Below are 72,089 nucleotides of genomic sequence, written 5' to 3'. Positions count from 1 at the left end.
GCACATGGGGAACACACACGACACAGATCTGTAAGTCCACGGTATTGGTGATAAGTTGAGAAAAACGTCCCGAAACACATGTGATTCAAAACGCCACTGTTACCTGCGCATGTACCCCGACATCAATATATGATATGATAACCATGCACATATACACAGGCCGCACAACGGGTTGGCATACTCTGGATCAGTGGTCGAGCAGTTGCTGGGGTATAGCCTCCCATTCTTGCACCAGTGCCTGTCGGAGCTCCTGTAGTGTCATAGTGGTTTGAAGACGTGCACTGATACATCGACCGAGAGCCTCCGAGACGTGCTTGAGGGGGTTTAGGTCTGCAAAACGGGCAGGCCAATCCATTCGCCTGGTATCTTCTGTTTCAAGGTGCTCCTCCACGACGGCAGCTCGGTGGGGTCGTGTGTTATCATCCATCAGGAAGAAGGTGGGACCCACTGCTCTCCTGAAAAGGCGGACATGCTGATGCGAAATCACGTCCCGATACACCTGACCTGTTACAGTTCCTGTGTCAAAGATATGCAGGGGTGTATGTGCACCAATCATAATCCCACCCCGCACTATCAAACCACGACCTCCATACAGGTCCCTTTCAAGGACATTAAGGGGTTGGTATCTGGTTCCTGGTTCACGCCATATGAAAACCCGGCGAGAATCACTGTTCAGGCTATACCTGGACTCGTCTGTGAGCATAACCTAGGACCACTGTTCCAATGACCATGTACTGTGTTCTTGACACCAGGCTTTACGGTCTCTCCCGTGATCAGGGGTCAGTGGAATGCACCTTCCAGGTCTCCAGGCGAATAAACCATATATGTTCGTGTGTAGACTGTGTGTCTGGAGACAACTGTTCCAGTGGCTGCGGTAAGGTCGCTAGCAAGGCTACCTGCAGCACTCCGTGGCCGTCTGCGATCACTGATGGTGAGATATCGGTATTCTTGTGGTGTTGTACACTGTAGACGTCCCGTACTGTAGCGCCTGGACACGTTTTCTGCCTGCTGGAATCGTTGCCATAATCTTGAGATCACACTTTGTAGCACACAGAGGGCCCATGCTACGACCTGCTGTGTTTGACCAGCCTCCAGTCGCCCTAGTATTCTACCCCTCATAACGTCATCAATATGTGTTATTTGAGCCATTTTCAACACACAGTCACCATTATCACGTCTGGAAACGTCTGTACACTTACTCGCTGCACCGTACTCTGACATGCACCATCTGCGTATGTTGACTGCTGCCAGCGCCACCGTGCGACAACTGCAGGTTAAGTGCACCCCATGGTCAAACTCCGAGGTGATTTAAACCTGCAACCCGCCCACCATAGTGTTGTTCACCATTTATGAGCATGAGTGTAGGCGCCAAACGCAGACAGTCTTCGATCTAACCCTCAAAATGGAATTTGAGTCTTTGAATCGGTTGGCTTCGTTTTTCAATTGGGCCGGCAACAGTGGAAGGCACCTCCTTTGAGAGTGACAGTCCAGCGTTCGAATTCACAGCAGGACGATTCTAAATAGACACTTGATGATAACCAGCCACGACAGCAGTGGTTTGCTCGCGCAACTGCCAGTACCGATGCGTTAGGACGATGAGAACATAAGGATTCTCCATCACCTGCGGTTTAGCCTCCCCATGTTCGACAGTACTGTTACAATTGCAGAAATAGCATCATTTTCTTTTAGTGGTCACAACATCACTGTTGTTAGTGGGTGGGTAGCTTGCAGTAAAAACATTAAGAAACGGAAATGCTCTTTAGCAGATTCCAATTCCCTATTAATTAATTTAGCCAACTCTTCCTTTACTGGGCCTGCGACTTGAAAATATATCAAAAAATGTTTTGCATCATCTCGGTTCCGAGAGCTCCGGAACCTGTACAGAAAATTGGAATAAACATAAACATCATTTCCTCCCATTTTATTGCTCATGAAAACCACACATTGCATGTTGTACCACCACACAGCGAGACATTCATAGGTGGTGGTCCAGATTGCTGTACATACTGGTACGTCTAATACCCAGTAGCACGTCCTCTTGCAGTGATGCATGCCTGTATTCGTCGTGGCATACTATTCAAAAGTTCATCAAGACACTGTTGGTCCAGATTGTCCCACTCATCAACGGCGATTCGGCGTAGATCCCTCAGAGCGTTTGGTGGGTCACGTCGTCCATAAACAGCGCTTTTCAATCTATCCGAGGCATGTTCAATAGGATTCATCTCTGGAGAAGATGCTGGCCACTCTAGTCGAGCGATGTAGTTACCCGGAAGGAGGTCATTCACAAGATGTGCACGATGGGGGTGCGAATTGTCGTCGATGAAAACGAATGCCTCGCCAATATGCTGCCAATATGGTTGCACTATCGGTCGGAGGATGGCATCCACTTATCGTACAGCCGTTACGGCGCCTTCCACGACCACCAACGGCGTATGTCGGCCCCGCAAAATGCCACCCCGAAACAGAAGGGAACCTTCTCCTTGCTGCACTCACTGGACAGTGTGTCTAAGGCGTTCAACCTGACTGGGTTGCCTTCAAACACGTCTCTGACGATTGTCTGGTTGAAGGAATATGCGACACTCATCGGTGAAGAGAAGCGGTCCATTCGACATGTTGTTGGGTCCATCTGTACAGCGCTAAATGCCGGCCGGAGTGGCCGTGAGGTTATAGGCGCTACAGTCTTGAGCCAAGCGACCGCTACGGTCGCAGGTTCGAATCCTGCCTCGGGCATGGATGTGTGTGATGTCCTTAGGTTAATAGGTTTAATTAGTTCTAAGATCTAGGTGACTGATGCCCTCAGAAGTTAATTCGCATAGTGCTCAGACCATTTGAACCATTTTTGTACCGCGATGCATGATGTCGTGATTGAATAAATGGACCTCGCTATGGGCGTCGCAATTGAAGTTGCGCATCATGCAGCCTTGCGCACGACGTCCTGTTGCTGCACGAAAAGCATTATTCAACATGGTGGCGGAGCTGTCAGGGTTCCTCTGAGACATAATCGGCAGGCAGCTGTCATCCACTGCGATAGTAGCCCTTGGGCGGGCTGAGCGAGGCATGTAATCGACAATTCCTGTCTCTCTGTATCTCCTCCATGTCCGAACAACATCACTTTGGTTCACTTCGTTACGCTTCGACACTTCCCTTGTTGAGAGCCCTTCCTGGCACAAATACGGACGCAATCGAACCGCGGTATTGACCGTCTAGGCGTGGTTGAACTACAGACAACACGAGCCGTGTACCTGGTAGAATGACTGGAACTGATCGGCTGTCAGACCTCCTCCGCCTAATAAGCGCTGCTCATGCATGGTTGTTTACTTCTTTGGGCGGGTTTAGCGACATCTCTGAACAGTCAAAGGGACTGTGATACAATACCCGTAGTCAAAATGTGTTTTCAGGAGTTCTGGGAACCGGGCTGAAGCAAAACTTTTCTTGATTTGCGTAAAATGTCTGCTTTGTAGTCTGGTCCCTTTAATCCCACAAACCCACCTACCATCTGCTCTGTACCCAAATGATATTGATGGGATATACGAGTATGACACATGGACGACGACATATCAAAGTTTCTGTCTGTTCGTGGGTCTTGGTCGGATAGAGGGAGGGGTTAAGGCGACCGCCGCCTAGAGCGGGAAATCAGGGTTCGAGTCCACATGCTTCATGCCTTCCCATTGACGTCATTCCATGAAACAGTTGGAAGTGGCTACTGGAGGAGGAGGACATTAGTGTTCAATGTCCGTTGACAACGAGGTTAATAGAGGCGGAGCACAAGCTTGGATTAGGGAAGGGTGGAGAAGGAAAGCGGCCGTGCTCTTTCGTAGAGACCATTCTGGCATTTGCCTTGAGCAGTTGAGGGTAGTCACGAAACCTGAAACTTTGACAAGGTGGAACGAAATGCTCCTGCGGCGGCTATAGAAGATGCAACAGGATACGGTGTCTATGACCATGTAACAGGTCTGCAAGCGACTTCCCGTGGTTTGGCGAGGAGCAGTTGGAAGACAGATAAATTTTTAGGGCTTTCCCTAGTGTGTGTAGAGGAACAGAATTTCTCCACGTGACTTTTAAAGGTTTCGGCGAACTGTTCAGTGCCGCCGTTAGATTGAGGGTGAGAAGTTGCAGTAGTCACATGGTGGATGACGATGAGGAGACGTATGTCTTGAGTGTCGATGTGATCCCAAGGTTTGTGGAGGTATCGATTTCCGCCTCGTTAATATCGTATCTTATTTCTTGAAACAGGAATGCGAGTTACTTGGCGTGATCTTGCTGATGTTTCCGCGGCTTTCTTAGGTGTAAATTCCCCCTCCAAATATAGGAGGCTCTTGCTTGGACATTCAGTCCATTGTGATACTGAATAATAATTCGTACCTCGTCATTATTATTAAACATTCCTGAGGCAAACGCTTTGTGGGTAAAATATTTCCGGCTAATGATACGCTGGTGATACTGAGCAGGAGTTGTTACGAGTTTCGTAATTGCGAGGTTTCAGTCCAGTGGATTTAAGAACCTCATTCTCGCGTGTTCTCGCGTTCTACATCCGCTGCAGTGTGGCTCCTGACGGGAGAGTACGCAATGTATCCCGTATAAACGCTCCGCGAAATTGAAGGATTTTTTTCTGACGAGTTGAAGTAAATGTATCATTGTTTGTGGTCTGTCCGGTAGTATCGCTGTGGGTTTCTTCTTGTTTATCTACAGGCTAAGCCCTCTCCTGTTGTTGTTGTTGTTGTTGTTGAGGTCCTCAGTCCTGAGACTGGTTTGATGCAGCTCTCCATGCTACTCTATCCTGTGCTAGCTTCTTCATCTCCCAGTACCTACTGCAACCTACATCCTTCTGAATCTCCTTGGTGTAATCATCTCTTGGTCTCCCTCTACGATTTTTACCCTCCACGCTGCCCTCCAATGCTAAATTGGTGATCCCTTGATGCCTCAGAACATGTCCTACCATTCGATCCCTTCTTCTAGTCAAGTTGTGCCACAAACTTCTCTTCTCCCCAATCCTATTCAATACCCCCTCATTAGTTATGTGATCTACCCATCTAATCTTCAGATTTCTTCTGTTGCACCACATTTCGAAAGCTTCTATTCTCTTCTTGTCCAAACTATTTATCGTCCATGTTTCACTTCCATACATGGCTACACTCCACACAAATACTTTCAGAAATGACTTCCTGACACTTAAATCTATACTCGATGTTAACAAATTTCTCTTCTTCAGAAACGCTTTCCTTGCCATTGCCAGTCTACATTTTATATCCTCTCTACTTCTACCATCATCAGTTATTTTGCTACCCAAATAGCAAAACTCCTTTACTACTTTAAGTGTCTCATTTCCTAATCTAATACCCTCAGCATCTCCCGACTTAATTTGAGCCGGCCGGAGTGACCGTGCGGTTCTGGGCGCTACAGTCTGGAACCGAGCGACCGCTACGGTCGCAGGTACGAATCCTGCCTCGGGCATGGATGTGTGTGATGTCCTTAGGTTAGTTAGGTTTAATTAGTTCTAACTTCTAGGCGACTGATGACCTCAGACGTTAAGTCGCATAGTGCTCAGAGCCATTTGAACCATTTGAACTTAATTCGACTACATTCCCTTATCCTCGTTTTGCTTTTGTTGATGTTCATCTTATATCCTCCTTTCAAGACGCTATCCATTCCGTTCAACTGCTCTTCCAACTCCTTTGCTGTCTCTGACAGAATTACAATGTCATCGGCGAACCTCAAAGTTTTTATTTCTTCTCCATGGATTTTAATACCTACTCCTAATTTTTCTTTTGTTTCCTTCACTGCTTGCTCAATATACAAATTGAATAACATTGAGGAGAGGCTACAACCCTGTCTCACTCCCTTCCCAACCACTGCTTCCCTTTCATGCCCCTCAACTCTTGTAACTGCCATTTGGTTTCTGTACAAATTGTAAATAGCCTTCCGTCCCCTGTATTTTACCCCTGCCACCTTCAGAATCTGAAAGAGAGTATTCCAGTCAACATTGTCAAAAGCTTTCTCTAAGTCTACAAATGCTAGAAACGTAGGTTTGCCTTTCCTTAATCTAGCTTCCAAGATAAGTCGTAGGGTCAGTATTGCCTCACGTGTTCCAACATTTCTACGAAATCCAAACTGATCTTCCCCGAGGTCGGCTTCTACTAGTTTTTCCATTCGTCTGTAAAGAATTCGCGTTAGTATTTTGCAGCCGTGACTTATTAAACTGATAGTTCGGTAATTTTCACATCTGTCAACACCTGCTTTCTTTGTGATTGGAATTATTATATTCTTCTTGAAGGCTGAGGGTATTTCGCCTGTCTCATACATCTTGCTCACCAGATGGTAGAGATTTATCAGGACTGGCTCTCCCAAGGCTGTCAGTAGTTCTAATGGAATGTTGTCTACTCCGGGGGCCTTGTTTCGACTCAGGTCTTTCAGTGCTATGTCAAACTCTTCACGCAGTATCATATCTCCCATTTCATCTTCATCTACATCCTCTTCCATTTCCATAATATTGTCCTCAAATACATCGCCCTTGTACAGACCCTCTATATACTCCTTCAAACCTTTCTGCTTTCCCTTCTTTACTTAGAACTGGGTTTCCATCTGAGCTCTTGATATTCATACAAGTCGTTCTCTTTTCTCCAAAGGTCTCTTTAATTTTAGTGTAAGCAGTATCTATCTTACCCCTAGTGAGATAAGCCTCTACATCCTTACATTTGTCCTCTAGCCATCCCTGCTTAGCCATTTTGCACTTCCTGTCGATCTCATTTTTGAGACGTTTGTACTCCTTTTTGCCTGCTTCATTTACTGCATTTTTATATTTTCTCCTTTCATCAATTAAATTCAATATTTATTCTTTTACCCAAGGATTTCTACTAGCCCTCGTCTTTTTACCTACTTGGTCCTCTGCTGCCTTCACTACTTCATCCCTCAAAGCTACCCATTCTTCTTCTACTGTATTTCTTTCCCCCATTCCTGTCAATTGTTCCCTTATGCTCTCCCTGAAACTCTGTACAACCTCTGGTTCTTTCAGTTTATCCAGGTCCCATGTCCTTAAATTCCCACCTTTTTGCAGTTTCTTCAGTTTTAATCTACAGTTCATAACCAATAGATTGTGGTCTGATTCCACATCTGCCCCTGGAAATGTCTTACACTTTAAAACCTGGTTCCTAAATCTCTGTCTTACCATTATATAATCTATCTGAAACCTGTCAGTATCTCCCGGCTTCTTCCATGTATACAACCTTCTTTTATGATTCTTGAACCAAGTGTTAGCTATTATTAAGTTGTGCTCTGTGCAAAATTCTACCAGGCGGCTTCCTCTTTCATTTGTTAGCCCCAATCCATATTCACCTGCTATGTTTCCTTCTCTCCCTTTTCATACTACCGAATTCCAGTCACCCATGACTATTAAATTTTCGTCTCCCTTCACTATCTGAATAATTTCTTTTATTTCATCATATATTTCTTCGATTTCTTCGTCATCTATAGAGATAGTTGGCATATAAACTTGTACTACTGTAGTAGGCGTGGGCTTCATGTCTATCTTGGCCACAATAATGCGTTCACTATGCTGTTTGTAGTAGCTTACCCGCATTCCTATTTTTTTATTCATTGTTAAATCTACTCCTGCATTACCCCTATTTGACTTTGTGTTTATAACCTGTATTCGCCTGACCAGAAGTCTTGTTCCTCCTGCCACCGAACTTCACTAATTCCCACTATATCTAACTTTAACCTATCCATTTCCCTTTTTAAATTTTCTAACCTACCTGCCCGATTGAAGGATCTGACATTCCACGCTCCGATCCGTAGAACGCCAGTTTCCTTTCTCCTGATAACGACGTCCTCTTGAGTAGTCCCCGCCCGGAGACCCGAATGGGAGACTATTTTACCTCCGGAATATTTTACCCAAGAGGACGCCATCATCATTAACCATACAGTAGAGCTGCATGCCCTCGGGAGAAATTACGGCTGTAGTTTCCCCTTGCTTTCAGCCGTTCGCAGTACCAGCACAGCAAGGCCGTTTTGGTTAGTGTTACAAGGCCAGATCAGTCAATCATCCAGACTGTTGCCCCTGCAACTACTGAAAAGGCTGCTGCCCCTCTTCAGGAACCATACGTTTGTCTGGTCTCTGAACAGATACCCCTCCATTGTGGTTGCACCTACGGTACGGCTATCTGTATCACTGAGGCACGCAAGCCTCCCCACCAATGGCAAGGTCCATGGTTCATGGGGGGGGGGGGGTTCCTGTATGGTATTAAATATAGCCCTTTACTGATATCTATGGTCTCCATGACCATATTATGCCTTTTAACTTTTTCCAGCTACTTCTTAGCGTTTTGTGCATCCTACACAGCTTGAGTTATGGCAGCACTTGCCTCAACCAACGAACCATTGACTGACAGCCCAGAAAATGCAGAAATTACATCCGCATTATACTCCACAAGCCACCTAATGGTGTGTGGCGGAGGATACTTTCGTTGCCACTACCTGATCTCTCCAACCCCGTTCCACTTGCGAGTAGTGCGTGGGAAGAGTGATTGTCTGTAAGTCTCTGTATTGGCTCTAATTTCTCTAATTTTCTCCTCGTGGTTAATAATCAAGATGTATGTGGGGGGAAGTAGCATGTCCCCTGACTCCTCCAGAAATGCGCTGTCCCAAAATTTCAATAGTAAATCTTTCCGTAATGGACAGCGCCTTCCTTGTAACATCTACCAGTGGAGTTTGTTTAGCATCTCCGTAACGCTCTCTCGCCAGCTAAACGATCCCGTGACGAAACGCGCCGCTCTCCGTTGGATCTTCTCTATCTAATCTATCAGTCCTACTTAATAGGGATCCCAGATGGATGAACAGTACTCAAGAATGGGGCGAACAAGCGCCTTATAAGCCATTTCTATCGTGGATGAATTACATTTCCTTAAGATTCTTCCGATGAATCTGAGCCTGGTGTCTGTTTTATATGGCCACTCCACTTAAGGTGTCTCTGGATAGTTACGCCTAGATATTTTACTGCAGACGCTGTCTCCAGCTGTTTGTCGTCAGTAGTGTAGCTGTAGAGTAGTGGATTTCTTTTCTTTAGAGTAGTGGATTTCTGCGCAATATGTTACATTTATTTGCGTTCAGGGCCAACTGCCAGAGTCTGCACCATTCATCAATTCTCTGCAGGTCGTTCTGCAAGTCGTTCTATCTTCTGGCGTTGCTACTTTGGTACAGACAACTGCATCATCTGCGAATAGTATTCAAATGGTTCAAATGGCTCTGAGCACTATGGGACTCAACTGCTGAGGTCATTAGTCCCCTAGAACTTAGAACTAGTTAAACCTAACTAACCTAAGGACATCACAAACATCCATGCCCGAGGCAGGATTCGAACCTGCGACCGTAGCGGTCTTGCGGTTCCAGACTGCAGCGCCTTTAACCGCACGGCCACTTCGGCCGGCGCGAATAGTATTAAAGAGCATCCGACGCTTACTGTTAGATCATTCATATATATTGTAAACAGCAGCGGTCCTATCACACGTCCCTGTGGTACTCCGGATATTACCTTTACATCTGTCGATTTAGTTCCGTTAAGAGCGACGTGTTGAGTTCTATCTGCAAGAAAGTCTTGAATCCAATCGCAGGTCTGCTCCGATCGTAAGCTCGTATTTTTTTTCATTAAACGGCAATGTTGGACGGTGTCAAATGCCCTACTGAAATCAAGCAACACGGCATCTGCCTGAACGCCGTTGTCCACTGCGCTGCGGATCTCGTGGAGGAACAGAGCGGGCTGAGTTTCGCAGGACCTCTGTTTGTGGAATCCATGTTGAATTTTACAGAGGAAATGTTCATTTTCCAAGAACGTCATAATTCTTGAGGGCAGCTGCCTTGCCGCAGTGGATCCACCGGTTCCCGTCAGATCACCGAAGTTAAGCGCTGTCGAGTGTGGCCAGCACTTGGATGGGTGACCATCCCGGTAGCCATGCGCTGTTGCCGTTTTCCGGGGTGCACTCAGCCTCGTGATGCCAATTGAGGAGCTACTCGACCGAATAGTAGCGGCTCCGGACACTGAAAACCGTCGTAACGACCGGGAGAGCGGTGTGCTGACCATATGCCCCTCCTATCCACATCCTCAGCTGAGGATGACACGGCGGTCGGATGCTCCCGATGGGCAACTTATGGCCTGAAGACGGAGTGCTCGTAATTCTTGAGCATAAAAGATGTTCCATAATTCCACAATAAGAGTGGACGCTCAAGAACGAAGTGCTCGTATCAAGAAGGGTGTAAGACAAGGCTGTAGCCTTTCGCCCCTACTCTTCAATCTGTACATCGAGGAAGCAATGATGGAAATAAAAGAAAGGTTCAGGAGTGGAATTAAAATACAAGGTGAAAGGATATCAATGATACGATTCGCTGATGACATTGCTATCCTAGGTGAAAGTGAAAAGGAATTAAATGATCTGCTGAACGGAATGAACAGTCTAATGAGTGCACAGAATGGTTTGAGAGTAAATCGGAGAGACGAAGGTAATGAGAAGTAGTAGGAATGAGAACAGCGAGAAACTTAACATCAGGATTGATGGTCACGAAGTCAATGAAGTTAAGGAATTCTGCTACCTAGGCAGTAAAATAACCAATGACGGACGGAGCAAGGAGGACATCAAAAGCAGACTCGCTATGGCAAAAAAGGCATTTCTGGCCAAGAGAAGTCTACTAATATCAAATACCGGCCTTAATTTGAGGAGGAAATTTCTGGGAATGTGCGTCTGGAGTATAGCATTGTATGGTAGTGAAACATGGACTGTGGGAAAACCGGAACAGAAGAGAATCGAAGCATTTGAGATGTGGTGCTATAGACGAATGTTGAAAATTAGGTGGACTGATAAGGTAAGGAATGAGGAGGTTCTACGCAGAATCGGAGAGGAAAGGAATATGTGGAAAACACTGATAAGGAGAAGGGACAGGATGATAGGACATCTGCTAAGACATGAGGGAATGACTTCCATAGTACTAGAGGGAGCTGTAGAGGGCAAAAACTGTAGAGGAAGACAGAGATTGGAATACGTCAAGCAAATAATTGAGGACGTAGGTTGCAAGTGCTACTCTGAGATGAAGAGGTTAGCACAGGAAAGGAATTCGTGGCGGACCGCATCAAACCAGTCAGTAGACTGATGACAAAAAAAAATAATTCCACAACACATTGACGTCAACGATATAGGTCTATAATTGTGTGGATCTGTCTTACGGCCTTTGTTAAATGCGGGAATGACCTGCGCTTTTTTCCAGTCGTTAGGTACCTTTCGTTGCTCAAATGATCTACTATAAATTACTACTAGAAAGGGAACAAGTTCTTTCGCATAATCTTTATAGAATCTTAGATATCTCGTCTGGTCCTGAAGCCTTTCCACTACTAAGCGAATCTAGCTGCTTTTCAGTTACATGATTGGTTACCTCAGTATCTGCCATTTCGACGTTCGCATGGCAATTGAAAGGAGGGACACTGTTGCGATCTTCCGCGGTGAAACAACTTCGGAAGACCGAATTCAGTATTTCTGGCTTCTCTCTGTTACCTTCCGTTTTGGTGACGGTGTGGTCTCTGAGAGAATGAATAGATGATTTCGATCCACTTACTGATTTTACGCACGACTAAAATCTCTTAGGGTTTTTACTCCGATCAGGTAACAACGTCTTACTTTCAAAATTATTGAACGCTTCTCTCATTGCTCTCCTTACGCTCATTTTTGCTTCGTTCAGCTTTTGTTTGTCAGCAAGGTTTTTGCTTCTCTTGAATCTGAGATGAAGTACTCTTTATTTACATAGCGCTTTTCTAACACGGCTATTAAACCATGGTGGATCTTTCCCATCCCTTAAAACCTTACTCGGAACATACTTGTCTAGGGCATATTGAGCGATGCCTTTGAATTTTTTCCATTTCTTCTCCGCATCTTCGTCTTCATCAACGAAAGTTTGATGCTGACTGCTGAGATACTCTGAAATTTCTATCCTGTCACCCTTGCTCAGCAAATATACCGTCCTACCCTTCTTAACAGAGGCGGTGTGCTGACCCCACGCCCCTCCTATCTGCATCCTCCTGTGAGGATGACACGGCGGTCGGATGGTCCCGGTAGGCCACTCGTGGCCTGAAGATGGAGTGCTTCTTAACATTTCTTGTAGGACCAGTCGTCATAGATGCTGTCACTGATACCTTCCACTATGTTAACTGATTCGATAAGTTCAGGTCTGTTTGTTGCCAGGAGGTGTAAGACGTAACCCTCGCGAGTTGGTTCTTTAACTATGCCCTCAAGGTAATTTTCGGACAAGACATCCAGAACAATGCCATATGATTCCTTGTCGCTGACAACAGTTTTGATGGCATAACGGTCCCAATCTACACCTGGCAAGTTGAAGTCACCCTCTATTACAACGGCATGATCAGGAAAATTACTGATGGTATTCTGCAAGTTCTGTCTGAAGCGCTCTACAACTAAGATCCTGACCCAATTGGTCTATAAAAGCATCACCATTTTTGACCGTTCTTTGATAATTTCATCCAGAGTAATCCACATTCGGAATCCGTGATAATTTCGATAGATTTTATCGAATTTTTTTACTGCAATAAAGACGCCGCCACCATTGACGACTAACCTTACGATAAACATTCCATTCTGAACTCAGGATTTCGTTATCACTGACGTCTGGCTTCAACCAGCTTTATGTTCCCAATACTATAAGTGCATTATAACCTTCAGTAAGCGATACTAATTCGGGGACCTTTCCTTGGATGCTCCTGCAGTTTACTGAAATCATATTAATCTTTATTGATTGGCGACTCCATGTTGTCTTGTGCACTACGACCAGATAACAGGTATACTTGAAAAAAGAGACAGCATTGGTCGTATATTTTTTACTATTGCAAAATCGATTTTCTGTCGCTGAGTGACCATCTTCAGTGCTATATTGTATAACTTAAATTGGGATGCACTGTTGTCACTAAGCTTACGGCAATCACATAGACTATGTGATTGCCGTAAGCTTAGTGACAACAGTGCATCCCAATTTAAGTTATACAATATAGCACTGAAGATGGTCACTCAGTGACAGAAAATCGATTTTGCAATAGTAAAAAATATACGACCAATGCTGTCTCTTTTTTGAAGTATATTAATCTTTTCTATCTCTGATCTGCGAGGACCAAGATTCTCTGAGGTCGCTGTGGCCGATTTAACAGGCAAAACATCTTTGCTCCCAGGTAGGGGTCCTGTAATCTAAAATAGCCCCCTGTGCACGCCAAACGTACTCCGCTACCCTAGTAGCCGCTTCCTGCGTGTAGTGCACGCCTGACCGATTAAGGGAAACCCTACAGTTCTGCACCTGATAGCGGAGGTCGAGAAATTCGCATCCGATACCGTCGCAGAACCGTCTGACCGCGATCAACCCCGGGTACGACAGCTTAGCCTGCACCACGCGTGCGTTGCTAGTTACCTTCACCAAATCAGCCAGCCGCCGAAAGGAGCCGTGAGTGGCTTCAGAACCCAAGCGGCATGCGTCATTCGTGCCCGCATGTGGCACTACCTGCACCCATTGCGCTCGATTGACGCCGGCAGGGCCTCCTCCACATCACGGATGAGACCCCCAGCAAACGTATCGAACGCACACAAGAATTCTTTCCCGCCTGTCTGCTATCTCCCCGAGGGGCTCCATCGCCCGCCTAACATTGGAGCTCCCAATGACTAGCATACCCACCCTCTGTATTGGTCCGGACTGGGCACTAAAATCGACAGCTGGCCCAACAGGAGAGGCATCCCGTGCTGGCTCAAAGTTATCATCAACAATGGGAAGCACCTCGTGCCTGTTGCCAAGACGTAGGGAGCCAGCCGTACGACCTGCTCCCTCTTTCGCCTTGTAACAGTTCTGCTACTAAATGTAACTGGGTTTTCTCTTTTGATGCTAGTCAATTGTCAGGATGAGCATTACTGCAGAGGGCATTTAATTCTAAAGCATTATGTCAGGATGACAATATAAAATAAATTAATTTTTCTCTCTTAACAACATGTGGGCAGGGTGGGTTCTTCCTTGGCTCGGGTATGAGGTAGAATGAAACAGCATTTTTACATAAGATTTATTGCAAGTTTCGTACAACTCTTTCCTTACTCGAAGTTCTGGCTCGGAGAACGGCAGCTGTGTCGTTTGCGAAGCCTTCTCTTGCGGCAGCGGCGGCGTCTGATTACGCGTGGCAGTGTGTATCTCGTGTCGCCGTCTCGCCCAGCTGACTGGAGACGCGCAGCGCGAGGTGGCCCGTTTAATTATTGAGAATGAACTCGTGAATCGGATGGTGATACCTTGGATGTGGCGTCCCAGTGTTTCTCTTCTCTAAGCGGCCGCGTGTGTTGTGCGTCGACCAGCGGAGCGGCGCGGCGGGGGAAGGCCAGTGTCCCGGACTCGAACAACGGACTCCCGCTTGCCAGTCTTCGGCTGTCAGATCTTCATCCCAGCTCGCAGATGACTGCTCATGTGAGGCCGTCTCCTTCCCGTCCTCACGAGTCACCCGGGTACGTAAAAATCAGACTTCAAATACCTTTTCACTTCTGTCTTCTGGCGCCGAGGCTGCTGCTTGCTACTCCATTACAGCGGCGGACTTGGTGCGTCTGTGCATGCTGTAGTCTCTTCTTACATGACGGTCTTCAGCACCGAAACTGACTGAAAACTACTGTTCTTCACTTCCTTCGTCTCGTCTGTCGGGCCCACTGCGTCTCGCGTATTTATTCACTTCAGTTTACTGGAGGTGAACGACTTCATGGACATTGCCTCTTCTGTCACGTTGAAAAGCTTCTCAAGGAATCTTCTTAACGTTGGTCATTGGCTCTTGGAATGTAGGGGAGGGCCTTTGCTCACATGTGACAACTGAGAAACACGTGAGCCGGTCGGGCGATGCCCTGACGGCTGAATCGACAGCGTCCGCTTATGTGGAACTTGCTGACTTCACGGTCATTGTCTCTTCTGCTCTGCTGTTCTGCCCGCTGTTTGCCAGTATGTAACTCCCTAAACTAAACCAAGTTTTTCATTTATATTCTAATTTCTACTTCACTTGATTTCACTAATTTATTTACTTAAGTACCGATCAACAGCCTTCCGCCCAGTGACACACGAACCCACCATTGTCTGCCATACACTCTGGAGTGAGGACAGATCGGTCAGATATCTCGTATCGGAAGCCCGGACCACCAGGGGATTCCAGTGGTACCAAAGGTGTCGCAGGTCTCGTCACTGGCGCCTCGACGTCACCGCAAGCTTCGAACATTAGCTAGAAGCTTGTCGACGGTAGCCAACGCAGCAGTTTAGGAACAGCAGCCAACTCTCCTTGTGTCTGCTCACAACAAGCGCAGTCTCTAGCCACATCGTACTGTGTATAAAAGACATACAAGGTCTCAAATGGTAAAATAGATATAAGATCTCAAACGGCGCTACTGAGATTGAAAATATACCAAAGGAGAATAAAGTAACAGTAAGAGTTGGTGTGCAGATTTCTCATTGTATTCTGAGACCGCAAGCTACTAAACAAAAATAAATTTCTCTACAAGGAAAACTACGTAGCCGCCCTACACGAGGATATTCACAAGACATACGCAAAAACAAAAACTTCGATTTTTTTTTCTAACCACTGGCCCACACAGTAAAATAAACACGTACGGTTCGCTTCTTTGCAAAAGCACGTGAACAAAAAACAAAGCCGAAATTAATTTATAGTTTATCATACAAGCGCTGCTGCTGCGCGTCCTCTCGGCTCGGCGGCTGCCGCTACACACTTATTTATGCTACAATTATTTGTTATTGCATAATTCTCATCAGCATCAATAGATGTCAAGCCACAAGTTCAGGGAGGCAGTACTGTACATGGATACTTTTCGAAATTCTGCAACCTGCTGCTGCTGTAATAGAAAACAAAAGAAAAAAACTGAGAATAACTTTATACACTACTGGCCATTCAAATTGCTACACCAAGAAGAAATGCAGATGATAAACGGGTACTCATTGGACCAATGTATTATACTAGAACTGACATGTGATTACATTTTCACGCAATTTGGGTGCATAGATCCTGAGAGATCAGTACCCAGGACAACAACCTCTAGCTATAATACCGGCCTTGATACGCCTGGGCATTGAGTCAAACAGAGCTAGGATGGCGTGTACAGTTACAGCTGCCCATGCAGCTTCAACACGATACCACAGTTCATCAAGAGTAGTGACTGGCGTATTGTGACGAGCCAGTTGCTCGGCTACTATTGACCACACGTTTTCAATTGGTGAGAGATCTGGAGAATGTGCTGGCCAAGGTAACACTCGAACATTTTCGGTACCCAGAAAGGCCCGTGCAAGACCTGCAACATGCGGTCGTGCATTATCCTGCTGAAATGTAGGGTTTCGCAGGGATCGAATGAAGGCTAGAGCTACAGATCGTAACACATCTGAAATGTAACGTCCACTGTTCAAAGTGCCGTCAATGCGAACAAGAGGTGACCGAGACGTGTAACCAATGGCACCCCACACAATCACGCCGGGTGATACGCCAGTATGGCGATGACGAATACACGCTTCCAATGTGCGTTCACCACAATGTCGCCAAACACGGATGCGACCATCATGATGCTGTAAACAGAACCTGGATTCATCCGAAAAAATGTCGTTTTGCCATTCGTGCACCCAGATCCGTCGTTGAGTACACCATCGCAGGCGCTCCTGTCTGTGATGCAGCGTCAAGGGTAACCGCTGCCACGGTCTCCGAGCTGATAGTCCATGCTGCTGCAAACGTCGTCGAACTGTTCGTGCAGATGGTTGTTGTCTTGCAAACGTCCCCATCTGTTGACTCAGGGATCGAGACGTGGCTGCACGATCCATTACAGCCATGCGGATAAGATGCCTGTCTTCTCGACTGCTAGTGATATGAGGCCGTTGGGATCCAGCACGGCGTTCCGTATTACCCTCCTGAACGCACCGATTCCATATTCTGCTAACAGTCATTGGATCTCGACCAACGCGAGCAACAATGTCGCGATACGATAAACCGCAATCGCGATAGGCTACAATGCGACCTTTATCAAAGTCGGAAACGTGATGGTACGCATTTCTCCTCCTTACACGAGGCATCACAAACACGTTTCACCAGGCAACGCCAGTCAAGTGCTGTTTGTGTATGAGAAATCGGTTGGAAACTTACCTCATGTGAGCACGTTGTAGGTGTCGCCACCGCCGCCAACCTTGTGTGAATGCTCTGAAAAGCTAATCATTTGTATATCACAGCATCTTCTTCCTGTCGGTTAAATTTCGCGTCTGTAGCACGTCATCTTCGTGGCGTAGCAATTTTAATGGCCAGTAGTGTACAAAACGTTAAATCAATTATAGGTAGACGAATACTTGATGTAATTGCTTATACTGCTTGTATGGGTAGCTATTTTAAATAATTACAACATATGCATAGTTATAGTACTCTGATGTCTTGTCGTGGAGGGAGGGGTACTTCATGCAGATTGCTGGAATATGAGGCATGGAACAGTGAGAGGGGGCGAGGAGGATGGAGTGAGATGTATTTCAACTTCTAGGCAACTGTACTCCCATGAAAGTGCGAAAGCAGCACTGTACTTCGTGCCTCATTGGCTGCTGAGCAGGGGTGAGGGAGGGGGGGGGGCAAGGGGTGCTTCATGCAAATGGCAGGGTGCTCGGGAGTAGGGTGTGCTGAGGCCCTCTTCTACACTACTTGGCTTTGGCATGTGGTTCGTGGAGATGGGGAAGTGCTGATGCTGACGCCAGCGAAATATGAAATGCCCAACTGTTTCAGCGGTAATATGACACTGCAGGCAATAAAAGTGCTTCCGCGTGGGATTAGCCGAGCGGTCTGCGGCGCTGCAGTCATAGATAGACTGTGCGGCTGGTCCTGGCGGAGGTTCGAGTCCTCCCTCGGGCATAGGTGTGCATGTTTGTCCTTAGGATAATTTAGGTTAAGTAGTGTGTAAGCTTAGGGACTGATGACCTTAGCAGTTAAGTCCCATAAGATTTCACACAAGTTTGAAATTTTTTTTTTTTTTTTTTTTTTGAGTAAAGCTGTTGACAGCTGGTGAATGAGCCTTCCTTGCCAGAAAAGCCAGTGTTCTACAACTCGCTTTTAAACATAACTAAAATTGAATACTGAAGAACATATTACTGTTACATGAATATGAGAGTCCCAGAATGTGTTACAAACCCTAAGATGAGAAAAGATATCTGCATACGGTGGGAAGCGAACCAACATTCCTACTCCCCATAATCCACGACTGTGAACGCTACCGGTACGCTACGCGGACTACTTGAAACTTGGATCTCAGGTAGTGTTTACCTTCTCTTGAGGCTTTTCCCGCCGATTGTTGACGTCTCATTACAAGAAATCGAGCTGATGGTGACATTGTTGTGATAAATCTTCAGTATGCCATTTCTTTGAAATGCCCTACTACAAGTTATAACATAAAAACTGGGAAATACAAAAAAATCAAAAATAGGTAGTGCCGTCAAATAGTTGATGGAAAGTTAGTATAATGGTCTTCATGTTATAGATATTTAGAAATCGTCATGAACGAGCTATTCACAATTGTTTTTTTTTTTTATGAATGTTTCTTATACTTCAGTTGCATTGCTTTTTGAGGTAATTTTTCTACGTGTTTTGTGTAGTTTTTCTGAGGATCGTGTCTAGTGTGAAGGGCATGTACTTTTATTTTTATTTTTTATTCTACACGCCTAGTTCCGTAGGACCAAAGAGAGGAGCAAATCTCCATGTTCATGGAATGTGTCAGTACATGAAATTACAATAGAAAAGTAATAACAGATAAAATAAAATGTTTATGGATCCTAAAAAGACGTCAAACTACAAGTTTACGTAAATGCGACCAGCAATACAACACAGGAAGCAGCTTAATTTTTAAAGGAACTCCTCGGCGGAATAGGGGCTCTGATCCATGAGGATACTCTACAGTATAGACTTGAAAGCGCGTGAATTACTGATAAGATTTTTGAATTATTGTGGCAGCTTATTGAAAACGCATGCTTAGAATACTGCACGCCTTTATTCACAAGAGTCAAGGAAGTGAGCTCCAAATGCTGACTGGATTTATGTCTAGTGTTAACTGAGTGGGTGCTGCTAATTCTGGGGAATAAGCTGATATTGTTAACAAGAAACGACAGTAAAAAGGCCAATGTCAGAATACTCAGGCTAGTGAATAGGGGTCGACTAGAGGTTCGTGAACTTAAAGCACTCACTGTCTGGCCCGCCCGTTTCTGAGCCAAAAATATCCTTTGAGAATGGGAAGAGTTACCCCAAAATGTAATATCATATGTCATAAACGAATAAACGTCCACCCCCAGTAACTGAGTGGTCAGCGCGACTGAATGTCAATCATAAGGACCCCGGTTCGATTCCCGGCTGGGTCTTGGATTTTCTCCGCTCAGGGAATGGGTGTTGTGTTATCATCATTATTTCATCCCCATCGACACGAAAGTCGCCGAAGTGGCTTCAAATCGAAACACTTGCACCCGGCGAACGGTCTACCCGACCGGAGGCCCTAGTCACACGACATTTTTTTAGCGAATTAACATAAGCAAAGTATACTACTTTTCGTGTCGAACTATCGCTTAGTTCAGATACCGTTCTAATAGTAGTAATGGCAGCATTAGGTCTTTGAACAAGATCCTGAACATGGGATTTCCACGACACTTTAGTATCTATATGAACACCCATAAATGTGAACTCTTCAGTTTCACTAATCATATGCACATTCTGGGAAATTAAAACGACCGGTTCTATTAAATTTTGTGTTACAGACCGTAAAATCTTAATCTCACTGTGATTTAACGTTAGTTTAATTTCTACAAGCCATGAACGTATGTCCTGAACTGCACTATTTGAAGCAGTGCCAACGCTGCACTCAACATTCTATATATTTTAGAATTACCTGTAACGCTAGGAGGAATATAATTTATATAAATAAGGAACTGGTGGGTCTCCCCCGCCCACCCCAATTGAACTGTGTCCCACACAGACCCCACGTCATAGACATTCTAAGTACTGTGGAGAATGAACATTTACTGTCTGTTCTCAGAGAAAGAGGTGAACCAGTTGTGAGCTACTCCCCATATTCCATATGGAGCAACTTCTGGAGCAAAATTTTGTGATCAACACAATCAAAGTCCTTAGTTAAATAAAAGAAAAGATGCCTAGCGCTTGACACCTTTTCTTTAATCCATCCAGTACCCCATAGAGAAAAGGGAATATGACGCTTTCATTTGTTGAATTACTTCAAAAACCAAACTGTACATTTTAAAACAAATTATGGGAAATAAAATGATCAATTCTTCTCAAATGCACAGCCTTTTCAATAACTTTAGCAAACACTGATGGCACAGAAATACGTATAAGACTGTCTACATTATCTCTCCCTCCAATTTTATGAAGTGGCTACACTACTGAATACTTTAATCGTTCAGGAAACTATCGATTCCTAAAGGAAAAATTACAAATATGACTAGGAACAGGACTAACATGTGCGGCACATGTTGTACTAGGTACTCCAACATATCCATGAGAGTCCTTAGTCTTCAGTGATTCTCGAAAAGGCGTTTTCCAAGAGAGTTATATAATTCCCTGTAGGCACTAAGCTTTCATTTAATTCACCAGCACTGTTCAGAATGTGACCGTTAAATGCTGCACATATATTTGAGTCATCAGTAACAGAAACACTTTTACTACATACTGACTTTATATCCTCGACTTTGTGCTGCTGACCAGCCACTTTCTTCGTGGTTTTAATTCTATCCTATGACTTAGCTACTTCATTGCGTACTACATACTCTTTGCCATCCTAGTAACATTTTAAAACACCTTAGAGTACTCTTTGTAATGGGCTACTTTTTCTTGATATTTCATTTTTTATGATGATGGAATTTTGTGAAAATAAATGACATGTAATTCTTCATGGACTAAAAAGATGATTTGGACTCTTGATTGTAACAAGTACCAACAGCTATTGCAAGCTATCACATGCATCTGGGTATCTATGCGTTTTCTCTTGTCATATGTCCCCATAAATTTTAATCTTGAATTGTACGAGCAATTTCTGTCACTACTCAACCTTTCTACCATTTGTGTTATTATGGCAAGCACTGATCTTCACATTCATCTCTATGTGTGCCTATGTGCTGGTGGTCCGAGGGAGTGGGATCAGCTTAGAGTCAAAATTTTGCAATGATTGCTTTTATTGTTTATGAATTTTATTTTACTCTGTACAGCTGCCTTGTCCTTTCCCACAGCATCCCGGGGCTCGTTCAGACAAAATTTAGAGGCGCAGTTTTCTGTGCTGCTGAGGTGGCGAGATCACAACCGCCTGTTGTGCTGATGCCGCTGGGCTGTGGCATCTGTCCTACTCTACAGACCACACGTGCCTCGGGATCGCACGTTGTGTGAAGAGTCGTGGGCCAAAGATGTAGTGGCAATCTTGATTTGTCCATTCGTAATAGATGGGATATCCATTTTTGTCGGTATTCGTCAACCTTACTGTTTATATCGAAAATATTTAATTTCTCCCTGATGTCTGTATTTCTTTTGTAGTCTAGCTTGGTGCATCCTGCTGTGTACCTGAGAAATTTCATTTCATTGCCTTGTAATCTTATTTTATCTTTCTTTTTCATTACCCAAGATTCACTTCCATATAGTAATGTTGATAGTGACAAAACATTGTAAAATTTTAGATATGTTTCCGTTCTTATTTTACGTTGAAGGGCTCTTCTGATAGAGCCGTTTAAGTAGTTAAATTTCTCAGTTTTGTCTGTTTGATCTAAGTCTTCCCTGTACGAAATCATCGTTGCTAGAAGTTTGAATCTAAAAAATGATTCAAATGGCTCTGAGCACTATGGGACTCAACTGCTATGGTCATAAGTCCCCTAGAACTTAGAACTACTTAAACCTAACTAACCTAAGGACATCACACACATCCATGCCCGAGGCAGGATTCGAACCTGCCACCGTAGTGGTCGTGCGGTTCCAGACTGTAGCGCCTTTAACCGCTCGGCCACTCCGGCCGGCTGAAGTTTGAATCTATCTGCTTGCTCTATAGTCGTGATGTCTGTAATTATTTTTCGTTCTTACTGGATTTTTTCCACCGAAAGCCACAGCTTTTGTTTTTTGTATTGATATTGACGTATTATGTACCTGGCATGTTTGGTACAGTTCGTAGGCAGCTCTCTGCAGTCCATCTTCATTGTTGCATATTAACACTTGGTCATCTGCAAATAACGGAGTCGTAACGCAATCATTTTGGTTGAATTTATATGTATAGTTCTTCAGTTTCATTTTCCATTGCCGTATAGTGTCGTCAATGTATATTTTAAAAAGCAGTGGAGAAAGGCTGCAACCTTGTTGAACTCCTAAATTAATAACCTTTGTTGTTTCTTCATTCATCGCCAGTTATTTGGATTCTTGTATTAGGAAATATCTTTTGAACTACCTGTACAATGTATTGGTATACCTCTTATTATTAAAATTTCCCACAGTAGCTGTCTATTTACTTTATCTAAAGCCTTTACATAATCGCCGAATAAAGAACTTATTATTAAAAACTACATCTGTTGCACGAGCATCTAAGTGCTGCTCTGAGCAAAATTCATTAACATCAATACTCTTCAAATAAAAACACTTTCTGACAAATGTGGCAATTCCTCCTTTCCATCTCTATAGAAGTTAAAAGCTAACATCAATCCTGCAACATTTAACGTATCTATACCAATGCTCACATAAAGTTCAGAGAGGCAGATTATATCAAGTGGTTTTATCAACTTCAGTTCTTCAACACGAAATAGCACCTCATTAAGTCTACCCCTCACCCTTCGGGCGATTTTGTGCACTGGCTGAATTACAACTGGATGAACATAATTTGTTTGTCAATTTTTGAATAGGGCCTATCTATAGCTTCAATCAGTGGTGTTTGCATGAGTTGTGTAGATTGAAATTTGCTTTCTGGCTGTTTGTTTTATCAGTGAACGTCATTTTCAACTTGTGTCTGAACATTTTTTGCTTCTGCACTCCCTACCCTAAAAAAAGGTGCTGTTCTGTCACTCGTAACCGTTGGTACTTTACTACAAGTGATACTGCCCCCCCCCCCTCTCAACCCCCTTAAGTTGTTTACCCGTAGCCCAGACAGTTTTCGCCCTTCACAGTTCATTTCTCACCCTCTTACTGAGCCATTAAGGCTATTCTGTGTTTCTGCTTCTGCCAAGGAAGAGTAGCTCATGTTACATCCTGGGAGTTTCGGTTCACTATCCCGTCTTTTCCAGCGATGAATTACTGAGCCGCCGGTCGGAGTGGCCGTGCGGTTCTAGGCGCTACAGTCTGGAACCGATCGACCGCTACGGTCGCAGGTTCGAATCCTGCCTCGGGCATGGATGTGTTTGATGTCCTTAGGTTAGTTAGGTTTAATTAGTTCTAAGTTCTAGGCAACTGATGACCTCAGAAGTTAAGTCGCATAGTGCTCAGAGCCAGCCAATTACTGGGCCCTCACGCTTCCCTTCTTGCTGCATTCGACTATACTCCGTTCATCATAAGAATAAACCTGGTGTAAACAAACACAAACACGATGATTGGTTAGAAGCAGTAGCACTCGAACCCTGGTGTTGCTACGCTCTTGGAAGTAGGTCTTAGTTATGCATTAGATATATTATTACTAAGTTACGTATTAACACCCATGACCGTTATTCTAATTACGCTTTGGTTACGTAGTTTTTATTTCAAAAATCGTGTACAGTTACAGCCTCTGCAATGTTGTTCTCTAATTGTCGCGCTTTTTATACGCTATATGAAAATGGCTGAATCCTGTTCCGTAGTGAAACAAGCGTGTGGCGCATGCTTAAAAAGTCCTGAGAAATAGGTTGTTCTTAATGTTTGTCAAAAATTTAGGGAAATAATCGGCTTCGAAGTTTTCCGAGTGACTGTATTAGATACTGTTGGAACAGAAATGCAAGTTAGTGTACAGCAGAATCAGTTGCGTAATAGCTTGGTGACGTACTGCAGCGCATGGTTCGCTGGGTCAAGTCTCGCTTCAGTTAATTTTTTTCCTCGTTCAATTTGAATTACCTACATCTCGTAATTGTAAAATTCATCATCGTTTTCTATGAATAATGCTCGTCTTCTTGTTTTTGGTTACATATTGCCCGGAACATTCCTTTTTTCATTTCAAATATAAATTCTCAAAAAATGGTTCAAATAGCTCTGAGCATTATGGGCCTTAACATCTGCGGTCATCAGTCCCCTAGAAGTTAGAACTACTTAATCCTAACTAACCTAAGGACATCACACACATCCATGCCCGAGGCAGGATTCGAACCCGCGACCGTAGCGGTCGCGCGGTTCCAGACTGAAGCGCCTAGAACGGTTCGGCCACATCGGCCGGCTATAAATTCTCATTTATCGATATTTTGTGAAAGCCTGTTAACAAAGGTTCCTTAAATTAAGAAGACATAACAATTTAATTTTTAAGGCAAAAATGAGAAACTAAATGCTCTTTATTTGGACTACGTCCATTGTTTTATAACACAGATGTGTCGTAGAAACGTGAAAAAAAAAATCATTTTCGCAGCATCGAGCACACCATACAAATGCTGCATTTTTACATTTGCCACTGTACCATTACAATATGAACCCAACAGAACTGATGTGGAGCGGAGTTAAGGGATTTGACACGAGAAATTACAAGACTGTTAAGCTGCCAGACGTACTGGATATAACGCACGCAGCTTTTTCATGTCACTGCTGAACGTTGACGGGATATAGAATGACACTTCATAAAAGAGGAGGAAAAGATTGGGTGCCTGGGTGGCTTCGTGCATTCTGTTGTTGACCAACTCGTTATCAACGTCGCAGATGACAGTTCCAGTACTGAGATGTATTTCTCGGATTTGGATAAGGAAGGAGCTAAGAGATTAGCGGACGACTGACTGTAATTAATACCTTCAGTGGCTTCGGTATTCAACAGTATGGAGAAATCCCTGCAGTACACCTTTGTATCACACATAACCCGATCAGAAATATTACGCTGTGTTTAAGTTAGGAATTTTCATCACTCTTGTTTGTGATTATAATACTGCGTCAAGTGAGAACGAGAGAATTTTATGCTTTCCGTCTGGTCACCTAAGAAGCGCGTGGTAGTGTTGGAGGTTTGCCGAATATTATTTCATTCTCTCTAAAAATTAAATGACATCCGAGGCAATATTGTTTCTTTGCTCGTCTCTTTTTACGTCTGGACTGCAACTGCTCACATCATTACAGGCTAGTTGGACCGCTAGTTGGCCAGTGCTGTCCAAGTTTAATGGGCGGGTAAAGCTGTTGTTCCCCCACATTAACGCTCGGTGTATGTGCGAGTAAAACAGCAAAAAACGTGTCCTTATGGTCCTACTTCACTGCACTGGTCACAACTTGCTTCCGCTCCACGTCAAACGAAATCCAATGAGATTCAAGCAAACACGGAAGAATACATGGCTAATGTTTACATCAGCTTTATTCTTATGATGAAAAGAGTATAGTTCCTGACCTGCGGCTCTGCCATTATGAATTCATTCCTTCCACTTACCCAGTAATGTAGTATTTTGATATGTAAGGTTCCTTCTTCGTCGTTGTATTAGGCAAGCAATGACAGAGACATAATTTTCATACCACTTGTACTTCTATGTTTGGGTATTTACCAGGAATGTTGATATTATAACTTTGATGACGTAAATCTAGGGTATAGGTTTCGGACTAAGCAGCGAATCATGATAATGTGAATTTCACGGAATGATTAGTGTTCTGTGAATAATTGAGTCCTTTTAGAGTAAGCTGATTATTTTATCTTCTTGGATATCACAATATTTAGCAGACAGTAACTGTTATAATGAAATGTTGGTAATGGAGATAGTGTGTAAATTTTGGTTGTGATTAAATAAGTATCAGTGAATTTAGGATTCCTGCCTGCCAATAATTCTAAAGCTGATTGTGAGCAGTAGGCCCCATCTATTTCTGGTGTAAACACCCGCTGTGTAACCGCTACATTGTTACTATTAACATATATAGCATTCCGTCTTCAGGCCACGAGTGGCCTTCCGGGACCATCCGACCGCCGTGTCATCCTCGGTGGAGGATGCGGATAGGAGAGGCGTGGGGTCAGCACACCGCTCTCCTGGTCGATATGATGGTATTCTTGACCGACGCCACTACTATTCGGTCGAGTAGCTCCTCAATTGCCATCACGAGGCTGAGTGCACCCCTAAAAATGACAACAGCGCATGGCGGCCTGGATGGTCACCCATCCAAGTGCCGACCACGCCCGACAGCGCTTAACTTCGGTGATCTCATGGGAACCGGTGTAACCACTGCGGCAAGGCCGTTGACGCTATTAACATATATTGGAAGATTACAGCATTTTGGAACCACAGTATGACATATCGACAGTGGAGATCAACTAAATTCTTGGAACCCTTAACAATAAGCCTCTTTTTACAAATCTTCTTCTTGTTGTTGTTCTTCTTCTACGTGATCAGGCCCAGTGGACCGCACGCTGCTACAAGTTTCCTCCACTGTATTCTGTCCATTGCTGCTATCCGCAATCCGTCCACATCTATTGATGCTTGGTTTAAATCTTCATGGGGGCCATCCCTCCAACGCTTCTTGGGGTCCCTGGGGTTCTCTTTCCTGTAGGTGTGAAATCCAGGAGCTTTCGAGCCATCTGTGATCTTCCATCTGGGCCACATGGCTTTTGTTTGGCTTTGACAGTTGCTGCTATGTCCGGCTGCTGATACGGTTCCCCACGCTCTTTTGTCGTGTCCCATCCTCAATTGCTCTGTGTCTGCATCCAGAACCAGACCGAAGATCTTCCGAAGCCCTTTTCTCTCAAAAACGAGGAGCTTATGGAAGTCCTGTTTCACAGCCATATAGGACAACAGGCTGGATCAGTGTTTTGTATAGTCGGATCTTGAACTGTCTGGAGAGATATCTGGACCGAAGCAATTGTGCTAGGCCATGGTAAGATCGGTTTCCTGCTTGTATTCTGGCATTGATCTCTGCTTCATATGACCAGTGAAAAGTTCCCCTAGCTATTTGAATTCATGCACTCTCTTGTAGGATTTGTCTCCCACCTGCAGTGATTGTAGATGATCAGCAGTCTGACAATGACCACACGTCATAACGAGGTACTTTGTCTTGGCTTCGTTTATGTTTAGCCCAAATTTGCTAGCAGCCTTATTTAGTGCTCTGGTCATTTGCTCCAACTCCTCTTCAGACCTAGAGAGTAAACAGATGTCGTCTGCATAGACTAAGTATGCCAGTCTCTTTCTTTTGATTTCTGTCCCTTCCTCCTCTTGAAAGGTCTTGCGTACGATCTTCTCGAGGGCAAAGTTGAACAGGATAGGGGACACCCATCTCCTTGCCTGGGTCCTGTCACAATTTCAAATTCCTCAGTTACGCGATTTCCTATCTTCACATTTGCTCATGTTTCGCTCAGGCAGATCTTTATCAGACTGATGGTTTCTCTGCCATGCCAAACTTCCTTAAACAGCTGAGCAGGCTCTTGCGATGTATACAGTTATAGGCCTTCTTAGAATCTACGAATAAAATATGCAGATCTTTACCATATTCACCCATCTACATCTACATCTAGATCCATACTCCGCAAGCCACCTGACGGTGTGTGGCGGAGGGTACTTTGAGTACCTCTATCGGTTCTCCCTTCTGTTCCAGACTCGTACTGTTCGTGGAAAGAAAGATTGTCGGTATGCCCCTGTGTGGTCTTTTCGCGAGATATACGTAGGTGGGAGCAATATACTGCTTGACTCCTCGGTGAAGGTATGTTCTCGAAACATCAACAAAAGCCCGTACCGAGCTACTGAGCGTCTCTCTTACAGAGTCTTCCACTGGAGTTTATCTATTATCTCCGTATCGCTTTCGCACTTACTAAATGATCCTGTAACGAAACGCGCTGCTCTCCGTTGGATCTTCTCTATCTCTTCTATCAACCCTACCTGGTATGGATCCCACACTGGTGAGCAGTATTCAAGCAGTGGGCGAACAAGTGTACGGTATCCTACTTCCTTTGTTTTCGGATTGCATTTCCTTAGGATTCTTCCAATGAATCTCAGTCTCGCATCTGCTTTACCGGCGATCAACATTATATGATCATTCCATTTTAAATCACTCCCAATGCGTACTCCCAGATAATTTATGGAATTAACTGCTTCCAGTTGCTGATCTGCTATATTGTAGTTAAATGATAAAGAATCTTTCTTTCTATGTATTCGCAGCACACTACACTTGTCTACATTGAGGTTTAATTGCTATTCCTGCACCATGCGTCAATACGTTGCAGATATTCCTGCATTTCAGTACAATTTTCCATTGTTACAACCTCTCGATATACTACAGCATCATCCGCAAAAAACCTCAGTGAACTTCCGATGTATATCCGCAAGGTCATTTATACATATTATGAATAGCAACGGTCCTACGACACTCCCCTGCGGCACACCTGAAATTACTCTTTCTTTGGAAGACTTCTCTCCATTGAGAATGACATGCTGCGTTCTGTTACCTAGGAACTCTTCAATCCAATCACACAATTGGTCTGATAGTCCGTATGCTCTTACTTTCTTCATTAAACGACTGTGGCGAACTGTATAAAACGCCTTGCGGAAGTCAAGAAACACGGCATCTATCTCCGATCCCCTTTTCTATGGTCCTCTGAGTCTAGTGGACGAATAGCGCGAGCTGGGTTTCACACGATCGTCTTTTTCGAAACCCATGCTGATTCCTACAGAGTAGATTTCTAGTCTTCAGAAAAGTCATTATACTGGAACATAATAATACGTGTTCCAAAATTCTGCAATTGATCGACGTTAGAGATATAGGTCTATAGTTCTGCTCATCTGTTCGACGTTCCTTCTTGAGAACGGGGATGACCTGTGCCCTTTTCCAGTCTTCTGGAACGCTACGCTCTTCTAGAGACATACGGTACACCGCTGCAGGAAGGGGGACAAGTTCCTTCGCGTACTCTGTGTAAAATCGAACTCGTATCCCATCAGGTCCAGCGGCCTTTCCTGTTTTGAGCGATTTTAATTGTTTTTCTATCCCTCTGTCATCTATTTCGATATCTGCCATTTAGTCATCTGTGCGACAATCTGGAGAAGGAACTACAGTGCAGTCTTCCACTGTGAAACAGCTTTGGAAAAAGACATTTGGTAATTTGGCCTTTAGTCTGTCATCCTCTGTTTCAGCACCATCTTGCTCACAGAGTGTCTTGACATTTTGTTTTGATCCACCTACCGCTTTGACATAAGACCAAAATTTCTTAGGATTTTCTGCCAAGTCAGTACATAGAACTTTACTTTCTAATTCATTGAACGCCTCTCGCATAGCCCTCCTCACACTACATTTCGCTTCGAGTAATTATTGTTTGTCTGCAAGGCTTTGGCTATGTTTGTGTTTGCTGTGAAGTTCCCTTTGCTTCCTTAGCAGTTTTCTAACTCGGTTGTTTCTCAGTGAGCTGCCGGAGATTGAAGATGTGATCTGCTGTTGACCGCCCGGGCTGGAAACCTCCCTGCTACTCCCCAATCACCGACTCTGCCACTGGCTGAATTCTATGTCTTATGTGTCTCTTTCTACAACTTACAGAAAATCAATTGTAACAGAGCCCTTCCATAGCCTATCGGTCTCTGATCTTGGCAGCCTATTTTTGGAGGAAGTGAATGCTAAACATTTTAGAAACACTGTGAGCTATCACTTCATGTGGAAGGGGGACCAATGTACGTGGTGGCCAACCAGTCTAGAAGTATATAGGATTTATCTGCAAAACTTTATTTGACTTCGTTTCCTATTGGATGTAAGTGCTCTCCCAGTATAACTTCACCAGTCCCTTCGTGCTAAGTCTGCCTACCTTACAGGCCAGAAGCAGTTCATTCCAGTAAATGCTGCTGAAGGCAGCATGATTTCTGATGTCTTTGCTGAAGAAACTGGAATCCCACATCACCGTTCAGACACGCAGAGTCAAGTTTGTGGTCGCTGAATGTTGCTGGAGCTCAGACGGCAGCTGCTTCTCTCACCCAGAGAGTTCCCGCCTTTCGCCTGGCCCTACTCGTCACTCGCCAACCACACAAATGGTAACCGCTAACATTCCATATTCCTTTATTATTTTTGACCTAACTCCCAGACTGTCAGTTTACCTTCGTTCCCCAGGGACAATCATTTCTGGACACCATTACGTTGGCATCATGCACTCTAAAAATGGCTCTGAGCACTATGGGACTTAACATCTATGGTCATCAGTCCCCTAGAACTTAGAACTACTTAAACCTAACTAACCTAAGGACAGCTCACAACACCCAGCCATCACGAGGCAGGAAAAATCCCTGACCCCGCCGGGAATCGAACCCGGGCACCCGGGCGTGGGAAGCGAGAACGCTACCACACGACCACGAGATGCGGGCATCATGCACTCTATCAAAACGTATTAGAGATACAGGGAAGGGGAGAAGCGTCCATTTTTATGAAGGTCTTTGACACTGCGTACAATTTTAAGGTTTTTCAACCACATCATTATGCTTCTTTTTTTTTGCCGGTGGTGCCCTCCCTTACAGTGGCTATGATATTGCACTACCGTTATCAAGGATTTGAATTCTCTATACCAGGCGACAAGTCGCACTTTCTCAAGATCTACCGCAATTTTGATGGAATACAAGTCAAATCTGCAACAAAGGAAAAATAAAAATAACTCTGACAGCTGATAAACGTTTCAGAACAAACAATGGTTCTTTATCTCTAATAATTTCCAAGACAAGATGTTTTGAAATGACAGCTCGACTTTATGGACATCTCACTTGAACTGCACGATAGTGACACCGATTTCGTCACAAAGATACGACAGACACGTCAAGATCTGGTGATTTGATGAGACGCTATATAAGGCTCGGCGCTATGCCGAGAGACTACAATTAGCAGCGGGAACTGCACCAGGAGCAATGGCTGCACGCGTCCTATTCCTGTTGCTATCTGTTCTGCTGGTAGTTACGGCGAAGCCGAGTACTAGCAAATGGGGTGAGTGTTCCTCTGGTAAAGATTAAATTTCACAATGAAAAGCGTAAAAGGGCCAAAAATTTTACTATAAATTTTTGTAGCTTCTGCTGATATTGGAAAGAATTTATGCAGCATTTAATTTCTCTTATTGTTTCTGTTTAGTTTATAACATACTGATACGATTTCCTCTCCTATGTCAATCTCTTCATCGTAGATTACCGTTCATGCACAACATCCTCAATTATCAAATTCTTGTCGGGTTTCCCGGCGGATCAGACTGTCATATGGTATCAATATTTCAGCGGTCCACCTGGCCGCCATCATCAGGTGAGAAAATCTACGCTGCTCTCGCCTATAACTGATACCACTCGCAAATGACTGCGCCTTTATATACATCGGAAGTACAGCAACGCATGCGCTAGATACGTAGCGCACGCACTCAGTCATTCCTGCTGCCCCATGGCGGAAAGAGAGTTGCAACGCCTCCGGTGGTGAGTACTGTCGAAAACGATATAGCGTTACAAATGATTATTCATAGCCGGCCGATTCAGATGCCGTTGTTTCTTCATGTCTGATAAAACAGTACTCACCACCGGAGACGTTGCAACTCTCTTTCCGCCAGGGGGCAGCAGGAATGATTGAGCGCGTGCGCACTGTATCTAGGCCATGCGCTATTGTACTTCCGATGTATATAAAGGTGCAGTCATTTGCGAGTGGAATCAGTTACCGGGGAGAGCAGCATAGCTTTTCTCACCTGATGATGGCGGTTAGGTGGACCGCTGAAATATTGTGCCCAAATGACAGTCTGATCCGCCTGGAAACCCGACAAGAATTTGATATAGTAACACGCAGGGAAAGTCTACATAGTCACAACATCCTCCATTATTTGCTGAATATAGTTAATGGAGATTATGAGATTTCTTTAAGAAAACATAAACAATGTTGTTATTTCATATAGCTGTTTGCAATGAAACTGTTTGTTGCAGAACGAAGACTAATTTATAGTTCAAGGGTTATATGAAAGGATTATTTCAATAGTGGTACAAGTCCATTTTTGTTCATTTTGAGATACAGAGTCCTAAAGTTAAATGAGCGCTGAAAAATCTGTAGTTGAGATACCAGAATATTCAAGCATATGGCTTCTTGCTAGAGATGAACCTTTCTTTCTGTTTGTTTGGATCATTAACTTCAGAAGCATTATCGGCAGAAAAGTGGAGGTAATGTACTTGTACAACTATTGAAATAAGCCCTTCATATGTATGGCGTTTCTATATAAAAGACTGTCTTGCAATCTGTTTTCCTTTACTATTTTTGAATGGAGTTGTTTTCCATACTAATACTGAAGCTATTTCCTAATATCTTAGCATTTTCCTTGTCAACGCTTCCCTTAGTCAGTCTTTTCTACATATCCGTCTACACGACGAATCTGCAGAGAATTTTCACAATTCTTATCTGATCAATTCACTTTATTTTCTACATATTTCTGTACCAACAGTCATCTCCTTAGCCGATGTCACGGTCGTGCGCTTGTGATGCCGCTTTCTACTTGGGGGTGTGCTGGTACGAATACTCGTAGTGGAAAATTTTCAATGACAGTATTTGTTCTGCAGGCGGCAGACGGGTGGTAGGACGAAGACTCAGAGCACCAGTCTGCGTGAATATTCTGGATCACATCGCAAACCGCAATGCATTGATTCATGACGTGAGGCGTGCCATGGTGACCCATCCATCGGATGGCAACGTTTAGCTCTGTGGCCCCCTTCATGCTACTCCAAAGCAGTACTCTGTGTGATTGCACTATGTCTCGCCCTTTCTCTTCCCTTCATCCATAGCAATATTAATCCAACACTACACTGTACAAGCATCAGTCACGCTCATCCACACGTTAGAGATACACATTCGACACTTCATACCATACCAGCTCTGAGGAAGGCAACGCAAACCACCTCCGCTACGACCTCACCTAGAATGGATATGCAGACCTCCTGCCTCTCCTCCCCAACACTCATTCCCGTTTTGTAACACCACATCTCAATTCTCTTGTTTTCCATTTTCCCCACAGTTCATGACCCACATAATTCCTGTTCTCCTTTAGTTTCCTTCCAAGGTAGTGAAAACCTTTTGCTTCATCAACTGGGTGGTCCCGACTTCTCATTTTAGGTTTTTCGCTGTACCACGAACACCTTCCTCTTCATTTAGTTTACCCTCAATCCGTATTTTATGCTTATAAAACTGTTAATTCCATTCAACATGTGATGTATTTCTTCTTCACTTTTAAAGACAATAGTGAACTCTTAATGGTATCTTAAGAAGGCTATGATTTTTCATCTTAAATTTTAGTCCAACTTACAAACGATTCTTCCCTTTCATTTTTCGCTTTTTCATCACACAGGTTAAATGTGTAAGCGAGGCATACACCATACATACCTTCTTGTTATTGTTAGGTTTTCAATCCATAGACTGTTTTGATGCAACTCTTCTCACTGGTCTATCCTTGACAAGACTCCTCATTTACGAATAACTATCGCAACCTGGATCATTTTGAACCTTTTCACTGTATTCCTGTATGCCTTGGTCTCCCTCTACGTTTTTACTCCCCACATTTCCCTCTGTTACCAAAAATGATTTCGGTCCAAAACATGCTATTTCAACTGATTCCATTTTTAGATAAGTTCTTAAGTAAATTTCTTTTTTCCTCAAATCGATTTATTACATCCTCACTAGGTACTCATTCTTCCCATCTAACCTTTAGACCTCTTCTTAAAAGTTTATCGTCCACGTTTCGTTTCTGTACACTCCAAATAGATATATTCAGAAAAAGACTTACGAATATTTAAATTTATATTACATACTAACAAATTTCCCTTTATTAAGCCGATTTTCTTGGTCTTAAAATCACATTTCGAACCTTCTCTCGTCCACCATCAGTTATTTTACTGTTCAAATGGGAAAACAGCAAACGCTCCATTATCCGTGAGCGATTATCCGCGTTGTGGATTTGCCGCGCCCTATTTCTCCCTTTTCTTGTTTGTTGAGCTGCTGAAAGTTTTTCTTTTATCGAGGAGTGGGCCGCAGGTGAGAAATAATGTCAGGCTACTACAGGGGGTAGTAAACAATGTGCCGCTCGAACACCTCAAGCGCTGGACTACATTGTTGTGGTGAATACTGTAGTCGTGTGGTTTCTGTTAGTGGCAAACGACTTCTGAAAAGCAAAAACGTGTTAAACTTGAAGTAGTACACAAACTCGAAGAACGCAGTATCGATACGCGGAATGTGGCACTGATTTGCAATTTGGGTGAATTACGATCCGTGATATTCGTAAAAGCGACAAAATAATTCAATTTGCTAGCAGTTCTGACTGACCTAAAGCTTTTTCAGTGCGAAAGATTATGAAAATGTCTACATACGCAGAACTGTATAAATTTATTTTATTTATTTATTTACACGTCTAGTTCCATAGGACCAAATTGAGGAACAAATCTCCAAGGTCATGGAACTTGTCAGTACATGAAATCACAATATAAAAGTAATAACAGATAAAATAAAATGTTTATCAACCCAAAAAAAAGTCAAGCCGTAAGGTTAAGTAAACGCAATCCACAATATAACATAGGAATCAACTTAATTTTTCAAGGAAATCCTCAACAGAATGGAAGAAGTGACCTACGAGGAAACTCTTCAGTTTCGATTTGAAAGTGCTTGGATTACTGATAAGATTTTTGAATTCTTGTGGTAACTTACTGAAAATGGATGCAGCAGTATACTACATACCTTTCTGCACAAGAGTTAATGAAGTGCGACCGAAATGCAGACTGTATTTCTGCCTAGTAATAACTGAGTGAAAACTGCTAACTCTAGGGAATAAGCTGATATTGTTGACAAGAAACGACAGCAAAGAATATATATATATTGAGAGGTCAATGTCAGGATTCCCAGACTAGTGAACAGGGCTCGACAAGAGGCTCATGAACTTACACCACTTATTTCCCAAACTGAGCGTTTCTGAGCCAAATAAGTCCTTTGAGAATGGGAAGAGTTACCCCAAAATGTAATATTATACGACAAAAGCGAATGAAAATAAGCAAAGTAGACTAATATTCGTATCGAACGATTACTTGCTTCAGATACCATTCGAATAGTAAAAATAGTAGCATTAAGTCTTTGAACAAGACAGTTAACTGTCTATCTCAACACCTAGAAATATGAACTGCCGATTCTGTGAAATTAAAACGTCAGATTTTGTTTAATTGCATGTTAGAAACTATAAAAACCGAGTCTTACTGTGATTTAACTTTAGTTTACTTTCTACAAGCCATGAACTTTTGTCTTGAACTGCACTATTTGAAGCAGTCCCAACGTTGCACACGACATCCTTTACTACCACGACAGTGTCATCAGCAAACAGGAATACTTTAGAGTTACCTGTAATACTAGAAAGCATATCATTTATATAAATAAGGAACAGGAGTATACCAGATACTGATCCTTAGGGCACCCCCCATTTGCCCGCACCCCACTCAGACCCCACATCATTGCCATTCACAACACAGTGAATAATGACCTTTTGCTGTCTGTTGTCAGAGTAAGAGGTGGACCAATGGTAAGCTACTCGCCGTATTCCATAATGGTCCATCTTCTGGAGCAATATTTTGTGATCAACACAAAAGCATTGGTTAAATCAAAAAATTCACCTAGCGTTCTAAACCTTTTCTTTAATCTATCCAGTACCTCACAGGGAAAAGAGAATAAAGCATTTTCAGTTGTTAAACGGCATCCAAAGCCGAACTGTAATAGCAAATTATATGATAGAAAATGATCAATTATCCTCAATGCACAGTCTTTTTAACAACTTTAGCAAACACTGATGGCATAGAGATAGGTCTAAAATTGTCTACATGATTCCTTTCTCCCTTTTTAGAAAGTGGCTTTACTACTGATTACTTTAATCGTTCAGGAAACTGACCATTCTATAGAAAAAATTATAAATATGGCTAAGTACATGGCTAACATGAGCCGCACAGTAATTTTCTCCTAGGTACTCCATCATATTCACCAGAGTCCAGTGATTTAATTATTGACTCAATCTCCCCCTTGTCAATATCACAAAGAGGTATTTCAGACATCAATCGCAGAAAGACATTTTACAAGTGATTTATATGATTGCCTGGAAAATATAAGCTGTTATTTAGTTCACTAGCAATGCTCAGAAAATGATTGTCAAATACTGTACATGTATCTGACTTACCAGCAACAGATTTTTTTTTACTATGAACTGGTTTTATATCGTCGACCTTGTGCTGCTGGCCAGACACTTCCTTTACAACTGAACATCTGGTCTTAATTTTATCCTGTGTATATTCTATTTGCGTACCACATACTCTTTACCTTCCTAATAACATTCTTAAGCACCTTACACTACTGTCTGTAAGGGGTACTGTAGCTTGATTGTGGCTTCTTCTAACATTTTGAGATAATTCCCACTTTGTTCTACATGATAACCCTATCCCACTAGTCAGCCATCTGGGCTGCATTTTACTGCTAGTAGCCTGTTCATGTGGCCAAGACAGATACAAAGCCCACACTTACCACAGTAGTACAAGTTTATATGCCAACTAGCTCCGCAGATGACGAAGAGATTGATGAAATGTATGATGAGATAAAAGAAATTGTTCAGATAGTGAATGGAGACGAAAATTTAATAGTCATGGGGGACTGGAACTCGATAGTAGGAAAAGGAAGAAAAAGAAACGTAGTAGGCGAATATGGAATGGGGATAAGGAACGAAAGAGGAAGCCACCTGGAAGAATTTTATACAGAGCGTAACTTAATCGCCGGCCTGAGTGGCCAAGCGGTTCTAGACGCTACAGTCTGGAACCACGCGACCGCTACGGTCGCAGGTTCAAATCCTGCCTTGGGCATGGATGTGTGTGATGTCCTTAGGTTAGTTAAGTTTAAGTAGTTCTAGGGCACTGATGACCTCAGCAGTTAAGTCCCATAGTGCTCAGAGCCATTTGAACCATTTGCCATAACTTAATCATAGCTAACTTTTGGTTCAAGAATTATAAAAGAAGGCTGTATACATGGAAGAAGCCTGGAGATACTGGAAGGTTTCAGATTATATAATGGTAAGACAGAGACTCAGGAACCAGGTTTTAAATTGTAAGACATTTCCAGGGGCAGATGTGGACTATGAGCGCAATCTATTGGTTATGAACTGTAGATAAAAACTGAAGAAAGTGCAAATAGGAGAAAATCTGAGTAGATGTGACCTGGATAAACTGAAAGAATCAGAGGTCATAGAGAGCTTCAGGGAGAGCATTAGGGAGCGATTGACAAGAATGGGGGAAAGAAATACAGTAGAAGAAGAATGGGTAGCTTTGAGAGACGAAATAGTGAAGGCAGCAGAGGATAAAGTAGGTAAAAAACGAGGAATAACAGAAATACTTGGGTAACAGAAGAGATATTGAATTTAATTGATGAAAGGAGAAAATATAAAAATGCAGTAAATGCAGGCAAAAAGGAATACAAACGTCTCAAAAATGAGATCGACAGGAAGTGCAAAATGGCTAAGCAGATACGGCTAGAGGACAAATGTAAGGATGTAGAGGCGCATATCACTAGGGGTAAGATAGATACTGCCTACAGGAAAATTAAAGAGACCTTTGGAGAAAAGAGAACCACTTGCATGAATATCAAGAGATGGAATTCCAGTTCTAAGCAAAGAAGGGAAAGTTTAAAGGTGGGAGTATATATATATATATATATATATATATATATATATATATATATATATATACACTCCTGGAATCCATTGTCCCAGGAAGGGGAAACTTTATTGACACATTCCTGGGGTCAGATACATCACATGATCACACTGACAGAACCACAGGCACATAGACACAGGCAACAGAGCATGCACAATGTCGGCACTAGTACAGTGTATATCCACCTTTCGCAGCAATGCAGGCTGCTATTCTCCCATGGAGACGATCGTAGAGATGCTGGATGTAGTCCTGTGGAACGGCTTGCCATGCCATTTACACCTGGCGCCTCAGTTGGACCAGCGTTCGTGCTGGACGTGCAGACCGCGTGAGACGACGCTTCATCCAGTCCCAAACATGCTCAATGGGGGACAGATCCGGAGATCTTGCTGGCCAGGGTAGTTGACTTACACCTTCTAGAGCACGTTGGGTGGCACGGGATACACGCGGACGTGCATTGTCCTGTTGGAACAGCACGTTCCCTTGCCGGTCTAGGAATGGTAGAACGATGGGTTCGATGACGGTTTGGATGTACCGTGCACTATTCAGTGTCCCCTCGACGATCACCAGTGGTGTACGGCCAGTGTAGGAGATCGCTCCCCACACCATGATGCCAGGTGTTGGCCCTGTGTGCGTCGGTCATATGCAGTCCTGATTGTGGCGCTCATCTGCACGGCGCCAAACACGCATACGACCATCATTGGCACCAAGGCAGAAGCGACTCTCATCGCTGAAGACGACACGTCTCCATTCGTCCCTCCATTCACGCCTGTCGCGACACCACTGGAGGCGGGCTGCTCGATGTTGGGGCGTGAGCGGAAGACGGCCTAACGGTGTGCGGGACCGTAGCCCAGCTTCATGGAGACGGTTGCGAATGGTCCTCGCCGATACCCCAGGAGCAACAGTGTCCCTAATTTGCTGGGAAGTGGCGGTGCGGTCCCCTACGGCACTGCGTAGGATCCTACGGTCTTGGCGTGCATCCGTGCGTCGCTGCGGTCCGGTCCCAGGTCGACGGGCACGTGCACCTTCCGCCGACCACTGGCGACAACATCGATGTACTGTGGAGACCTCACGCCCCACGTGTTGAGCAATTCGGCGGTACGTCCACCCGGCCTCCCGCATGCCCACTATACGCCCTTGCTGAAAGTCCGTCAACTGCACATCCGGTTCACGTCCACGCTGTCGCGGCATGCTACCAGTGTTAAAGACTGCGATGGAGCTCCGTATGCCACGGCAAACTGGCTGACACTGACGGCGGCGGTGCACAAATGCTGCGCAGCTAGCGCCATTCGACGGCCAACACCGCGGTTCCTGGTGTGTCCGCTGTGCCGTGCGTGTGATCATTGCTTGTACAGCCCTCTCGCAGTGTCCGGAGCAAGTATGGTGGGTCTGACACACCGGTGTCAATGTGTTCTTTTTTCCATTTCCAGGAGTGTCTATATATATATATATATAGGGTCTATACAAGGGTGATGTACTTGAGGACAATATTATAGAAATGGAAGGAAATGCAGACGAAGATGAAATAGGAGTCGGGTACTGCGTGAAGAGTTTGACAGAGCACTGAAAGACCTAAGTCGAAACAAGGCCCTGGGAGTAGACTACATTCCATTAGGACAGCCTTGGGAGAGCCAGGCCTAACAACTCTACCATCTGTTGAGGAACTCTACCATCTGGTGGTATGAGACAGGCGAAATACCCTCAGACTTCGAGAAGAATATAATAATCCCAATCCCTAAGAAAGAAGGTGTTGACAGATGTGAAAATTACCGAACTATCAGTTTAATAAGCAACGAGTGCAAAATACTAACACGAATTCTTTACAGACGAATGGAAAAACTGGCAGAAGCCGACCTCGGGGAAGATCAGTTTGGATTCCGTAGAAATGTTGGAACACGTGAGGCAGCACTGACCCTACGACTTATCTTAGACATTAGATTAAGGAAAGGCAAACCTACGTATCTAGCATTTGTAGACGTAGAGAAAGCTTTTGACAATGTTGACTGGAATATTCTCTTTCAAATTCTGAAGGTGGCAGGGGTAAAATACAGGGAGCAAAAGGCTATTTACAATTTGTACAGAAACCAGATGCCAGTTATAAGAGTCGAGGGAAGCAGTGGTTGGGAAGGGAGTGAGACAGGGTTGTAGTCTCTCCCCGATGTTATTCGATCTGTATATTGAGCAAGCAGTGAAGGAAACAAAAGAAACATTCGGAGTAGGTATTGAAATCCATGAGAAGAAATAAAAACTTTGAGGTTCGCCGATGACATTGTAATTCTGTCAGAGGCAGCAAAGGACCTGGAAGAGCAGCTGAACGGAATGGACAGTGTCTTGAAAGGAGGATATAAGATCATCAACAAAAGAAAAACGAGGATAATGGACTGTAGCGCCCAGAACCCCACGGCCACTCCGGCCGGCTCAAATTAAATCGGGTGATGCTGCGGGAATTAGATTAGAAAAGAGACCCCTAAAGTAGTAAAGGGGTTTTGCTATTTGGGGGCAAAATAACTGATGATGGTCGAAGTAGAGAGGATATAAAATGTAGACTGGAAATGGCAAGGAAAGCGTTTCTGAAGAAGAGAAATTTGTTAACATATAGTATAGATTTAAGTGTCATGAAGTCGTTTCTGAAAGTATTTGTATGGAGTATAGCCATGTATGGAAGTGAAACGTGGACGGTACATAGTTTAGACAAGAAGTGAATAGAAGCTTTCGAAATATGGTGCTACAGAAGAATGCTGAAGATTAGATGTGTAGATCACATAACTAACAAGAAGGTATTGAATAGAATGGGAGAGACGAGATATTTGTGGCACGGCTTGACTAGAAGAAGGTATAGGTTGGTAGGGCATATTCTGAGGCATCAAGGGAACACCAACTTGGTGTTGGAGGGCAGCGTGGAGGGTAAAAATCGTAAAGGGAGATCAAGAGATGAATAAACTAAACAGATTCAGAAGGATGTAGGTTGCTGTAGGTACTGGGAGATGAAGAAGCTTGCACAGGATAGAGCAGCATGGAGAGCATCAACAAACCAGTCTCTGGACTGAAGACCACAACAACAACAACAACAACAACCCTGTTTAGAATGTTCCAATGGAAAGCAACTCTCAAAGAGCATGAGAAATGTGTTAAGAGAAGCATTACATTTTTCATCTATGTTATCGGCACTATAAACATCCTACCACTCTTGTTGCTTAACAAGGTTTAAAAAACATTGGGTTATCTTTGCTACAGAGTTTGTAATTATATGTAAAATTTGTTTGAGTTCAAAAGCCTCTTAATGTTACAATTTGTGTATCATTGTCTGAAAGGCCATTCACCCCTTCACTAACAGTATGCCCATTCAGTAATGAACAATGTATAAAAATATTGTCTATAACTGAGCTACTGTTCCCCTGCACCCTGGTTGTGAAAACACGGCGTGCATGAGATCATATGAGTTTAGGACATCAACCAACATTCTTTTCATGTACAAACACATACAAAATTAATATTGAAGTCACCACATATAACTAACTTTTTGTACTTCCTATAGAGTGACGAAGAGCCCTCACTAGCTTCAGCAGAAATGCTCTGAAGTTAGAGGTAGGGGACCTGTAAACAACAACAATCAGAAGTCGCTCTAAATTCTACTGTCGCTGCACAACATTCAAATATCTGTTCAGTGCTGTGCCGTGATACGTCTACAGACTCAAATGGAATACTGTTCTTTACATACGTGGCCACTTCCCCAGTCCACAAGTAACTTCTTGAAAAACAGCCTGCTAATCTGTATTCTGGTAAAGGAAGCCTCTGAATTTTCAAATTATTTAAGTGGTACTCTGATATACCAATAAGGTCAGAGTCAATATCTGCAAGCAGTTCATTAACTTCATTTCTAATATCTTTTGTATTTTGATGAAATATGCTAATTCTTTCTCTACTTTGTTGCCTGACCTCCGCTGAAGGCGATTCCTTTGTTAGAGGGACTTCCTATAATCAGGTATATCAGCTGACTTCAGTTCAGAAAGGTTCAACTACTACAAGAATTTTTCCATGAGTGATCCCACTACCATCCAATTTGAGATACCTACAAGTTTTGCCAGCCTCCCTTTGCAATATTTACTTAGGTGCAGGCCATGCCCAGTGAAATCCGATGTATCGATGTACTTAACTGGCACCACTGCAGTGTGGGGCATGGCCTGTGCCATCAGTGACTTCTCCAGCCCCGTTTTAACACGTCTAACAGCAGCATTAACGTGAGGCCGATCCTGATGCTGAAACAGTTGCACGAAGTGCATGTTAGTGCCACCAATTTGAGTAGCTGTTTTTACCAGGTCTCCACCTACATCATATTCCCCATCCCTATCACGACTATTCCCTGCTTCAGCGACACTCATTACCTGATTCTCTTTCGTAAAATTCCTGCACAACTCCCCTATGCTGTCAGTCACCTGACCCAATCCTCACTAGGCTTCACAATGCTGGTGACCTCATATTCACTCCTGAACGCTGCAACTTCTGGCCTACACCTATACCTTGTGAACTACCTAGCAACAGAACCTTCTTCTTTCTGTTAGACTTTGAAGCTAACTTAGGTTTCCTAACTGCTGAGCGCTGCTGCGTGTTTCCTACACCTACAGCTGCAAGAGGCTTCTCTTCACTCAACTCTGACAGGTGTAAAATCTATTGCATATTTGTAAAATACAACTGTCTGAATACCTCCTCCTCTTAGCTGCGTTCTTGCATACTGCTATTTCTCATTCCCCAGCACCCTTCACCCTCCTCAACTTATCTAGTTCGTCCTTTGGGTATTGTAACTGTACCTAAAGGGCACAGATCTTACGCTCCTACTCCTCTACCAAATTATTTCCGCCTCAAATCCTACACTCCCAGGAGAGTACCTAGCTAAAATGCCCACTAGATTCCTCACTGGAGTCCCCCAATGGAAATACTTTCAACAAATCCCACACAGTAACCCCCTACTCACAAACCTACGACAAATCCCACACTTCTCATTCATGATAAAGTTTTACAGTTACTGGAAAAAGTAAACGTCTACATTACCTAAGTTTAATTTCATCAGCAGAACTATTTAAAGAACTAACAATAGTGGTCTCGAAATTCTCTCTCTACTAAGAAAGCAACAAATTTGATTTATATCACTAAACCACAACTAATACCAATAGCTTCAAAACTTCACACAATATTCTTAGCTAAAACCAAAAATGGCAGCTGAAAACCACCACACCAAATTTACTGAACGACTTCAACGCACACACAACCCTAAAAAAGCACCGTGAGCTAATGTTTCCAAAAGATTATTAAACCGTTATTTCGCCACAAACAGCATTAGACACCGTTGAAGATTACTAAATTTAATAATTGTGTAACAGTGCACAAACAATTTTGTCAGAACTTAACTTAAGAACTGTTACAGCTGCAACTGCACGCAGCGAAATTTAAACACACTGTTAGTATTTGGATGAACGAGTAAAAACTACTAAATTTAATATTCGAATACAGTGCACAAACAACTTTGACAGTACGTATCTTTATAGCCGCTACAGCTAAGCCGTGTCGGAATGGTTTCGGCAGAAAAGAGCAGAAATCACCCAAATATCACGCCCAATATTCGCCTAATAGGCCCAGTTTTTCTTCAAAATCTTGCGGACTGTATGAGATTTTAACGCTTCTTCCGGCTGACTAACAAGATTTAAAGAGCGTCATGGTATCTCTGAGATTGTCGTCCAAGGAGAAAAGTGAAGAGCAGATAATAACTTTGCGACACTTCACTACAATAAAGCTTTCTAGAATTGATGCATTTTGGAGACACCTTTGATGCAGTGTATGAGTTAAACTGTATACTTCCGTAACACGCAATCATAGCTACAAAAAGCCCAAAATATGACATGCTTCCTTCGTAAGGCCTAAGGCTAACATGGTGGAAGCTGGATTTGACAGACTTGCTCTACCACTACACATACTAGGAGCAGTAACGTCTTTGGACATGATTCTATTCAGAAGAATGTTCGATCTCTGATCCTGGATAAAAATTGGATGTTTGCATGAAAAGTAAAATCGAGCATTAAAGAAACTATAAATTCTGTGTATTATTTATCAGAATACGTATATGTATCTTCTATTCGCCTAATAGGCATGAGACTTAGGCTGGCGCTGATCAAAGCTACAGTTTAAGGTCACTTGGCACTGACTATTGAACGACGTTTCTACCCATCAGTTTCAAGGCGAGACAGATCTTAAAATCAAGTGAACAACGTCATTTCCCTGTAGAAATTGCCTGCATTATTTACCAATAAACTCGTCTAAGTTTGGCTGAAACCAAACCACAACCTGCGTGATTTCGATAATTGGAGTACAGTATTTGTGGTAATGCGAGCCTGCCTCACTGGAATCCGCAAAACGTCATTAGTGCAAACTTTCCAGAACGTTGACTGTACACATGTATACAGCAGCACTCTCTGGTATGCAACATTGGCACAAAGCACCCTCTGTCACGTTACATAGGTACAAATCGTCTTTGAACCTGTAAAGTTGGTACGAAACACTCTTTACAGGGCACCTTCAATCACAAAAATTTGGTGTAAAACACCCTCTGGATCCAAAATTTCCTAAGAAACACCCTCCATCATGTCACACTGATACAAAGCAACCTCCACCATACAACATTGTTACTAGATACATTCCATCATATAATGATCGTACAAAGAGACCGTAACTAAATCACTTAGGTAAAATCCATACCCACCTTGTCACATTTGTACAAAGGACCCTCTGTCAAGCAGCATTGGTATGACGCACTTTCTGCTGTGTAGCACTGGTACAAAGTGCCACCTGAAATGCAACTTTGAGACAAAGAACCCTCACGACAACATATTCGTATGATACAACCTCTACCACAGAACACTGGCATGAAGCAGGACAATATTAAGAAGCACCCTCTGTCATATTGGTATGAAGCATTCACCACTATATCCAAACGGTGGAAAGCAGTTCGCCGTATAACATTAGTACAAAGCATCCACTGGCATATAAAAATGGGATGAAGCACCCTCCAAAACACAACATTCGTAAGTAGCACCACTTGCCACTCAACATTGGTAGTGATTAACCTACGCCACATAATACTGCTACAAAGAGTTTTCCACCTCCTCACATTTTTAGGAAGTACCCTAGATCACATGGGCACAAAGCCATCTCCATGATGCAACACTGGTATGAAACATACTCAGCTGTGTAATGTTGGTTTGAAGTACACTCTACCACACAACATTAGCATGAATCATCCTCCATCTCATAACATAGGTATAAAGCAAACTTAGGCACATAACATTGGACCGAAGCACCCTATTCCACATCATGTTGTCACATTGGAACAAAGCTTCGATCACGTAACATTAGTAGGAATAACCCTCTCCCACATAAACTGGTACGAAGCACCCTCCAAATTTCACTTTGTGACAAAGCAATCTTTACCGTTTAACGTTGCTAAAAAGTACAATCCGCCAAGCGAGACTGGGACGAAGCACCCTCTGCCATTTAACATTGATACAAAGCGCTCCCCACAATGTCAGGTTGCTACAAAACGCCCTAGCCACATGACATTGTCACAAAGCAACGCCCACTACTTCACACTGGTACGATTCACCCTCTACCAAGTCACAATGGTACAAAGAGGCCACCGCAATGTCACACTGATAAGAAGCACCCTCGACCACCTTACACTGTTACGAAGCAGCCTCCAATACACGAAACTGGTACGAAGCCCCCCTCCTCCCAAGTAACTTTGGCACAGAGCATCCTCCACAGTGCAACATACCCATCGCCGTGTAACATTATATTGAAGATCAAGAGAAATCAAAACGCAGCTGAATTCATGCAAAGTTCATTTGCTTTGCGATATTACAGCTAACCTCATTCTCGTTTATTTCAGTAAATTAAAAGAGATAAAGTTCTAAGACTGAGTTAAATCTGAAGGCAATTGAAGATTTAGGCTAATTTTCAAAACATACAATGTTTCACTCCTACTACAGTGCCTTTTAGCACTCGCACTCAAGGTGTTTGTGTCAAAAAAAGACCCAGTTTTACGCTTATTAGTCAGCTTTACACAACGCAAGATGTTCAACTTAGTGCCACAGGAGATAGTAGCCTCAAAGTGGCATGCAATCAAGAAAGGATGTTAACGCTAGCAATATGAAGTCAGTTTCCACAATGCGCATTAGTAAGGACAGGGCCTAAAAAATAAAAATAATGCGTCAGTCGTTGTGGACTTATACCAACAACATAGATTTTAAAGAGGTACCGATGTTTTAGCAGGGTACAGAACATGAAAATATGTTGTACCACATTCTTGGCAACATCAACACGCTTTCGGTAAGATGTAATACCAAAGGGGGAGGAGCTACTTTATGCCCACGCTACAGAGATATAAAAAACGCAGATTCCGTTAACTGTTGTTAACTTTCGCTCACAACATACTTTTTAAAGAGAACTGATTTGAAAGAAAGTTCCTGGAACCTGAAAATATCGAATGTGATGTTCACTGCAGAAACTGATATGCACTACTAACAAGGGAGTCATCAGACCTATGAACCACGGATTTTGGTAAATCTGAGGTATGTCGTAGGAAAAGTTATCCTGAGTACCTGGCTAGCAGCTTTTAATGCGATGACTCCTAGTTTCCGAGAAAATTGGTTCTGAAGTTTTAGGCGTACCTTTTATAACCGCAACGTTAGTACCTTTTCGGGCACGCGGTAATACTGCAGCGGTTAAGGCTTACGACCATCACGCTGGCGCTACAGATCCAAATCCTCCCCAAGTATTCATCTGTTTCTTTTTTTTTATTTCATCATACAGAGTATCACTAAATATTATATGTTATGCAAAATTATTCAAAAACAGTCATATTCGCTTTAGTAATTTCACTAACAAATCAATCATTACAGCAAACTTTGTTAAAATGTGGATTCCGTTGGTGGTTCTCAACTAGAATTCCAAGTATTTGAACAATGGTCTCTCGATTCGTGGGGAGGACAGAGTTATCAGACGGTATGCAATCGAATCTTTGTAGAGGAAAGAAAGTCATCCATCTGCACTGTAGACACTATCTCATCTAAATAATTCCACTTTGTTAAGACTTTGATTTATATTTTCACGTAAAAATTTCAACGTTCTCCCTGTTTGATAAAGAGTAATAGAGAAGTCGCTTCGAGGAGAAATAATAACAAATAAAATCCTTAATTCTGTCTCAATTTAGTGCACCTGTTTTCCAAGGAATATTCAAATATGCATGGTTTGCATTGAAGTTGATTCAAGAAGTAACAATCTTTTTGAATTTAAAGGAATACGATCTCAGCTCTGACAAATCGGAGTACCTGCAAGGTAGTTGCTTTCGTTCACTGAGAATTGTGTTCTACGAATTTTTGTTCCGGTTGCTTCTACGACAACACCCATCAGGATTTTCGCTCTAGAACAGCAGGTGAATTACTGCACCAAAAATGACTATTTTGCATGGAATATACTGTTTGATGGTATTCTGTACAATGAAACTGAAAAAAACAGAAGTTAGACAGGTATGGTTTGAATCAAAACGTTAGCGTGATAACCAGGCACATTACCCACTGCCATTCTTCCGCGTGGTCGTAACATGAATAACATACAGGTATAGGAGGTACGCGTAAAATATCAACATCGATTTTCTCTGAAACTAGGCGCCATCGCATGAAAAGTCTCTAGACGTGTATTCACGGCAACATCTTCTACAACGTACCTAAGATTAATGAAAATCTGTGGTTAACGGGTCTGATGGTCCCCTTGATACTGGTAGATGTCACTTTCCCCAATGAATGTAATATTCAATATTTTCGGATTCTGTGATGAACAGGTCTGGTGGCCCCCTGTAAGACTTAAATTTTTGCATTATGTTTTACTGAAATATGTGAAACATTTATGGAACTAGATAGAACAATTCACTAAAAAACAATAAATAGATATTTCAAAATTATAAAATAGAAAGCAACTGACAACATTGCAATATTTTCAAAAGTTTGGCATAAAGTACAAGTTCCGCCCCGCACCCCTTCCCCCACATGGTATTGTGAGGGTTGATGCTATAACAACACATTTTGTAGATTAACATGGTCTCAAAGTCTTCAGATATTGATTTCACTTTAAAAACGATAAAATTCGGAGATAATTTTATTTAACGAACAAACTCAACAAATATGGCATCATTAAGCCATTTATTTGAAAGTCCTTTTTCTGACAAATACTTTTCTATATGATAGAGGATTTAGCTCACTTTTCGAGGTCATTCAGTGCTCAGTAGGAGTGTGTATTTAGGACAGAAGGTATCATCTGCAAAATTTTCACACATTAGAATCTTACAAATGAACTCTAAAACACTGTAAATAATTGTGAAACATACTGGAAGATACATAGTAATTAAAAGCAAAAGTATGACATGTCTTCATTAAGAAATTAGCTTAACTATTTAACTAATGGTTACCAGATCGTCCACATTTTGAAACAAACTTAAACTTTTGTGGCTGAACCTCGGAGAAATCGTTGAAGAGTCCATTTTGTGGCTGTTGTGCAATTGGGTTCAAAACAAATTTCCTGGGTTCCTTTTAGGTGGGTTAGATACATCGACTTTCTGATAAAATTCGTGAGGCCTCTTAATGGATGCACTCACAGAGACACTGCTAATGATTACATATCTACTTAGCTCCACTATCTTTATAATTTGCTAACACATTTCCTGGACATTTATTCATTTACTTGAGCACAAAACAAAAGAAACTGTTACGGCACTGCTGTAGTAACTTATATATGGTGCCTTAGGAACATATTCACTGTCCTCAACAGTATCACAGTACTTTATAGTGACTAGTGTGTCGCACGCTTCTCACACTGACGTGACGTTCGCCTGTGCTAGAGCTGCTACGCGTTCAGCTTGTGTTTCTGCTGAAGCACAGCTAACTTCAGTACCGACCAGTATACAGAATTCTCGCCAGCTAGCATGAACCACGCACTTCTTTGAGTATAAATTAATATTTGATTAATCCCAAAGTACATCATGACATTACTTATGTGAATTTAATTTGAAGTCATCTAAGGCTTCCTTTTCATTAACATTTTTATTTATTTTATTCTTGTAGTGTTAAACTTTCCCTTTCTCTTTTTATACAATCTAAGACAAAAAAAGGCCGCACCAAGAAACAATTATCCGAATTGGACGGAAATCGGTTAGTGTGATCCACATGTACAGACAAAAAGATTACAATTTCAGAAAAATTTGATGATTTATTCACGAGAAAGAGCTTCACAAGTTGAGCAAGTTGGTACTTTTTCAGGATAAACAAGGCACAGAATACTAGGCCATTACTTGTTTTAAACCTCATGCTGGTCTGGAGCATGTGACAGAGGATTTAGCATCGCTTTGCAAAGACTATGACAAGGTTGACACCAGGATTATAGTGGGTGGGCCAAGTACAACAATTGGCAGTAATCTTTGGTGCAGTATACAGAGTGACATTGCAAAGATTGTGTTGTGTCTAGACACGACAGCCTAGACACAATGAGAGGAAGCCGAAAGGTACGCGCTACGCTCACGCAGATGGGCGTGAGGTCTGAAACAGGATACGTAATGAATGTTATAAAGAAAAGTACGTAGCTTCTGGATTACTTAACTTTAATCCATCCTTTTGGTACATCTGGAGATTGTGGCGATACAAGTGAGACTTTTTAGATACATGCAATGTTACTAATGGCGCCTTGCTAGGTCGTAGCCATTGACTTAACTGAAGGCTATTCTAACTATCTGCTCTGCAATTGAGCGAGGCTTCGTCAGTGTGCATCGCTAGCTACGTCGTCCGTACAACTGGGGCGAGTGCTAGTCCGTATCTCGACACCTGCCTTGTGGTGGCGCTCGGTCTGCGATCACACAGTGGCGACACGCGGGTCCGACATGTACTAATGGACCGCGGCCGATTTAAAACTACCACCTAGCAAGTGTGGTGTCTGGCGGTGACACCACAGATTGCATGGTCATAGAGACATACGAATAATGAGTCTGCATCTGCTCTCACTGCCATGAGCGTTCTCATTTGAACTCTTCTATCCGCAGAGTTAATTTGTAGTTGAAATGGCTACATGTGTCAGACAAGGGGCAGTTCTTGTAGATCGTCTCATTAGATGGGGTTATACTAGGAATGGCCTTCAGGTCATCAGGAAAGGGATAGGTAAATTGGCTGGGCTAGTAGCAGAAAATTTAGTTGGGGGGAGGATGATACTGTCATAAGTAATAAAATACCATGATTACAGATTTCAGAACTGCATCTTTTTAGGGTAAGGAAACCATGTTAATAGAGGCTAGGATTGAAAAAAACCTTCACTTTGAGAAAGAAAGCAAAGAATAAATTCTAGATTATTACTTGAGCACAAACATATATTAATTAAAAATTTACAGCAATCAGCAGGAATTTTATTTCCACCTTGTTTTAACTCAGCCAATGTGAAATGTCACCCACTTTATTGCATGAAAATATTCAAGGGTTAAGAAGTAAATTTAATGAACTGCCTACCTGTGTCGATAAATTAGAATCATCAAACCAAGTTGACATAATGAGTCTGTCTGCATGTCATGTGACCACTGGTACAGATGTGTTAGGCGTTACAGGATTTAGGCTAGAATCCCAGTTTTTTAGATAAGAAATGGAGAAAGGAGCAATTGCCATAATCTTCAGAAATTATCGTAATTGAAGAACACAGACATTCATAAACTTTGCCTAGAGCAGCAGCTGGATGCTTGTACAACAAAAGTAGAATTTCATAATAAGTCCTGCTTAATAGTAAATGTATACTGAGCACCTGTAGTGAACTTTAATCTGTCCACGAATTACCATGAAGTTCTACTGGTCAAAAAACTGAGAAATAGTGTTTTCTGGGGACTTTAATACAGATTTTCTTAAAAGCTCTACCGGCAAGAATTTATCAGAGTCAGTAACAATAACATAAAACTTAACTCCTATGGTAAACTTCCTAACTAGACAAGGTAATTACTCACAAATACCCAAGGATAACACCTGTATAGATAGATCTAATCAGCAAAATTATATTTCTGAGCTAATAGTCAATGGGCTCTCAAACCATAACATGCATGTCCTCTCTTAAATGTTAATACAAACAGGATACAAAATCTGCTACATCTGAATTCAAGAGGGTAGCCAATATGTCAAAAATTGATTACTTTAGGACACACAGGAAAGACAGGAACTGCAGTAATGTTTAAAGAGCTCATGGGACAAATGATAAATACAACACTTTTATTGATAATAAATTACTTACCTTATTTGAATACTTAGAATTATTAATGAAAATTTCGTGGACATTAATAAACGGTTCCTAGCCAGTTCTTTGTGACTGAACTTTGAAAAAATTCTCTACATGCAGTGCAAAACTTGCATACGCTTTCCCAGCAGTATATTTCGTGCTCTTAACTCAAGAACATCCTACAGTGGCCTAATTGGACTACTAGGGATATTGACCACTGCTCCCCAATATATTTATACCTTGATAAAATTCGTCATTGAAAATTTAATAGTTTTTCAAACCAACATATCAGTTCATGGGATCAATACTAGCAATAAGAATAATCTTCACTAAGATTTAAAGTCACCTGTTTTGTTCCAAATGTGTGTCCATTAGCCAGGAAGACACTTTTCAGTTGACAGTAGCCTAAGGGATTTATTGGTGTTGAACTCCTCCTACTCCACTGATGAGTTTTTCAGCCAAAACAGTATTAGTACAATCTGACTCCTGAACACATTCAGTGCATTAATGAGATAACTGTAAATAAGTGTTGTAAAATGTTTTTCTATTGGTATCTGTTGTCTTTTGAATGAAAATATGTACAAAATTTTTTGACTCTTTCCCCATTCATGATGGTCATTTCACTTGGGAACTGTGGAAATTACATTATCGTATTTCTATTCACATATAATGTATATTATCATATTTGTTTTCCATTTAAAACATTTATTGTGTACTCTTGCTTTTCTGTCATGTTCTGTTGGCGTCACTATGGATCAATCGGAGCGAAAAGTGGAACTAATGTAATTCAAAAACCTGAAAGTTTTGGTTATGGTGTATAAAGAGCCTTCTATGTGAACCTGTTGATTAGTTGTAGATCTACTGTTTGCAGTTGCTCACATGCTGATGAAAAGAGCAGAGAAATCAATAGAGCTGTGTCACAACTGTACCTCTTGTTTCAGAAAAGAGGACCGCACCTAAAGAGGGAAATGTTCGCATCACTGATGGCCACCCTGCAGGAGTGGGCCAGTTCCCGTACCAGGCCCTCATCATTGCTGACGGGGGAGATATATGGGGCGGGTCGTTGATCACCACAAGGGCAGTCCTCACCGCCTCCTATTGCACAACCCAGTGAGTTGAAACAGCTGCCAACAGGCCACCTGTACAAGCTGCTCAGAACGTAATGTAGCCTTATGGGATGATAACTCAATTTGGATACTGCCATTTGGGTGTATTTTGTCATATGATACACTTTATCAGATTGTTGTTCCTAGTATTTAAAGATGTGATTTTAATGAACTTGGTATTTCAATATTTCCAATGTTCATTTTGAGAAAAGGAAGTGCAAAATAAAGAGTAAATTGAGGGTCATTGTAACAACACTCAACAAGCACCAATAACAGAATATTAGGGGGAAGAGGTAATTTTTAGCAATACTGAATATTGTTGATTCAAAAAATCAAAAAGTAAATGCTGGTCATCCACATAGGTAGGGATTGATGAAGGAATAATTGAAGTTCCTCATTAACCTCCTTTGTTGAAGAAAAAGTCTGAAATTTCGAATTTTTACAAAACTGAACAATCTACATTTCCATACGTTTTTCTTCTTTATCGCTATAGATACTTTCAAACTTTTATTAATATCTTTACAAATGAGTGAGTGAATTTCAAAATTTAGGAGCTCTTTTTCCACACAAAACTGGTGATCTACAGCTTTCATCCCTTCAGTTTTCAGTAACCATTTTACAGCAACAGGTGTTCAAGTATCGTGAAAACTCTCAATTTTTGGCTATCGACTGTGGCTGAATGGCTTAACTGATTTTATTTCTTAAGAGGATCATTCTATGCGAAATTTTATTCTATTTTATTCTGCTATTTTCGAAATTTTTTGCAGGATGTATCGTTTGAATAATGTTGATTAATATCATTTACAACTTCTGATTATTTATTGGCTCACAAAAGTCTAATATGTGTACACTAATTGTATTAAGCAATAATCCAGTTCAACTTTTGTTTCATTCATCCAGAGGATAGTTCTAAAATGGTTAAGATCATCGAAATACAAACACCCTGCCTTCCACTGTTGTTTCCTCTGTTGTTTCAGCATGATTGTAATCTACATTCAGATCTTCATTTGTGGGCCAATCGCGCCGTTCTCACTATTTTGACGTTAATGACTCTTCCTTTATATTGGTCTTTTCAACTCCTGAACAGTTTCAGAGAGTTCTGAATCTTCTAACATCTTAATAAAGATGTCCACAAGAGCTTACTACAACAGCTTATCTTGTAGTAAAGGAGTGGCTGAACATGAAAGAAACATTGTCCAAAAAACGATTGGTAAACAGTTGGTTTAATATTGGTTTTAAATTTCATGTTTCAAGTTTCAACCACCTGGTATAAAAAGAGGATTACTTGAGTTTTGTAGAATCTGTAAAAATGGAGATGTCGAGTTTTGCTAAAAATTGCTATATTCAGGCAGATTTAACAACAACAAATCTTCAGTTTCAGCGTATTTTATTTTAGTCTTTGATTGAGGCTCTTATTTAAGTATCAGGTTCCATGTAAAAAAAACAGTTTTTGAATAAAAATAGCATGTGTTTAGTCTTCTTAAAACGGTCCTCAGTTGATGCAATAGTTCTGGCTCACCAAGGACAGGGTGAGGTGCACATGAAGGACGACCTGGAATTAAAACCCAAGGGAACTCTTTGAAAATACAAATCAACACGACTTAAAATTGATAACTACCTATTGGAGAAACCAGTTACATGCACATAAAAACTGTTGGCTACTCATGTAGCTAGACTTGTCCAAAACAGTAAAACTCACAGCCAGTGTATAATGATGAAGGACTGCACCACACATGCATTGAAACCACTTGTCGGTCGTAAATTTTTATTTTTATTTATTTATTTATTTAATCTGATCAGATTAGGGCCATCAGGCCCTCTCTTACATCGGACCAGTGTTTCACACATGCAGCATTTCACACATCAGAGTTACATCATGAACATAGTTTAAATGAGAAAATTAGCTTACTCTAGTGACAATATGAATAAAGAGTAGTGACTAAGACCTAATAAAGTAAATGCATGCTTCCAGACTTTAGTGAATTCAGTTATCATGCATGTAAAGTGCTATTTGCTACAGATCAAATCATTAATGAGTAGTAAGTGGGTAAATTCGGGGCACTAAGGGGTTATTTAATAATCAAACCCTGCCCCCATCAGAAACAAATTATTTGATTATTTATTTCAGACCTTCCACTCGGAAGGTCTGGATTATTACTATAATTTTCATCTAAAATGCTCATTTAATGTTGAAATTTCCCCATCCACAAAAATAAAATATAAAAACTACACCAATAAAAGTAAATATAAAAATGTATGTATATTTGAAGATAGCGATTTTAAATCGCTATTTTGAAAAGACAATTAAATTTTTAATCTGTATATATATGACTAATGTGTGGGATAAATTTTAATTTGTCGTTTTTGTTTATATAAATAATAAGCTAAGAGAGAAACGAGTTTGCAAAGAATATTTTAGACCATCCTTGATTATAGTATACTGTTGAAGTCAGGAGCACACCGACAGTACTGATGTATTAAAGCAAATTTATAAATAAGAATACAAAAAAAGATTTAATAGTTATGATGATACTGATGTAGAAATGTGGGAGGATATTGAAAACTCAAATTCTCTCTTTTTTATGGCTGTAAAAAAGTAGCGATTTATAATTTACCAAAAATAATACAAAATTATATTAAAACCTATTCATTATTTTTAATAGTATTTCACTCAATAATTAGAGATTTAGGGCAGTTGAAGCCCAATTTGCTACCATTTATTATCTCCTAACTGATCAGTCCATTCTCCGAGCCTGCAGCCTATCTCTAAATTGACTTTACCATCATCAATATAGACTTCAGAATCGGTATTAAAATGTATAACATTTTTTCCTAGTTTATCTAGCCTATCATGCAATCTAAGCCTTGCATTTGATGTAGTAAATGCAGCTATAAAAATATCTGTAGCTGTGTTATTTTCCACATAATAGTTCTTGAAATTATATTTCATCTGAATATATTATCATGAATGAAATTGGTATCTATATTATCCAATCATCCATCCAATAGTATCTCATAAAATCATTGTAAATTTGTTACATATTCTATTTGACTCATATTTTGCCTTTGCCCAAAATTCCCCTATAATGACTTAAGACACATCTTAGCAACAGCTCATTCACTGTGATTTTCCATTATTCTGTCAGGTTGTAAATCAATACCCAATTTCTCTTTAGTTGTTTTGATATACTCTTTATCACTTTCAAAATCATGTTGACTTGCTTTTAATTTAGTTTTCATAAAATGTTTCACACACGTTTTAAACAACATATTGCTTTTATATCTAAAATTCCATGCTCAAAGGACATCTAAAATTTTATATCCAATTAATGCAGCCAACTATTCTTCGTCAGTTACTCAATTTCCAATAAAACTTCTTTCTTCATTGTTGTGATTGTATTTACTTAATTTTTCCTGTGCACATCTGACACACAAAGGAAACAACAGTTTTTCATTTATTTGTACTGCTAAAACAGGATGATACAAGCCTTTAGCTACCAATAGTTTACATTTCATAAATCCATACCAATTTTTAAAATAATATCTTGGCCTATATATTTTTGTTTCATGTCGTTTGGGATAGTAACCATAATGTTTTACAGTTCGATAAAGACAGCACACATAATGAAATCTTATTTTTGTACTAACACCATCTGCTTTAACTCTTAAGTTTATTGCATTTTTTCAACCACCATAAAAAGCATTTCTTGGATTCAATGAGCCAACAATTTCAGATAACTGTTTTAATATCTTCAGCTTTTTATAATCTGCTGAGTTGAGCCAATCACATTCCCACATCTCCACTAAATTATATCCCACATTTCTTATTTCTGCACTTCTTGTTAAAGTCTTTTAGAAGAGGTCATGCATTGTTTCTTTATTTTTATTGTTAATCATCTGACTTTTACAACATTTTTGAAAACCATGTAAAAAACTATGATATTGGTGAACAGTATTAATATCTTTATCAAATCCTTCTACTGACTATTTTTACTTCTCCACCATTAAGAACATGAAAGACAGTATGATTGTTCAAACTATTCAACTAACCTATTCATTATTTACTGTAATTTTCTTTTGTTCCTTATCCAGTACAGTGATTGTATTTTAGGTAAATATTTAGATCTCTAAATAGCCGTACAAACACCTGCAATTGTTAAATAACAGATTAGATCAATATTAGCTCTCTCTAGAAACTGTTTTCTTAATTCCTAACAACTCCTTCTTATCTTATCTATATCAGAATTATGGTACTCATCAATTTCCTTCTTCATATTGAACACACAATTTTCCTTAACTCTGGAGCTATGTCATTTGAAAAATTCTTCACTATCTTATGGTTTCATAGTGTCAACACAATAATATCGAATATCTGGAATTGGTCCTACACAATTTCCATTTTCCTGTGTATTGTATAAATGTGGAAAATATCCCTTCTCCAATTCTTTCAAATAAAATGTTTTTGCAAACTATTTAGAGGTCCTAGTACAAAATTACTGATATATATAATTTTTAAATGTAATTGTTTGAGCTCCAATAACATTAGTAAGTTCCTGTATAGACTGTGTATGGTTTTATTGTATTTTCAACACAGTACTTGAAACTGAACTGTGAATCGAATCCCTTAGTACAATGAGTTATGAATGTATAATACTTGTTTTTTTTTCAAATATCATCTAACTACAGAATTCTTCATTTGTCTTAAATTTATTAACATCACCAGCTTTAAAATTGTGAAGTATTATGAGATTCAGAATATGTATACCAGCTTCTTGTTGAGCTTCATAATCAAACGACATGTATGTTTCTGTATAGGTACAATTCACTTTCCTAGAGAATCCATCTTCACAGTACTCAAACTGTTTACCAGCAACTATTTCTTTTACATTCCCAACATTGACAAACATAAAACTCATGGAATTCACCATTAGTATAGCAACCACCTTTACTACAATTTGGGCAGCCTTGGACTATAAAATCCTCACCAAATTTTCTTTCACAGATACCAACTTTTTGCAATCTTTATTACATGTAACATTTATGATTTTCAATTTTTACTGCTTGATTGCAGTTTCTGTGAAGTTCAAAGCCACATTTATCTTCTTTAGATCTCAAACAAGTCTTTTTACATCTTACACTTTTATAAGCTGTTTCATAAACTTCTTGGTGATTTTCTAAGCATTCTTCATTAGAACAGTATCTATTGGAGTTTTTACAGCATATCTTGTTTTAAACAGTTTCGTGTTCTGGACCATTGCACAGTATACAGATTTTTCTCTCTGTTGTGAAATTTTGTTTGTACTTGTTGTTCTATGGCTTATTACATTTATTACAAAAAATATGCAAATTCCAAAAAAGCCTTCATGTTGTTGATTACAACAAAATTGTTGTGATCTTTATACAGATATATCTTTATTTCTTTCTCAGGGCCACTACAGAACTGAACTGAAATTCTCGGCATATAAGCATTTATTTGGCTAGCCAGCAATTCTTCAACATTTTTAATATCATCTAAAGTAAACCTTTCTTCTACTAAGGAGACCACCTACACTACAATTGTCTGTCCTCTATTAGAATACTGCTGCACAGTGTGGGATCCTTACCAGATACAATTTATGGAGTACATCGAAAAAGTTCAAAGAAGGGCAGTACGTTTTGTATTATCGAGAAATAGGGCAGAGAGTGTCACCGAAATGAATCAGAATTTGGGGTGGACATCATTAAAATAGAGGAGCTCTTCGTTGCAGGGATATCTTACTGCGAAATTTTAATCACCAACTTTCTTCCCCAAATGCGAAAATATTTTTTTGACACCGACCTAAATAGGGAGAAACAATCACCATGATAAAATCAGGTGTTGTTCTTTCTGCAGACTATATGAGGTTGGAATAACAGAGAATCGTCAAAACTGACAAATTTTGTGCGTTACTAAGAAAACAGGTACGTAGTTCACAATGGGCGCTGTAAGTGACCCCAGCATGTGTCAACAACAAACAGAGAAAGCGATAATGCAACCAGCAATAAAACGTTAAAGTTGGCGATTTAGGGAAGGAAAGTGAAGCCCAGAACTTACCTTCGAGAGAGAGTTTGACAATTCTCGCGCGGTCTGAGAGACCACATCTCGTGAGTTAAGGGTTGATAGTAATCACAGAATAATTTCAGAGCCTTAGCCTATTCCTTATTATATTTCAGTACTTGACTCTTATATCAGGTGTTATTAAACGATTACAGATATTTGAAATGTCTGTACGAACTGATTACAAGCATATAACAATATATCAGCAAATTCAAGTAAATAACGTCAGAAAGCTCACATCCAATCAATTTCAAGGTGTTCAGTCACTCAACCTCATGGAAGAAATTCCCATTATGCAATTCATGGTACTGAACTTGTACTTACATTTCTTAAAAGATGTACCATTTGGTGACGAATTGTAAATACGACATATGCTTTCTTTCTAAAACTTATTTGTTCAAGAATGGTGTTCATAAAAATGAGCCTCGGACGCATCTGAGAAATATTCTCCTATCTGACATTGCACACGAATCTCATACATAATGTTGTTACACAGTGGAATTTCACAGCTGGTATGGATGTTCCGCTTCTCAAATGCTTGGATTCGGTGCAAGTTGGAAAGATAAAACACCAAAACCAAGTATTGAGTTCTTCTTCGTCTATCATTACACATCAGGTTCGCAGAAAGATGCACATTTTACATTGTCTTCGGGTAACATCTTACAAACACTACGATACTGGTACAGATGCGCCTTTAAAGAAATAGTGCCATGTGAGAATGTGGATTTCGAGTTCAAGGACTCTTTTCTACTGGCTTTTCTAGTGTTGCGATTTCAAAGACATCAATACTGTCTTGTGGTGTTCTGTGAAACAAAGAACGTGCAATCGCGAAATAACGAGACATCGATGAAGTGATCTATCAGATAGGCCCACATTGTTACTAAATTTCGTTGTAATATACTGACACTTCGAATTACACATAATTTCTGTGCTGGTTGTTCACACTTTGATTAGTGCAGAAGAAATTGTGCGTAATATCTTTGTAACACTAACAATATAGAACTGGCAACGAACACAAAACCTTGATCGTCTCAAGTAAAATTAATTTTTGTAAGTCTGCTAAAATGTGTTTTTGGGGTCGTTCTTTACATTTCGTTATGAACCCATAGTCAAGTTGCTTAAAATTAATAATAAAAGATGCTTTTAAATAAATGAATACACCTTTATGTAGTTATACATTTGGTCCTGAACTTGAAGATTGCTTTGAAGACAGCGGTGCATTACTAGGCTTGGCGATATTCTACGTCATAACCCACTTGTTTCCATTTGTCATATGAACGCAATATGCAGCCATCTATAGTGGGAATTAATGTTTAACGTGGGTACTAAGCCCTCGTAAAGCTTTTCATTTTCTGCGTTTGCGAGTCAGTCAGAGCAGAGCGGGGCAGGAACCGAAAAGTGACAGAAATAATTCAATGGCCCACTGTGGGTCAACCCTCGGTTCTTTGGAAGAGCTATTGTCTGACTCCAGCACGCTGACACGCTTAAATAACGAAGTTTCTGGTTACTCCCAAACTACATGAACATTTTGTTATTCAAGTTCTACGCGGGTTTTAAAAATACATTCTGTTTCCTTCAGCAATCCGTCAACGAAACACGACACATATGCATAGAAAACTCACTTGCGAGAAATTGATATTTATTACGGAAATTTACGTGAGGAAAGCCGGTTTTTTTTCACAGAGAGGCAGATGTCTGGAAAACCAAAGGTCTTAGAACGTAAACACTGAAAAATATACTGTATGAGCGGTAATCATACAGTTTTCATTATGGGCTACATGCAAACAAACAAAGATAAATTACATAACATTAGTTTTTCTTCATGATGATTGAAACCAAATTCCAACCAACTGATATTTTCATACACCTGCTGCAGTTACCTTGCATACATCGTAACATAATTATAATCATTATTATTAAACAAATCTAAGCATTACGTTGATGTATTAGACTTCCTAGTTTTTCAAGAAAACTATAGTAAGAAGGAGACTTAATTTCTTTTCACACTGGAGTCTGGTATCTATGTTGCTTCTCATTCTTGTACAGCAATTTTAGTATTTATAAATGTCTTTAATTTCTTTCACAAATTGCATAGGGTTTGTATGACAGTTATTGTTGCCGTTCATGTCTTCACCTTTTCCACAATCAGTTTTTCCATTCTTGAGATTATTCATCTGGCATTGCTCTTAACAAATAACTTCATTGCCATCCTCCAAGGTTAGCCAATTTCCACATTAATTTCTTTCTTCATTTGTTTTTACTTTAATTTGTATCTATGTTATTGGTCATTATGGGCAGGTCCTATTTTCTGATTTCGTTATCTAGTTCCAGTTTGGACTGTACCACCAGGTACTGTTTGTGGTACATATTTTCTGTAATAGTATATAACACATGTAAAAATCTAAGTGTGTAAAAATCAGGTCAAAACGCTGTGCTTAGTCTTTGCGAGGACTGTAAGTACAGAAAGTGTCTAGTGAAAAATGAAATAAACTTTATACTCAACATTTTTGCTTATCAATATTTACTAGTTTTGAAACAATATATACTAATTATTTTAAATTCTTAATTACTCAGTATATATGAGATTTGTACAGGAGTAAGTAATAAATTAGATGTGTGGATGCTAGGAAGACGCAAGTGAGAGCTAATGTGAGACTAAATTGCTCATATGAATACTAAAATGGCAAAATTATCTGCAAATATTTGTAAGAGAAATATATTCTTGTGGAATCTAGCACTACTCTCATCCTCACAGAACTGAAACAAATTATTCGGTTAATATATACCTCATTTCTTTTCATATATAATAGCTAATAAATCATCATCGTCGCCATTATCATTAACATCATCAACTTCATCGTCAGTGTGATTATAATCATTATTCACCTCTTTCATATCCCTGAGTCGCCATTAATTCATTCCACAATAAGTCTCACTACATCCTAGCAATTCACTGTGTTTCATCATAATTAATTCTCATTCATGTACTATACCTTTTACTACATCATACCTTCACAAAAGATAGCATACTTTTTTCTGCTTCATTACCAATTTAAATAACGAAGTTTTGTACCTAAACATTGTCTGTTCTCTCTCTATGCATATCTTACTCCATACTAGATACACATTAATTCCTCCAAACTCTGACTGAAATAATAGTTAGGGAGGGTGGTTTTCCTATACATAAGACTCATCATAGCTGATTGTATTTCCGCTGTATCCAATGTACTACTGTGCACTGCTTTCACAGTTTAATATCTGACTATTTTTCAAATACCCACCGTTTTCATCCTTACACGTTTCCATTTTAATCATAACTTCAACAGTAATGACGGAATTAATCCTTAGGGACTCCCAATACAAGATAAATGCATTATAGTAAATATACACCAAACTTCTGGCTATAGTATGAAAATGAAGTGATCTACTAAATGGAGGTATACACAGTAATTTTCAGTACATAAGAAAAGTTAATACATTCATTATGCCTTTCATATTACAAGGACTTCTATCAAAACTTCACCTCTTAATTGCTCTGTTCTTTTTTACAGATAAATTAAACTAGATGGAACAGTAATAAAAAACGTATATTTGAAAAATCACTTAAAGGCATATCTAATACCGACACAATGAGAAAATATAACTAATTTTACAAGAAGCATAAACTTTTATTAAATTCTGGTTAGCAACTTTATGGGCAATCATAACTCTCCTCACAGAGACATTTTGATGTTATTCGTCTTTAATCACTGTAAATTTTCGTTTTACTTTTTAAGGTCAAGCTAGTGATAACGCATGTGGACTGAAACAGAGATTGCTGGATCGAATAATGGTTTCAGCACTGAAATTTTTCCATCTGCCCTCAACCTAATATTCACATCTCAGTGATGTGAAGATTAGCTAAGATCGACACATAGTTCACATTCCTCTTCAATCTGCAGCTTCCCTTCCCGTAGTAGGATTACTGGGATTGGTTAGGAACACACAATTCGTCACAGCGGTGTCCAATTGAAAGACGTGCACCAGGCCACTGAGACAAACGAAAGTACATTCTCATTATATATGTTAAAAGACTCCTCAGTGTCTGAACCCTTTATAAATCCGAACTCTGACATGACAGTATATTATTTGTAGTCAGGTTGTTCAAAAGCCGATTGTATATTACCTTCCCTAAGAATTTAGAGAATACTGGCACAAGACAAAGTGGACGGAAATTTGATTACATTTTTGCATTTCCGTTCTTAAGTGGAGGCTTTACTTCAACATATAGACAATATTCGTGAAATACTCCACTTACAAATGACTGACTAAAAAAAATAACTAATATGATGCGAAACTCAAAAGGACACCATTTAAGGAGCTTCCTTGGTACTTTTATTCTATTTGGGCGTATCTGTAGATACATAAAATAGCTGCTAATACACACTGACAGGGAGTGGTTGACTTTTCAACAAAAAAATGGTTCAAATGCCTCTGAGCACTATGGGACTTAACGTCTATAGTCATCAGTCCCCTAGAACTTAGAACTACTTAAACCTAACTAACCTAAGGACATCACACAACACCCAGTCATCACGTGACTTTTCAACAGCTTTCGAGTATCTTTAGACGTGATTTTCACCAGCTGCACGGAAAAAAATTAAAAAGGTCTTAGCATGTTTCGCAACTGGATACAGGAACTTTACTTTCTCAGGTACCAGACGTGGACCGTCCGCCTGGGAGGCATCCACAGAAGTGAGGACGAATCCACCGCCTGGATCGTGCAATCCAGTTGGGCCCAGGCGCGCCCACAGTCCACCGCGTTGGTAGCTGCCTATGCCAGTTATGACGTGGGTGTTGTATTCCTGCCCAGCGACGCTCCTTTGAACCGTGAGTGGCGCAAAGATAACGAAACGATCTTTCTTCACAGGGATAGAGAGTGTCTGAAAGAGAGTTTGCGAGAGAGAGAGAGAGTGTGTAAAGAGAGAGTTTTAGAGGGAGAGAGAGAGAGAGAGAGAGAGAGAGAGAGAGAGAGAGAAGATAGTGTTAGAACGAAAGATGTCACTGACGGCAGTCTGGGATAACCGTGTTTGTCAACTCAGACTCATAATTACTTTTTGATACACTAATCACTGATTTTCTTTCAGTTTGTGGTTTACTCAACACAATTTTACGCTGTCTTTATATATATATATATATATATATATATATATATATCCGATTATTCGATGATGCCAGGTTATTTGTTTATACTAAGGCGCCAAAGAAACTGGTTTAGGCATGCGTATTCCAATAGAGAGGTATGTAAACAGGCAAAATACGACGCTGCGGTCGGCAACTTCCATGTAAGACAACAAGTGCCTGGCGCAGTTGCTAGATCGGTTACTGATGCTAAAATGGCAGGTTATGAAGATGTAAGTGAGTTTGAACGTGCTCTTACAGTCAGCGCACAAGCGATGGGACACAGCATTTCCGAGATAGCGGTGAAGTGGGGATTTTCCCGTACGATCACTTCACGAGTGTACCGGTAAAACATCAAGTCTTCGACATCGCGGCGGCCAGAAAAAGATCCCGCAAGAATGGGACCAACGACGACTGAGAGAATCGTTCAACATGACAGAAGTGCAATGCTTCTGCAAATTGCTGCAGATTTCAATGCTGGGCCATCAGCAAGTGTCAGCGTGCGAACCAATCAACGAAACATCTTCGATATGGGCTTTTGGAGCCGAGGCCCCTCTTGTCCACCCTTGATAACTGCACGACACAGAGCTTTATGCCTCGCCTGGACCCATCAACGTCGACATTGGACTGTTGATGACTGGAAACATGTTGCCTTGACGGAAGAGCCTTGTTTAATACTGTATCGAACGCATGCACATGTACGGATATGGAGACAACCTCATGAATCCACGAACTGTGCATGTCAGCAGGGGACTGTTCAAGTTGGTGGAGGCTCTGTAATGAAGTGGGCGTGTGAAGTTCGAATGATATGGGACCCCTGATGCGTCTAGGTACGAGCCTGACAGATGACACGTACGTAAGCATCGTATCTGATCATCTGCAACTATTCATGTCCATTGTGCATTCCAATAGACTTGGGCAATTCCAGCAGGACAATGCGACACCCCACACGACCAGAATTCCTACAGAGTGGCTCCAGAAACACTCTTCTGAGTTTAAACACTTCCGCTGGCCACCAAACTTTCCAGATACGAACATTCTTGAGGGCTGCCTTGCTACATGCTGTTCAGAAGAGATTTCAACTCCCTCGTACTCTTATGGATTTGTGGACAGCCCTGCAGAATTCATGGTGTCACCTCTCTCCAGCACTACTTCAAACATTAGTCAAGTCCGTGCCACGTCGTGTTGCGGCACTCCTGCGTGCTCGTGTAGACTGTACATGATAGTAGGCAGGTGTACCAGTTTCTTTGGCTCTTCAGTGTATATCAATATTACACTATAGCGAGGTTTCCAACTTATCCTGTGGAACATAGTACTGGATATGTACAACTAACCGCATAAAAGAGAACAAGGTGAAACCGGATTCCAATGAGAACATTTCGGAGAACGTTCAGAGTTTTCTCTTGGAAGCCGGAGCCCCCAATGACTCGCTATTGCCTGATTGCATTCAGATGATTTCTTACTTCAGCTACCAGTGTCTCCTGAGGATTGTTGCCTGTCTCTATGTTTTGGGTTGCACGTAGTGCTGAAAGAATATTACAGATGTTTTTCATGTTTTTAAGGTGTTTTTTCAGAAATAAACTCAGTTACGGTAGCAAATAACTCTCTCATTTTTGCACACAACTCATCTATTTCTACAGTCATTGCCCTCTATGAATTTCCTTAACTCTGTCTGCTAAGTTGCCATTATCAGCGTCACTAAATAAAATAGTGTCACACAACTAGCTAACTGTCTTGTCTCTATATACGCATTACACTCACAGAAAAAAATTGGCATTGGTTGACCTTGTCTTTTCTCAACTCGAGTTCCCATTTGGTATTGTTCTGCCTCAGTTCCATCTACTTAGAACAGTCCTTGCCCTTAGTCGGCTCAACATTTAACGCTTGCTCAACTCAATTGTATGTTGAACTGCCTGGACAGTAATCGATTTGTCTAAATGCAGATGTATAAGTAAAGTGTTAAGATAATCTCTCTCTATTTTTAATCAGATTTTCTGTTGTATTACAGTCTTCGCACATCTGAAGATACGGTTTCGAGCAAGAGTTTTATGAAAAAGCCCCACTGAAGTTACAGAATTCACAATAACCATTTCATCATGACTTCTGACGATTGGTTAAGATTTTCCGCTAATCTACCAGTGAGTATACCATATTTGACAGGAGATATACCGTCAAAACCAACTGGCAACTTTCTCCAGTAGCCTGCCTCCCAGAATCACATACTGTTCTGAGTCAACTCCGTCCCTTATGGCGTTGCCTGTGAATAGTATTACGGCCACACTAGTACTTAGTTCGTACATTGCTACCAGTGCACATGTACTTATAAGTGTGGCTGTTGAACCAAACATTTATTTAACATAATCGCTCACAGAGCAATAAATCTGTTAATGGAACTTGAAGTTTCATTGTGCTTAACACCGTTCTGATGGTGTAGCTCTGAAGTTAAACAAGATTTTGATGGAGTGACACATATATTGTACACTACGTTATTGAGCTGGAATATTTGTTCAGCAATTAAATAACTGAAACTATGTTGCACATTTTATGTGCATAATTAATATGAATGAATCTCTGGTTTCCGGCCAAGTAACTCCTTAGCTTAAGCTATAAGGTCCCCCTTTTCAGGCAATATTCTTAATTAGCTTCCAAGTGTCCATTTCTACAGATCCCGCTCTTAAATTTCCTTTCAATAGCCATTTTGAAAGTCCGTTTTTTTACAGACAACCATACTCTTACTTGTCTCAGAATTCACAGTACGCATGTCACTCATGACGTTTATATTAGAAAAAAACCTTTAGAATCTTTTTTCCTGTGCTGACATATATTCGCACTCATTCTGCTTTCTATATTACTGAGACGGTCAAGAATAGTATGTTAGGGAAGAGGGAAAGAAAGTAGCTAACCACTATCCATACCAGTTCAAAATATGGCCTAACAGGAAGTGGTACATAGGTGGCTGTAGTGTATTCCAAGGTTCATCACTTAATAATAATGCTTCTTACAAAGTATGGTTTCGTTGGCGACTATCTTGTAATGTCTGCCATTATTATTTTGACCACCTACATTACTATCTCACGGTATTGCTGTTATAACACATTGGGAAACTAACGTGCAGATTGTGGAGTTGAAGTGTTTCATTTCATGTCCTAAGTTAGATACAACATTCCATATTTACAGAATACAGATACACCATATTGTAAACGTGATATGTTACTTTTTGTCCTCAAGGCTACATCCAGCTCGTGACTTTGCCTTCTTCTCTCGAGGTCGATAACACTTACGAGGGAGAAACTGGTGTGATCGCAGGCTGGGGTACCACAGAAGGTAAGTGGACATCCTTAGTTCACTTTCAGACACCTAGCTAAATGCAAAACAATGGTTCAAATGGCTCTGAGCACTATGGGACTTAACATCTGAGATCATCAGTCCCCTAGAACTAGTTAAACCTAACTAACCTAAGGACATCACACACATTCATACCCGAGGCAGGATTCGAACCTGAGACCGTAGCGGTCGCGCGGTTCTAGCTAGACTGAAGCGCCTAGAACCGCTCGGCTACAACGGCCGGCTAGCTAAATGCAGTAAAGGAAAGTGTTGCACCTAGAGAACACTGTATCTAGGAACGTATCATGGTTTTTGGTATTTACTTCAGACTAGTGACTCGTATTAGAATAACATGCGCAGGAATGAGCACTAAAGACCACTATAAGCAATTTCCACCATTTTCTTTAGTCTTTGTTGTTGCTAGACAGGAGATGGGTTTTGGTGCATTTGTAAATATGTAGAGTTATACACTTGTAACTGCTGTTTCATGATTATATTAAATCTATTTGGAAAATATTATTAATTCTTGTTACGCAATCTTACTACAAGTTAAATTCTATGCATTTTTAAAACTACTTACGTGACCTATGTATGGTTAAGCCATTCTTCGTCGGACATGCATCATGATGTACCTTGAAACAGAAGGTGCTCTACCATGGAACACGTGATACTGGCAAATTAACTGAGTTCATTTATGTCTTTACAATTTTTCTTACCTTGAAAATTGAAATTTGTGTTAGCTTCTAATAGCTTTAACATCAAAATGTATTTTATTTGTAATTGGCTTGTAATAGTACTTCTTCTTAATATGATTTCGTGGGCTGATTATTGGCGTGCGGTAGAGTTATAATGCACCAGACAGGCCGATAAGTAGGGTACTGAGAAATACTTCTCCACTGCAGCGCTTTTAAGTTTCAGTGGTTTGTTTCTGGGTACATGATTTTGTTATCCCTTGGAATGTGTTTACACGTTAGAAAAAATTTAATTTTATGGAGTACTTGTATTTTCTATACATTTGAAGCTTTTGTTTTCCTTGGTAGAGCGATATTTTCGTTGTGTATGTGCACACCCTGGTAAGTATGACACTGTTGGACATTTGGGACTCATTTTCATGAATGGCTGTCAGATGCCACAAGTTCAGAATGAACATCTGAACGTTAATGAAACCGTTCACCTTTAGATAAGCAGCGTTAGCCAGAGCTGAATGCTCTGAAGTTCACTTTTTGTGGAATTACTTGGTTATTAGATGTAACTACTGTATAAAGAAATACTGTCGCCTTCACACTCATATGTATTGCAGGAAAAGCATCACCCTTGCATCACAACCCAAAGTGCCTGACATATTATCGAGTTGAAAATATAGAAAAACAAACATCTGCAGGTACACGTCTCGTTTCTTCGACAACTTGGCGTTAACTTCCATTTTCATCCGAACCGCGTGTATTTCACCTTAGCAGTGTCTACAAAAATCAGTTAGCGTTGAAAAGCCACTCTTAACAACTTCATTTTTGGCTGAAAAACAGATTCCACACTAGTTAATAGGGAAGAGTCTTTAAACAGTGACAGTTTTGTTAGCTTGGTAACACTACTTAAACAAATGTGACTTAGCTGACTTTGCATGGTGAAAGCAGGGATCACGTGGTCGTCTCCAGTCCGTAGGCTGGTCTGCCACAACAGCTGTCGGAAATAGGTTGAGCCTGTCCATCTCTGTGTAACTACTGCGACCCACATCCAGTTGAATCTGCTTACCGCAGTCAAGCTGTGTTCTCTCTCTACAAATTTTTCCACTTGTCCCGCCCTGCACTTCCTTCCATTACCAAAGTCACAATTCCTTGATGCCTCAGTATGTTTCTTATAAAGTAATCCCTTCTTTTAGTCAGGCTGTGTCATAATGGGCTTTTCTGGACAACTCGATTCAATACATGTTCATTAGTTGCCGATCGGGCCATCTAATCCTCAGCATTTTTCTGTACCTCGACAGTTCAAGAGCTTCTATTCTCTTCTGATCTGAACTGTTTTCCGGCCACGTTTCACTTCTGCAGACGGCAGCCGTCTTGACTAATATCTTCAGAATGTATCTCCTATATCGGAAATTTATATTCAATGATAACAAATAACTGGTTTTCAGAAACGCTACACTGCAAATAATCCTCGGAATAGCCAGATTTAATTCGATTAGATGTTATTATGTTTTTTCAAGTCATTATCCATTCCGATTCCAAGCCCCTTGTCATGCCTGACAGTATAATAATTAAAGTGCTGATGGTATTTAAGTATAAAAATAGCTACTTTTTTAATTGAATATAAAACTTTAAAGACAATTTACTGTTAGTCACGTTACTTTTGATGATATTGGTTAATTTCTTTCTTTAAGACTTTTCTTGTCGCGTCTGCCAGAAATAGTTAACCATTTAACACGAATGTATTAATTAATTCACTATTAATAAAAAATACAGCGATTTTACTTGCATTCTGTAGCCTGTATCAGCGTATCAAAAGAGTTAGTAATGGTTGCACTAGACGTCCACTCTGGTATATACTGCAATAAAAATGTTGGAATTCACCACACACTAGATGTGAGAGGTTAATGAAACTAAAACGACAGGCTGGTGAAACTTGTAGGATATTGAATTTCCTACGACTACAGCCGTTATGAAATACACGAAATATAATCGGAATTGCGAATATGGTCAAATAGCAGCTGTATAATTGAATGATGACAGTGAAAATTTGTGCTGGCCTGGGAGTCGAGTCCGGAATTCCCTCTTATCGCGAGCAGACGCCTTACTATTAGGCTATCCAAGCGTGCCCCGTAGCCACACCCAAACTTCCATATGGTGTCAACCATGTGGCTACAGCCTGCACTCGTACATACGCAATGTATATTCCCATACAGGGGGACATTTTAATTTAGGTCCTTACAAGCCAAGCAGTATAAGTAACAAAAAGATAGTTTTGAGTAAATGATATTCAGAGTTGAGACACTACAAAAAATACCATGAACAACTGAGAGAAAAAAATAATAATTTTGAAGCTTTATTGCCTATCTTATCCAGAACAATCAATGCTGAATTTTGTCAGTTACTAATCTTTTATTACTAATTAAAAATCATGAGGCGCAGTGGCATTCATAGGAACACATTAATGGCAGGCAGTAACTTATTACTTGAGTTGAACATGACTGTGACTCTGCTCAGAGCCTGTTCCCAACATCCTGTTATGTTCATTTTCTGAATAACAGTAAACTTATTCACGATTTTGATTAACTGGCTTCAGTGTTCTTGCAGCTTCGTGGTGTGGAAGTTTCTGCTAAAATTCATGATGTACTGGTGGCACAAAGGGAAGGAGAGTCAGTAGATCTCTGTACCTGAGATATTTTTACTTATCTTTTTCATTATTTATTTGTAAAGCGGGGAAGACACTGATATTTCTGCCGCAGAGTTGTTGTTTCTGGTTATTAAAATTTTGAAAATCTTTCAGCTCTTAATTGAGGTATTCCCTATAGAAGTAGGTGAAGGGCGAGTTCGTTTGAAAATGCAGCCACTCCATTTTTCTCAAGTCTTTCACTGAATCCTTGAGATAATCATTGAATCCGATTAGTGTGACGAAATCATTGTCAGTAATCGGGATTACCTTACATTTCCTGCAGGCCTTGGAAATAAGTAATGTCCATTGATGAGGTACAAAACTCCAAGGACTTTCCCTGGCACCCTCCTCGATAGTTCCAAAATCTTGGTCGCATTCCGTATAGGAAAGATCAGAAATGATGAATTTGTGATCTACAGTTTCAGTGTGTGTATTCTGGGTGACGCACTGCGAGAACTGTACAATGTATTTACTTTTATTTTGATCCATAACGTTGTCACTAACAGCTGATATGTGTTTAACTGAAGTGGGCAATCTACTTATACAGGCTGTTTGGGAGGAAAGGTCAATATTTTAAACAGTGATAGTACTAGTAATTCTGAACAAAAAATGTTATATTAACATAATTCTGCAAATGCTTTGGGTATTGAAAGGAACTTTAATTTTGCTATGATGTGCACAACGCGAACGTATACGCAATACAAATAGACCGTAACGTGATTTTCTTGCAAACAATGCACGGGTGCATGCCATGTTTACGCTATGCAACCTTCCACGTATTATGGTCATGTGACGTACGTAGTATAATCACCCGTTGTTTGCGCATTTGTGCCGTGTAAGCCGCATTGTGTAAGGTACCGGCGACTGATGGATTAGTTGTGTAGTCTGTGGTGTTAACTGTGTTCGTACAAGCGCTGCTAACAATGCCACACGTCTACAGTAATGAGGAATACGCAGATACGGTGTATGTTTATGTCTTCTGCGACGGTAGTGCTACCGCTGCAAGAGAAGAATACCACAGGCGCTTTCCGACTCGACGATTACCTGATCGCAGGGTGTTTACCAAAGTGTTTATCACTTTCCGTGCAACAAGCTCTCTTCCAAGTAGACATTTTTCGTCCCAGCGTGCACGTGAACAAAACTTTTCAGAAACAGGAAGAAATTATCGCAAGTGTTGAGCGAAGTCCCGCTACGAGCATACGAAGAATGTCCCTGTGTATGAATATCCAACAGACACATGTATGGGAAACATTACATGTGGAAAACCTGTATCCATTTCACATACAGCGTGTCCAAAACCACCACGTTGGTGACAATGCCCAACGACTTCAATTCTGTCACTGGGTAATTGAGAATAGTCATTTGTTTCCATACATACTATTCACTGACGAAGCCCAGTTTCCACGACATGTGCCACGGGAAAATACACACGCTTCGGTGGATAGCAATTTCCAAGTTCGTTTTGCCATAAATGTATGGTGCTGCATTATCGGTAACCTTTTGATAGGTCCATTTATTATCAATCAGCGACTTTTGGAAAATTTATTTGTGGAACTATCTGAAGACGTTGCTTTAGCCAAGCGAACTGGAATGTACTTTCAACATGAAGGTACCCCTCCACATATTACCATAGGTGTGTGGGGCCATCTGAACCGCACCTACCCTAACCGCTGGTTTGGCCTTTGGCGGTGCTGTCAACTGGCCTCCTGATCTTACACTTTTAGATTTCTGGTTATGTGATTGGATGAAATCAGAGGTGCACAAAGTGAAAGTAGAAGCACGAGATTAACTGCTTCGTCGCATCATGGACGCTGCTGAATTGATCAGGAACCAATCCCAGGCAGTTCAACAAGAAACACAACATGTTATAGCTAAGGCGCAAAAGGGCATTGACGTTCATAGTGGGA

General features: G+C 41.1%; 1 protein-coding gene and 1 pseudogene across 1 annotated transcript; one reads left to right on the top strand and one right to left on the bottom strand.

Annotated features, from left to right (window-relative positions):
• Window positions 1-26,271: 26,271 nt before the first annotated feature.
• On the bottom strand, window positions 26,272-26,389 carry LOC124551385 (annotated as a pseudogene).
• Window positions 26,390-30,987: 4,598 nt separating this feature from the next.
• On the top strand, window positions 30,988-70,307 carry LOC124550638 (chymotrypsin-like). Its single transcript, XM_047125361.1, has 5 exons — window positions 30,988-31,078; window positions 52,092-52,260; window positions 63,026-63,201; window positions 66,721-66,816; window positions 70,297-70,307. Exons 1-5 carry the CDS (start codon window positions 31,003-31,005, stop codon window positions 70,305-70,307), a joined length of 528 nt encoding a protein of 175 aa, XP_046981317.1. The 5' UTR covers window positions 30,988-31,002.
• Window positions 70,308-72,089: the final 1,782 nt, after the last annotated feature.

This window comes from Schistocerca americana, chromosome 9 (genome assembly GCF_021461395.2).
Source record: "Schistocerca americana isolate TAMUIC-IGC-003095 chromosome 9, iqSchAmer2.1, whole genome shotgun sequence".
Lineage (NCBI taxonomy): Eukaryota > Metazoa > Arthropoda > Insecta > Orthoptera > Acrididae > Schistocerca > Schistocerca americana.
This window is presented reverse-complemented; position numbering and strand designations above follow the sequence as displayed.

Excerpts from the sequence above, each read along its gene's own strand:
- LOC124550638 (XM_047125361.1), top strand. The coding sequence starts at position 31,003 with ATGGCTGCACGCGTCCTATTCCTGTTGCTATCTGTTCTGCTGGTAGTT. Across the intron at positions 52,261-63,025 it reads GCCTCCTATTGCACAACCCA|GTACCAGACGTGGACCGTCC; the intron begins GTGAGTTGAAAC and ends TTACTTTCTCAG. Across the intron at positions 63,202-66,720 it reads CAGCGACGCTCCTTTGAACC|GCTACATCCAGCTCGTGACT; the intron begins GTGAGTGGCGCA and ends TTTGTCCTCAAG.